This window comes from Phyllobates terribilis, unplaced genomic scaffold (assembly GCF_046119375.1).
Source record: "Phyllobates terribilis strain yellow unplaced genomic scaffold, ASM4611937v1 Scaffold_1__5_contigs__length_1240528914, whole genome shotgun sequence".
NCBI classification, from domain to species: Eukaryota; Metazoa; Chordata; class Amphibia; order Anura; family Dendrobatidae; genus Phyllobates; species Phyllobates terribilis.
The window spans coordinates 571,737,694-571,809,782 of record NW_027362761.1 but is presented as its reverse complement, the minus strand read 5'-3'; positions in this window follow the sequence as shown (position 1 = coordinate 571,809,782).

The following is a 72,089-nucleotide window of genomic DNA, read 5'->3' as shown; positions in this document are numbered from 1 at the left end:
AACCAGAATTCCCCCGCTGCACAAATGTTTGACCAGTTTGTGCTGCACTGCAGCTACTTGTGCAGACAGAAGGCTTCAAAAATCTCCTCTGTCCTCACTTGGTGAAACACAACAACAGGACCCTCACTCCTCACACTGGTAATGCCCTCTTTAATTTACAATAAGCCCTGGAGGCAGATTATCAGGAAGATCTATGCCTCGCCCATAGATCTTAACAGCTGATTTACAAGAAAATGTGGATTTCTCTGGAATATGTCATCGGATCGCAGATATCAATGTATCATTTTATTCCACTTCCTATGACCTACATGCCCATAAAGATGGCTGAGGAGGGTTGATCTTACTGACTGATTCCCTTTAAATGGTAACTGAGTGTAAAACTAAGGTACAAGCAAAAACAAGAAACTTTGTCATATTTCTAATCAAAGAAATGTGTTTTTTTTTCTTCACTTATAAGCCACTTTTTCCTCTCTTATTCCTCTGCTCTGAAAAACAATTTAAAACATGTTGTAGTCAAAATAAAAGGAACATCAGAACACTGAGGAGTCAGATTACAGATGCCTATTCAATTCTATAGATAGTGGAGGAGAAGGAGCAGAGTGATAGAGAAAAGCTCAGACACACATAGACCCCTGCTAATTTTTAGTAAGCATTCACAGCAACACTGCTCACTACTGCTCTACACAGTCCTTCATGCTGCTGCTTCTGCACACATCGTAGCAGATAGTCCACCCACTGGCTCAGAGACAACTGAAAATTAAAGACAGCGCTTGCAGAGGGGAAAACTGGTGAAAAATGCAGTATACAAGTCATAAAATGAACAGAACTAATGGTATTTCTCATGTACACACACATGACAGCTTATTCTGAACAGCCACTGGAAACGACAGATTGTCTTTAAGTTATTTTCTTGCCTCTCTATAGTATAGATGTTTTCTCTCAGTTCCGGTAGCACTACGATACGTGCTAAATGACGCACCACTTCAGAAATGATTCATGATGAATTTCTAGCTCTTAACTAAGCTGTGCATCTGTAGTGATGAGAGATTCTTTACTGTGACTTGAGCCATTGGCAGTCATTGAAGCATCTTGTTTTGGATCATCTGGGACTGAATATAATCTGTTTCCGTTTCAATCCCCGGTTGTGTCGATGTCTGATGCACTACAGCTGCACGTTACTAATTGTTTCCATCCCCTATCAATCGCATCTGTAGAAGTGCAGAACAAAAACGCATCAACGTTTCGCCAACTTACCAACAACCTATCTGTCTGAAAATCACAGGCTGATTTCCCCAAATTATAGTTGCTCGCTCCTTTGTGTTTCGTTTGATAGCAAAATTTGTATGGATTTTTTATTAGGAGGAGAGGGATTGGAATAAAAAAATGATAAATACAATTTTAGTAAAAATAAATATTTACACCCCTTAAAAAAAATCACCTTTATATGGAAATTCTTCATGCCCAGAAAACTGTTCACCATTGGATTTGCATCTTTTTTATGAAGTTTTTAGTACTTTCTTTGGTGCTGTTTTTCATTTGCTCCTTTTCCTTCTATTAATTTGCACCTATTTTTAAAATTCCTATTCATCATTTGTGGCCATTTTAAAGGGAACCTGTCACCAGTTTTGTCCTATATCAGCTAAAACTATCACCTTATGCAGCGCCTGTGCTGCATTCCGTAAATGCTCATAAAACCCCCTGATCTGCCTGTATGCCCCCCCAAAAACCTTTTTAAGTTGTCCCACACTGTATGGTAATCAGGTCGATCCGGTCCGATGGGCGTGGTTTCGGGACTCTCCATCCCTCCCACCGGCTGCTGCTCTCCCGTCTTCCTCCTTTAATTGACATGGATGATGCCTCACTGCCGGGAGAAATCTTGCGCCTGCGCACAGAAATAACGGCTCGCGCCTGCGCACTTTGCTTTGCCCTACTGTGGGAGCATGCACACTTATGTTTTCAGCTATGCCTGCAGTAGGGCAAATCATAGTGTGCAGAAGCGAGCCACGATTTCTGTGCACAGGTGCAAGATTTCGTGCAGCAGTGTAGATGTCAATTAAAGAAGGAGGATGGCAAGCGGCAGAGGAGGGATGGAGAGGCCCGAAACCACGCCCATCGGACTGGACTAACCCGATTTCCATGCAGCACGGGATAACTTAATAAGATTTTTTTGAGATATACAGGGGGAGTCAGTGGGTTATATAATCATTTATGGAATACAGCACAAGCACTGCATAGGGTGATAGTTTTAGTTGACATTGGACCAAACTGGGGACGGCTTCCCTTTAAGTTGCTTTCCTTTTTTCTTTTTTTGCATTAGTTGCAGTTTCTGGTACCATAATTCTTCCAAATGACACACTTGGCGGAAAGTAAAAAATAGTCTTTCTTAAACTGTTTTGCGACCGCTTAGTGCAAAAAGTTTAAATTTTACAAGCTGGCACCAAAATACTGGAGCACTCAAAAATACACTGGAGAAGATTTGCTCCAAATTTGGCATCATTTTAGAAAGTCGCAATTTATGAATCCGCCCAATACATCTGGAATCGCTAAACTCTGCCCGCAAAGTGGAAAAAAAAATTGTCGAGCTCATTTAAAAACAGGCTTCAAAAAGGAGCAAATAGAATAATGAATTAGATGCAAATAAAAAAGGCGCAAAACAAGACAAGAAATAGGCGCAAAGCCAATGATTAGTGATGAGCGAGTACCGTAATATTCGTAATCGCTATCCTTCTAACGAGTACTTTGTAATAATTGCATATTCGTTCAGAATAGCGAGTACAATGTAAGTCAATGGGAAATGCGAGTAATTTTCTGCTGGACCCTACAAAGGGCTCTAGGGGCCTGAGGAAAAGATTGAAATGGATGGGGAAGTGATGAAAGAGAATGGGAAGAGCCTGGAGAATGTGCCTGCATGCATTTCTGACTCACATATGGTTTCTGGGAATAAGTTTGTCGCAGTGTTACGCCACTTTTACAGACACACAAGAACAACTACCAAACCTAATCTAAATTGCATTTAACAGGCCAAAAAGGTTAAGAAACAGTTTTTCCTGCATAATCACTTGTATATAAGGCAAAAAAAAAAAGAGAAACCAAAAAAAATATCCCTTTCAGCCTTTGTTCACAGATACTGTGGTGGCTTTTTTTTGCTTTTAGAATTGAGAGGGCCCTGACTTATACATTTAGTAGGTCCCTCTGTCATACATCATTTTTAGTTCGCTATTCCCCAGCACTTTACAAGCACAGCTAGAACCTACCAGTAGGTATCTTGATCTTTGACCTGAGAGACCTCAGGTGGCTCTGTAACATGTGCTTTGGAGGGACAGCTGTTACTTAGACATTTGGGCGGTCCCTCCATCATTTACACTCAGATAGTGGAATACATATTCAATAGCAGTTTACAATGTGCCCATTGTAGCGTTGGGCTTGACCCTCCTCCTCCTCCTCCACCACCATGTGATACTGCGGCCCTAAATTCAATGTTCAGAGGCCCTGCAGCATGCAGGAAAGCTGAGTTTTGTGAGAGCCCTCGTGTGGCCCTGTAACATACATTTTGAAGTGCCCTCCTCTAGAGATTTTGGAGGTCCCTCTTGTGTACATTTGAGAGTGCCCTCACTTACTCATATTGTAGGGCCCTCACTATTATTTAACTCATTTAAGGGCAGAGACTACAGAGAAAAAGGGCAAGAGACATGAAGTACTAGAAGGTAGCAATGAGTGCGGCCTGCGATCCTCAGGTATGACTGAACTCTGTGAACCGGAAAAATAAATCTGCACTAGTCAACTGTATGACGAGCCCAAATATATCACTTGTGCAAGTCAATGGACAAAGGATATATGGTGCCCCCCTCCAGGATGGGTTGGAGAAGCTTTTCCAAATGGCTCAGAGATTTTGATTGTCAATATTCCCCAGATTATATAGGAAGAGAAGACTTCTTGATACTGTTCTACTTGGTCCAGTGCAGAATGTGCATCGTATTTCCAAAAATTACTCCTGGGGCTGGGGGCTGTGTCATAGGTGCAGGAAGATTCCATGACAAGGGCCTCCCTTGACAAACATTATCTACGATGGGGTACTGTAGTAGTTTTGGCCCTCAATTCAAGTTTTCAGAGGGTCATGAGTCGGTCATCAACAGTCAGTGTAAATTTCTATTGCGTATGTATCCCCTATCTCAGTCACAATATGGCACAACCTGTGACAAGGGCCTACAATGACAAATATTAGTTTGGTAGGACTACTGTACATTCCAGATTTGTCCACTGCACAATGTGCATAGGGTTTGTGAAAATTAGCCCTAGGGGCTCAGTCATGGTTGACACAGGAAGCCACCATCCCAAGGGCCACCAATCACAAATAGTAGCTAGGCTGGAGTAGGAATACTGTCCTGGTTTGTCCACTGCACAATGTGCATAGGATTTGTAAAAATTAGCCCTATGGACTGTGTCATGGTTGACTCACTATTTTGGCTGTGCCTGTGACTGCTAGCTTTTCAGGTTCCATCAACATCTGAAAATCTGTCAACAAAACCCAAAATGCCCAAAAAAACTGTTGTTAAGGGACGTGGATGTGGACGTGGTGTTGTCAGTGGTGCGCAAGAAGGCACTCAGTCGGTGTCAGGTCAGAAGAAGCTTGATGCATCCACTATGTTCCTGGAAAAATTTCCGGGTCTGGAATGTAACCGTGAGTGGAAGCCAGAAGAGCGAGAGCTGATTCTGTCTTGGATAGCAGACAAGTCCTCTACACATTTGTCAAGCAGCAATAAATCTTCCATGACAACGCAGTCTACTGTGGATACACAGAAGGCTGGCCCTTCCAATCCTGAAGCTGGTTCTCCTTCCTCTCGCCATTATCAGTCACAGGAGACATATGACCCCAAGCTTGGCCACTCCGAGGATCTGTTTGGTACGTATCCTCTGGCCTATCACTGTGCAGCATTGAAGAGGGACAAGAGGAGGTGGCGTGCGTTGATGCTCAAGTATTTGAGGACCTATGGCTAGAAGAAAGCCACTTGGAGGAACGTCATTTACTATCTCCAGAGGTGGAGACTGATGATGATGAGACACAGTTGTCATCAAGTCAGCCTACAATGTCAACTGAGAAGGAGGATGAGATAGAAGACGAGGGGGTCGATGATGAGTCCACTGATCCGACCTGGACCGTTGGCACGCATAGCCATGACAGCAACACAGAGGAAGATGGATATGTAGCATCAACACAGGCACCAAGGGGTCGTGGTCTGCCCAGAGTGAGAACTGGGTCAACTGTTCCCAAGAGCACCCCTGCTGTGCGCTAAGTCAGAGCTATGGGGCGTTCAGCTGCTGTGTGGAATTTTTTTTTCTGAAAGTCCTTCAGAGAAAAACATTGTTGTCTGTAGCATCTGCCATACCAAGTTGAGCAGAGGCCAGGGCAAAGGCAACCTGAGCACCAACAGTATGAGAAACCACATGGCAGCCAAGCAACCCAGTAGGTGGACGGAACACCATGGTACCAAATCTGCGTCTGTGGGTCAAACCAATAATAATAATAATAATAATAATACTCTTTATTTATATAGCGCCAACCTATTCCACAGCGCTTTACAATTCAGAGGTTCATATTCAACAGTCATAAGTAACATAGCTAAAGATAATACAATAATTAAAGCAAAAATAATGACGACCCTTCTCGTAAGAGCTTACGATTTACAATGAGGTGGGGGTGACACAAAGGACAGGGGCTTATTTACAATGATGGTCCAGCCATCTTGAGGGGATGAGGGATAGATGAAGGCTGCATGAGTTCATCACCAGCCAGTATCTGTAGTGCTTTTGGGTTCGGTGGAGACTTATGCCATGTCGCCTGGGCTATGTCCTTTAGAATCTGCTGTTCAAGAAGCCGGCGCTCATACCTCCTGCCGACAATGCCCACAGGCATAAATACTAAACTCGCACATTGCCAAATTGCTAGCTGTGGAGATGTTGCCGTTTAGGCTTGTGGGAGAACAGTCTTCCGTGATCTCTTGGCTGTGGCTGCCCCACGATACAGTGTTCCCAGCCACCACTATTTTGCCCGGTGTCCCTGCATTACACAAGCAAGTGTTAAACAATCTGAACCGTGCTCTCACCAACACCGTGACCTGGAAGGTCCACCTAACAGCAGACACCTGGACAAATTGTTGTGTACAGGGACAATACATTTCTGTCATGGCACACTGCGGGAACCTGATGGAGGATGGGACAAAGTTGCAAACTGGAACATCACACATCCCACCCATGCTAAGAATAGCGGGCCCAACTTGTGTCAGGGTTTCCACCTTTTCATATTCCACTTCCTCTCTTCTCTCCTCCTGCTCCTCATCCTCTGCTGAATTACCCTCCCCATGACTGCCAAGCTGGGACCTATGCAGCAGGTGGCAACACGCTCTGCTGAAGCTAATCTGTTTAGGTCAGAAAGCACACACTGCAGCAGAGCTGTGGCAAGCTTTAAAACAACAGACAAATCAGTGGCTCTCCCCACTGCACCTCCAACCCGGTCTGGTCGTCTGCGATAATGGGCGTAACCTGGTGGCGGCTTTGAAGATCGGCAAGCTTGTACACGTGCCATGCATGGCTCACGTGCTGAACCTAGTTGTTAAGAAATTTCTGAAAACTTTCCGTGACTTGCCGTACCTACTTGAGAAGGTGTGCCGTATTAGCACCCATTTCCACTATTCCTCTACTGCTTTTGCTGCTTTTACAGCGCTGAAAAAGCGCTTGAATTTGCCAAGTCACCGACTCATTTGCGACCTGCCGACACGGTGGAACTCCACCTATCATATGTTGGTGAGGATTAGTGAACAGCGGAGGGCAGTAGCTGAATACCAGCTTCAGCATGCCAGTCAGACTGAGAGTCAGCCACCACACATAACAACTGTCAAGTGGGTGTGGATCGCTGACATTTGTGAGGTTCTTGAGAACTTTGAGTACTGCACCAGCCTTGTGTGCAGTGATCAGGCTATTAGAGTAACCATCCCGCTGCTGTGTCTCTTGAAGCAATCACTGCAGAATCTCAAAGAGGAAGCTTTGAGTGCCCAGCATGTTGTAATGGAGCCAGATTTCCCAATGGGTGACACTACCCAACCTAGCCAATATTCTGAGGCAACATTGGGTGATGAGGAGGAAGATGAGGAGGGAGAGGACTTGTTTTTCTCTGCTACCCAGGGGACTCGTAATTCTACAGAGGGGACACCCAACCCAAGCTTCATGTCTGTCCAGCCTGGATGGGCTGGAGAAGAGGAGGTGGAGGAGGAGGAGGAGGCGGCGAGTCAGCGTGAGGAGAGGATGGGTACTGTTTCTACTGTTGGGGACACAGAACATTTGCCTTTTTGCAGCTTGGCCCACATGGCACCATTCATGTGTAAGTGTCTGTAGCAAGACCTTCGCGTGATACACATTTTATTCAATAGTAATAATAATAATAATTTTTATTTATATACTGCCAACATATTCCGCAGCACTTTCAATTAAGCGGAGACATGTACATACAATAAATTCAGTTTAAAAAGTTACATTAGGAGTGAGGTCCTTGCTCGCAAGCTTACATTCAACAAGGCAATGGGAGGACACAGTAGGTGAAAAGTGCTTGTTATTTCAGGTCAGGCAATTATAGTAAGGCTACACTACCCTTCAAAAGTTTGTGGTCATTTAGAAATTTCATTATTTTTTAAATAAATGCACATTTTTTTTCAATGAAGCTAACATTAAATGAATCAGAAATACACTCTATACATTGTTAATGTGGTAAATGACTATTCTAGCTGCAAACGTCTTGTTTTTATTGCAATATCTACATAGGTGTATAGAGGCCCATTTCCAACAACCACCACTCCAGTGTTTTAATGGTACATTGTGTTTGATAACTGTGTAAGAAGGCTAATGGATGTTTAGAAAACCCTTGCTCAAGTATGTTACCCCAGCTGAAAATGGTTTTGCTGATTTGAGAAGCTATAAAATTGACCTTCCTTTGAGCTAGTTGAGAATCTGGAGCATTACATTTGTTTGTTCTATGAAACTCTCAAAATGGCCAGAAAAAAAGAACTTTCATGTGAAACTCGACAGTCTATTCTTGTTCTTAGAAATGAAGGCTATTCCATGCGAGAAGTTGCCAAGAAACTGAAGATTTCCTACAATGGTGTGTACTACTCTCTTCAGAGGAGAGCACAAACAGGCTCTAACCAGAGTAGAAAGAGAAGTGGGAGGCCCTGCTGCACAACTGAGCAACAAGACAAGTACGTTAGAGTCTCTAGTTTGAGAAATCGACACCTCACAGCTCCTCAACTGGCAGTTTCATTAAATAGTACTCGCAAAACGCCAGTGTCAACGTCTACAGTGAAGAGGTGACTCCGGGATGCTGGCCTTCAGGGCAAAGTGGCAAAGAAAAAGTCATATCTGAGACTGGCTAATAAAAGGGAAAGATTAATATGGGCAAAAGAACACAGACATTGGACAAAAGAAGATTGGAAAAAAGTTTTATGGACAGACGAATCAAAGTTTGAGGTGTTTGGATCACACAGAAGAACATTTGTGAGACGAAGAACAACTGAAAAGATGCTGGAAGAGTGCCTGACGCCATCTGTCAAGCATGGTGGAGGTAATGTGATGGTCTGGGGTTGCTTTGGTGCTGGTAAAGTGGGAGATTTGTACAAGGTAAATGGGATTTTGAATAAGGAAGGCTATCACTCAATTTTGCAGCGCAATGCAATACCCTGTGGACAGCGCTTGATTGGAGCCAATTTTATCCTACAACAGGACAATGACCCAAAGCACACCTCCAAATTATGCATGAACTAGTTAGGGAAGAAGCAGGCAGCTGGTATTCTATCTGTAATGGAGTGGCCAGCGCAGTCACCAGATCTCAACCCCATTGAGCTGTTGTGGGAACAGCTTGACCTTATGGTACACAAAAAGTGCCCATCAAGCCAATCCAACTTGTGGGAGGGGCGTCAGGAAGCATGGGGAGAAATTTCTCAAGATTACCTCAGCAAATTAACAGCTAGAATGCCAAAGGTCTGCAATGCTGGAATTACTGCAAAGGGAGCATTCTTTGGCGAAAGCAAAGTTTGAAGGAGAAAATTATTCTTTCAAATAAAAATCATTAATTCTAACCTTGTTAATGTCTGGACTATATTTTCTTTTCATTTTGCAACTCATTTGATAAATAAAAGTATGAGTTTTCATGGAAAACACAAAATTGTCTGAGTGACCCCAAACTTTTGAACGGTAGTGTATGTGCCCAACGGTAGTGTATGTGCCCACGATGCAGAAATGCTCCGGATTTTTCCTGAGTGTTGCTGCATCGCTCTAGCAGAATAAATGCATGTGGATTTTACATGCGTTTTTTCAGCCAGGGACAAGCATTTTTAGCATGCCATTTCGCATGCGGGTTGTCAAGCGCTTTCCAAGCGATTTTAGCATCACTTGGAAAAGTGCTTGACAACTTGGTCACACTATATAAATCCATACAACCGGCATGGATTTTATATAGTGTGACCAAGTTAGTTAAAAAAAAGAATAAAAATGGTAAAAATTAAAAAATTATCATTATACTCACCTTCCGGTGGCCCCCGGTCCCCTTATCCGATGCGTCCGGTCTCCCCGGTGTCTCGCGGTGGTGTAAAAGGACCTTCCATGACATCATTTAGTCATGTGACAGGTCACGCGACCGCCGAAGCCAGCGGTCGCGTAACCCGGCACATGAATAAATAACGTCATGGCAGGTCCTTTTAGACCATCGCAAGCTGCCGGGGAGCAAGGACGCATCAATAAGGAGACCGGAGGCCATCAGAAGGTGAGTATAATGTATTTTTTTAGTTTAAATTCTTTTTTTTTTACAGGTACTATGGTACTCGGGTCTGGATGAGAGTCTCCTCTTCTCCAGACCAGGGTACCATCCGCACATTGAATCGCTTAATATCCTCATGTGCACATGTAGTCATGCGGATATTAAGCAATTCAATGCAAGTCAATGGCAGCGAAAACGCCACGATTACGCAAAATAATTGGTAGTGCTGCGGATTTTTCCTCTATGATAATCCGCAGCAGAAATTTCCGCAGCATGTGCACAGCACATGCGGAATATCATTGGGGAACATTACAGACCTTCTACCAAGCGTTTTTTAACCGCTTCGCAACGGCCCACTGTAGATAAACGTCGGCACTTGCTGGGCTCTGTGCAGCGCCAACATTTAAAAACGGTAGGTGGTCTCGCAGCGCTCAGGATCCCCAGGGTCCTGCAAGCGCTGCGATTCCGGTGCAGAGCGTTAGCTCTGACATGGGACATCATCGGGACCTGATTGGATCAGGTCCCAATGATGTTAACCCTTTGCTATGTTCTATATGCCGCGATCTATAGTGATCGCGGCATATAGAAGATAGACAGAGGAGAGGGGGTCGTATTACTTACCTCTCCGACGGACCCCTGATACCTTCCAGGACCTGGCGTTGCTATGGCAGCTGGAGGACACATGACCGCCTCCAGATCTGCCATATATGGTGTCCTGCCAGGCTCAGCCTGCAGCTGAAGCCTGGCAGGACACACTGACTGTGAAACAGTCAGCAAAGATCTCATGTAATGTAATACATGTCTATTACATTACATGAGATCAGTGATCAGAAAAATAAAAATTAATGTCCCATACAGGGACTAAGTAAAAATGTAAAAAAAAAAGTTTTTAAACTGTTAAAAAAAAATCACAAAATAAATAAAAATAAATAAATAAAATATTAAACCAATAAATCCGTATATTTATGCAAAGCCAAAAAAAGTACACATATTTGGTATCGCCGCGTCCGAAACAACCCGATCCATAAAACTGTCACACTAATTAACTCCTTCTGTGCACACCGTAATAAAAATAAATAAAAAACAGAGCAAAAAAATATGCTTTTTCATCATATTGCCAAACAAAAAGTGGAAAAAATGCGATCAAAAAGAAAAATGGAAATAAAAATGGTACCGCTGAAAACGTCATCTTGTTCCGCAAAAAAAAGCCACCATACAGCTCCATCAGCCAAAAAATAAAAAAGTTATAGCGCTCAGAATAAAGCAATGCAAAAAAAATATTTTTTCTATAAAATTGTTTTATTGTGTAAAAGCGCCAAAACATAAAAAAAATATACAGTAAGTGTAGTATCGTTGTAAACATACTGACTCGGAGAATAACGCTGCCTGGTCACTTTTACCACACGCAGAACGGCATTAAAAAAAACCTCAAAAAACAATTCCTGAATTGTTGTTTTTTGTTAATTTTACCTCCCAAAAAACGGAATAGAAAGCGATCAAAAAATGTCACATACCCAAACATGGTACCAATAAAAATGTCAACTCGTCCCGCAAAAAACAAGCCATCACATGACTCTGTCGGCCAAAATATGTAAAAATTATAGCTCTCAAAATATGGCGATGCAAAAACTAGATTTTGCTAAAAAAAGCGTCTCTTAGTGTGTGACAGCTGTCAGTCATAAAAACCCAATATAAATCTGGTATCTCTGTAATCGCACTGACCCGAAGAATAAAGTAATCTAATCAGTTATATCACACGAGGAACGGCGTAAAAAATAAATAAAACCAATTCTTCACCTGCTACTGATTTGTTTATTATGTCTCCCAAAGATCGCAGTAAGGCTCTGCTCACATTTATCCTGCGCTCTGCGCTGAGCACTTACACCACAGTTTCCGTGTAAATCTCTGAAATACGTGATTCAGACGGAACCCATGACGGAAGATTCCCTGTAATGAGGCAGATATAGGCCACTGTGGATGCCGTCTGGCCTGTGATCCCACGGTGTCATTTGTTTTAGGCGTGCATAAAAGTGCGGTTGGCCACAGTTTTGTGCACTTCAGAAAAAAAGGACACCACTAAACAGAGGCCAGACGGAGTCCAGAGTAACTCTGCTGCCTCATTACAGTGAATGGATCCCACAGGGGTTTCATCTGAATTACATCACTTGGAAATTTAGATAGAAACCCCTATGTAAGTGCTCAGCCTAAAGCGCCGGATAAATGTTACGTAAAATGTTCCCAATAAAAGCTTCAACTCAGTCCTCAAAAAAAGCTAGTCTCCACTCAGGTCCATCATCTGTTAAAAATATAAGGGACTTCCAAGTTACTGGTAGCAGAAAGGCTCTGGAAAAGCGAAATGGCCCTTGCCCCCCAAAAGAAATTCAGAAAATTTTGTGCTCCCAAATCCAAATGCCTATTCTACAATAATTTGTTCTCCAATTGTCAAATAGCACTCCGTCCCCCCCAGATCTCGCCTTATGGCTGAGCGGTACGATACAGCCACATATGGGGTATTGCCACTTTTAGAAGAAATTGTGTGACACATTTCGGCACCATTTTTACCCATTGCCCTGTGTGAAAATGTAAAATCTGAGGGTAAAACATTTTTTTGTGGTAAAAATATAATTATGCTTTTTTCACTGCCCAATGGTATAAATTTAAAAATTAAAAAATACTCACTACTTCTCTAGATGAATTCCTTGAGAGGTGTAGTTTACAAAATGGGGTCACTTGTGGGGGTTTCTGCTGTTTCGGCATGTCAGCGACTCTTCAAATGTGACATGGTGTCTGCTGCCTATCCCAGCCAACATAGCGCTCCTTTCTCTTCCGAACCCTGCCGTACACCAAGCAGTGGTTTTCCCCCACATATGAGGTATCGGCATACTCAGGAGAAATTGCACAACAAATTTCATGGTGCAATTTATCCTGTTACCCTTATGATAATGCAAAATTAGGGAATGAAAAACATTTTTTGTGGGAAAAATGTGAAAATTTTATTTTTATGGCTCAATATTATAAACTTCTGTGAAGCAGCTGGGGGTGCAAGGTGCTCACCACACATCTAGATAAGTTCCCTAAGGGGTCTAGTTTCCAAAATGGTGGCACTTGTCGGGGGTTTCCACTGTTTAGGCACATTAGGGGCTCCCCAAATGCGACATGGCGTCCGCTAATTATTCAAACAAATTTTACATTCAAAAAGTCAAATGCCGCTCCTTCCCTTTCAAACCCTGCCGAGCGCCCAAACAGTGGTTTGCCTCCACATATGGGGTGTCGGCGTGTTCAGGAGAAATTGCACAACAAATTTCATGGTGCAATTTATCCTATTACCCTTATGATAATGCAAAATTAAGGGATGAAAAACGTTTTTGTGGGAAAAATGTGAAAATTTTATTTTTACAGCTCAATATTATAAACTTCTGTGAAGCACCTTGGGGTTCAAGGTGCTCACCACACATCTAGATAAGTTCCCTAAGGGGTCTAGTTTCCAAAATGGTGTCACTTGTGGGGGATTTCCACTGTTTAGGCACATCAGGGGCTCTCCAAATGCAACATGGCGTCTGCTAATTATTCAGACAAATTTTACATTCAAAAAGTCTAATGGCGCTCCTTCCCTTCCGAATCCTGCAGTGCGCCCAAACAGTGGTTTTCCCTCACATATGGGGTATCAGCGCGCTCAAGAGAAATTGCACAAAAAATTTTGGGGTCCATTTTTTCCTGTTACCCCTGTGAAAATAAAAAAAATTGGGTCTAAAGTAACATTTTTGTGAAAAAAGTTAAATGTTAATTTTTTTCTTCCACATTCCAAAAATTCCTGTGAAGCACCTGAAGGGTTAATAAAGTTCTTGAATGTGGTTTTGAGCACCTTGAGGGGTGCAGTTTTTAGAATGGTGTCACTTTTGGGTATTTTCTGTCATAAAGACCCCTCAAAGTGACTTCAAATATGATGTGGTCCCTAAAAAAATGTTTTTGTAAATTTTGTTGGAAAGATGAGAAATCGCTGGTCAACTTTTAACCCTTATAGCTCCCTAACAAAATAAAATTTTGTTCCAAAATTGTGCTGATGTAAAGTAGACGTGTGGGAAATGTTATTTATTAACTATTTTGTGTGACATATCTCTCTGATTTAAGGGCATGAAAATTCAAAGTTTGAAAATTGCAAAATTTTCAAAATTTTTGCCAAATTTACGATTTTTTCACAAATAAACGCAAGCGATATCGAAGAAATTTTACCACTATCATGAAGTACAATATGTCACGAAAAAAAGTCTCAGAATCAGGGGAATACGTTGAAGCGTTCCAGAGTAATTACTTCATAAAGTGACAGTGGTCAGAATTGAAAAAATTGGCCCGGTCACGAAGGCAAAAACAGGCTCTGGTACGAAGTGGTTAACCATTTCTGCGGCGGAATTGCTGCTGCGGAAACACTTAAAAAACGCATAGTGGGCACACAGCCTAAGTAGGAATTTTCATATCAGACTGCATGATCCGGTCATCAGCCAGTATGTTTAAGTGCAATAATCGAGTATCAAGTGCAGTTATCATGTGCATGGAGGGTATGGAGACAGATGAATAGTAAGGTGCAGATTCAGAATAATATTTAGAATGAGGGAACAGGGGAACGTTAGTTTACTGGGTATTTAAGGTGGTAGGCTTGTTTAAAGAGATGGGTTTTTAAAGCACGCTTGAATACGTGGTGACTAGGCATCAGTCGGATCGTCTGGGGTAGAACATTCCAGAGAACTGGTGCAGCACGAGAGAAGTCTTGGAGACGGAACTGCAAGGTTCGGATTATGGGGGATGTTAGTCATTTGTAGAAAAGAGGGCACATGTAGGGCAATAGACAAAGATGAGAGAGGAGATATAAGGTGGTGCAGAACTGTGGAGAGCTTTGTGGGTGAGAGTGATGAGCTTATATTGGACCCTGTAGCAAATGGGCAACCAGTGAAATGACTGGCACAAGATGGAGGCATCGGTGAAGTGGCTGGACAGAAATACGACCCTGGCTGCCGCATTCAGAACGGATTGGAGAGGAGAAAGTTTGGTAAGAGGGAGACCGATCAGAAGAGAGTTGCAGTAGTCCAGACGAGAGTGAATAAGAGCAACAGTAAGAGTTTTAGCAGTTTCAAAGGTGAAAAAAAGGTCATATTCTGGAGATGTTTTTAAGGTGCAGGTGACAAGAGCTACCTATACTGGTTGGCCACTTTTCTCGATCCACGGTACAAGGAGAAATTTCCTTCTCTCATTTTGGAGTCAGCAAAGAGTTTTACAATTGAATTGTTCAAGAGGGCCATTGTAGATCAGTTGCTGAAAACATCATCCTCAGACAATGCTGGTGGTAGAGGTACTGGCTCTTTTCAACACCAAGGGATAATGAGGAGAGACAAGAACACCAGCTCCAACAGAGGTGGGGGGAAAATGTGCACAAATTGGGCAATTTTCAATAAACCAGCACAACAGTAAAGGCTATCTGTGCCTGTAACAATGCCAAGGAGGGATAAGTTGTAGAACATGGTCATGGGGTACTTAAGTGACCATACGTGTGTCCTTTCTGATGCTTCAGTTCCCATTAATTATTGGGTGTCTAAGCTGAACACTTGGCCTGACCTCTCCTTATATGCCTTGGAGGTGCTGGCCTGACCAGCTGCTAGTGTGGTGTCTGAGCGTGTTTTCAGTTCCGCTGGGGAAATCATCACTGATAGACGCACACACACCTCTCCACGGAAAGTGCAGACAGACTTACTCTGATTAAATTCAACAAGGACTGGATATCTCCACAGTTTGTAATCCCTCCAGATGATAGCAAGCCAGCCTAAATTCACCAAAAATGCTGATTCATGCTACTGCTGTTAACGTCACCCTCTTCCCATAAGAACCCGTTTCCTTCCTGCGTCAACTATTCCTCAGACCATAGGGCTAATTTATACAAACCCTATGCACATTGTGCAGTGGACAAACCAGGACAGTATTCCTACTCCATCCTAACTACTATTTGTGATTGGAGGCCCTTGGGATGGTGGCGTCCTGCGTCAACCATGACTCAACCCATAGGGCTAATTTTTACAAGCCCTACTCAGAATGTGCAGTGGACAAACCAGGACAGTATTCCTACTCCATCCTAACTACTATTTGTGATTGGAGGCCCTTGGGATGGTGGCTTCCTGCGTCAACCATGACTCAACCCATAGGGCTAATTTTTACAAGCCCTACTCAGAATGTGCAGTGGACAAACCAGGACAGTATTCCTACTCCAGCGTAACTACTATTTGTGATTGGTGGCCCTTGGGATGGTGGCTTCCAAAATAGTGGTTAAAATGGCCTGGTGCTTGCTTTGTAGCAGGCAGTAGGAAATGTTTAGACTACTGCTTTGTGCAGGGCAATCAAAGATTTTTTACATAGACTAATATGGACAGAAGGCAGGCTGACACCCCAAAATAGTGGTTAAAAGGGTCTAGTGCTTGTTTGTAGTAGGCACCTAAAACAGCAGGGAAAATAGACCAGTGCTAAAAAAAAAAAAGGCAGCGCACAATGCTAATTCTGTGTGTGCAGGAAAAATATTGCTTTGCCTCTGACAAAAGCTGTTTTAAGATGGAGACTGGAAGAATACTTTATCCTCTACCTAGCTAATACACAAGCTCTCCCCTGTACTCTGACTTTGTTGTGAGTCTTCAGCTCTGAAAAGAGCTACTTTTTGGTGGTATTATGGAGCTCCTTTAACCGCAGAACAAGTACACACTGCAGGTAGCCCTTACAAGGGCTTTTGCTTGATCAAGAGGCCTAAACACTCTCCCTAGCAGCTCAGCAATCTCTCCCTATGCTTATAGAACGCAGGCTCCAGACGCAATGTGCACGAAATGGCGGTGGCAGAGCTTAAATAGACCCTATGACGCTGGGCAGCCAGCCAATCACAGTAATGCCACAATCAAGATGTCTGCGGCATTACTGTGATTGGTTAAGAAGCCCAGCATGTTTAGTGGCTGTAAAGGAGGCGCCAAAACTGCAGGGCGGGACATCCGAATGTAGCAAGGCGGATACACAAATACTCACCGAATAACGATTAACCCGAATACCGTACTATTCGAGCGAATAGTAACGAATACACTCGCTCACCACTACCCATGATGAATCAGAGCCCATGTGTTCTCCTGGTTATTTTTTTATGTTCAACATTGTGGGCAAGTTTTGAGGTTTACGGATATTTACGGTTGATTCATCAATTGCACATTTTTAAAAAGTTGCAAAAGTTTTGCTCAAACATACTCTGGTGCCCCCCTGTAATCATTTTATATGCATCTGAAAATTTTGAGCAAATTCTACAAAATGTTGGCCAACAAAAAAGTGTAAGGACAAAAAATAAAGAGCATTTTTGACTTTGCACAAAATTTATGAACCACTTGTGCCATTTTGAAGAATTTGACGCAAAAATTCATCAACAAATACTACAATACAGAAAAAAAGAAGAAAGAAAATTGACTGAAAAAAAAATGCAAATGATGAATTGAGCCTGGGATTTCTTGCTCATTATTAAGAATGTGGCCCACTTCTTACAGAGAGATCCATAAACTACCAAACTAATATAATAACATGCTGCACCTTAAAGGATTATACTAAAAAAATCAAACTATCCTCCATCCTTTTGATAGGGGATAACTTACTGATTGTTGGGAGTCTGACCCATGGAATCCATAGTGATCCCGAAATCGGGGCTACAGGACTCTGCAGCCACATCCTGAATGAAGAAAACATTCCTATGCTCGGCCTCTGCTCCATTCATTGTCTATAGGACTGTTGAGCACAGTGCTCTGCTATTTTTGTCAGTCCCATACTCAATGATTAGAGCAGAGGCCGAGCATGTGCACCTCCACTCCAATCAGGAGTTCCAGAGCCCTGATCTTAGGATCAGCAAGTTATCTCTTATCCTATTGATAGGGAATGACTTGATTTTTGGGGGGTATTGAGTCATGGGGTGTACTTGTTTTTTTGGCCATGTTTTTGGTAAATAAATAATGGCACTGTATAATTTGTCACGTGTTGTTCATCTTTAGTTGTATTTGCATCATTTTAAGACCTTCTAAAGATTAGATTTTTTTTTCATTAAGTCCTTATATGGAAAAACCATACAATTCAAAGTGGGTGTACTTAGTTTTTCTTATGACTGTATATACAGTGGGTACAGAAAGTATACAGACCCCTTTAAACTTTTCTCTCTTTCATTGCAGCCATTTAGTAAATTCTAAAAAGTTCATTTTTTTCTCATTAAAGTACACTCTGCACCCCATCTTGACAGAAAAAAACAGAAATGTAGAAATTTCTGCAAATTTATTAAAATAGAAAAACTGAAATATCACATGGTCATAAGTATAAAGACTAGTGTTGAGCGATACCTTCCGATATCGGGAAATATCGGATCGGATTGGATCGGACCGATACCGAAAAAGTATCGGATATCGCCGATTCCGATACCGGAAACCAATGCAAGTCAATGGGACATAAATATCGGAATTAAAATAAACCCTTTCTTTCCTTGTAGGTTATTTCTACATGAAGGAAAACAACTAAGAATAATGTAGAATGTATTGGGGGAGGTGGGGGAGACAATAAAGGCATAGAGGTTTAGCCCAATCAAATGGAATAGCAGGAATTAATATTTTTTTATTATGTTCTGAGTTACGGAAATATTAACTATGTTAAGTATTTTTATATTTTGTCAGATATTTATGTTTCACTACTTCCATGCTCTTCACCTTCTTTTTTACTTCTCCCACACTTTCTCCTTCATCATCCTCAGCATCTTTTTCATCCACTTCTTCTTCACCTTCTTCTTCTTCACCTTCTTCGTATTATTCTTTTTTTTACATTCTTCATATTCTACTTCTTCATCTTCTTCATATTCTTCTTCTTCATCATATTCTTATTTGTGACAGGCATTCCTGTAGTTGTTATCTATAAAAGGTTGGACATTACACCTTTCGTTCTGCCCGTCACAAAAGATTTACAACAGGATTTGTCCGCGTTCAGTTTGGCCTGCAGCAGCAGGTCTTTTCCAGGGGCACCACGAGGAGGAACGGACTCACCCCCATACACTGCTTAGTCATCTTCTGCTTATAATTTAGATATTATCTTTTGCTCTGATTTTTAGTCTTATGCTTAATGTTCTTCCGCTTTTTGTTCTGCAGCTTCTTGTATTTCTGCTTCTTGGTTTTCTGTCTCTTGTTTTTCTGTATCTTGGTGCTTGTCTTCTCTTCTTTGTCTTCTTGGTCAACTTCTTCAGGGTCATCTTCTTGGTCTTCTTCGGGGTGGTCTTCAGGGTCGTCGTCTTCGGGGGTCCTCGTCTTCGGGGTCCTCGTCTTCTTCGGGTTGGTCTTCTGGGTCCTCGTCTTCGGGGTCCTCGTCTTCTTCGGGGTGGTCTTCAGGGTCCTCGTCTTCTTCGGGGTGGTCTTCAGGGTCCTCGTCTTCTTCGGGGTGGTCTTCAGGGTCCTCGTCTTCAGGGTCATTGTCTTCGGGGTCCTCGTCTTCTTAGGGTTGGTCTTCAGGGTCCTCGTCTTCAGGGTCCTCGTCAGGGAGATCCAGAGTGATTACCAAGAACCATTTCAAAAAGCTTGAACTTGGAAATGTAGCAGAAGGTACAAGAAAGCTGAGGAACTACCGAGGACCAGCTGACGGTACTGGAACCCGGATGGATAGCAGAAGGTACAAGAGCCAATGGAACTACCGAGGACCAGCTGATGTTACTGGAACTCGGTTACTAAGCAGGAGGTACCTGTGCCATAAAGCACTACCAAGGACCAGCAGACGTTGGTGGAACTTGGATACCGAGAAGGAGGCACCTAATCCAAAGGCACTGCCGAGAACCAGCTGACGGTACTGGAACCCGGATGGGTAGCAGAAGATACAAGAGCAAATGGAACTACCGAGGACCAGCTGACGGTACTGGAACCCGGATGGGTAGCAGAAGGTACAAGAGCCAATGGAACTACCGAGGACCAGCTGATGTTACTGGAACTCGGTTACTAAGCAGGAGGTACCTGTGCCAGAAAGCACTACCAAGGACCAGCAGACGTTGGTGGAACTTGGATACCGAGAAGGAGGCACCTAATCCAAAGGCACTGCCGAGAACCAGCTAACGGTACTGGAACCCGGATGGGTAGCAGAAGATACAAGAGCAAATGGAACTACCGAGGACCAGCTGACGGTACTGGAACCCGGATGGGTAGCAGAAGATACAAGAGCAAATGGAACTACCGAGGACCAGCTGACGGTACTGGAACCCGGATGGGTAGCAGAAGGTACAAGAGCCAATGGAACTACCGAGGACCAGCTGATGTTACTGGAACTCGGTTACTAAGCAGGAGGTACCTGTGCCAGAAAGCACTACCAAGGACCAGCAGACGTTGGTGGAACTTGGATACCGAGAAGGAGGCACCTAATCCAAAGGCACTGCCGAGAACCAGCTGACGGTACTGGAACCCGGATGGGTAGCAGAAGATACAAGAGCAAATGGAACTACCGAGGACCAGCTGACGGTACTGGAACCCGGATGGGTAGCAGAAGGTACAAGAGCCAATGGAACTACCGAGGACCAGCTGATGTTACTGGAACTCGGTTACTAAGCAGGAGGTACCTGTGCCAGAAAGCACTACCAAGGACCAGCAGACGTTGGTGGAACTTGGATACCGAGAAGGAGGCACCTAATCCAAAGGCACTGCCGAGAACCAGCTGACGGTACTGGAACCCGGATGGGTAGCAGAAGGTACCCATGTAAAAAAAAAGTTCAAGGCCGCGAGCCGGCCGCAGTTACCAAAACCCACAGTCCTACAGAGGGTGCTTGTCCTATTGGCACTATGGAACCAGCCTTCATTGCCAGATCCCGCAGCCCACATAGGAGTCACCTAAACTGCAGGCACCATAGAGTCGGCTAACCCGACCGCAACACGACAGGACAACGCATTGGAGGCAAAGTGACGTTGACACTACCCGGAAACAGCTGGCGTGCTGGAACCAGGCTGGGCAGGAGGGAGTACCCGTGCCAAAGACACTGCCGAGAACCAGCTGACGGTACTGGAACCCGGATGGGTAGCAGAAGATACAAGAGCAAATGGAACTACCGAGGACCAGCTGACGGTACTGGAACCCGGATGGGTAGCAGAAGGTACAAGAGCCAATGGAACTACCGAGGACCAGCTGATGTTACTGGAACTCGGTTACTAAGCAGGAGGTACCTGTGCCAGAAAGCACTACCAAGGACCAGCAGACGTTGGTGGAACTTGGATACCGAGAAGGAGGCACCTAATCCAAAGGCACTGCCGAGAACCAGCTGACGGTACTGGAACCCGGATGGGTAGCAGAAGATACAAGAGCAAATGGAACTACCGAGGACCAGCTGACGGTACTGGAACCCAGATGGGTAGCAGAAGATACAAGAGCAAATGGAACTACCGAGGACCAGCTGACGGTACTGGAACCCGGATGGGTAGCAGAAGGTACAAGAGCCAATGGAACTACCGAGGACCAGCTGATGTTACTGGAACTCGGTTACTAAGCAGGAGGTACCTGTGCCAGAAAGCACTACCAAGGACCAGCAGACGTTGGTGGAACTTGGATACCGAGAAGGAGGCACCTAATCCAAAGGCACTGCCGAGAACCAGCTGACGGTACTGGAACCCGGATGGGTAGCAGAAGGTACCCATGTAAAAAAAAAGTTCAAGGCCGCGAGCCGGCCGCAGTTACCAAAACCCACAGTCCTACAGAGGGTGCTTGTCCTATTGGCACTATGGAACCAGCCTTCATTGCCAGATCCCGCAGCCCACATAGGAGTCACCTAAACTGCAGGCACCATAGAGTCGGCTAACCCGACCGCAACACGACAGGACAACGCATTGGAGGCAAAGTGACGTTGACACTACCCGGAAACAGCTGGCGTGCTGGAACCAGGCTGGGCAGGAGGGAGTACCCGTGCCAAAGACACTGCCGAGAACCAGCTGACGGTACTGGAACCCGGATGGGTAGCAGAAGGTACAAGAGCCAATGGAACTGCCGAGAACCAGCTGGCGGTGCTGGAGCCCAGGGTAAATACTAAAAACAGAAGAGCCAGAGGTGTATTTGGAGGAGGTTTTAAATCCGTACTACAGTGGATGTGGACAAAGCAGGAGAATTTGCCGGACACACAGCTGGGGATCAGCTGACGTTACTGAATCCCAATAACACTGGAGCAAGCGTTGACTGTGCAGACGGCACTTCTGAGCAGCAACTAGCGGTATTGGAGCCCAGGGTAAATACTAAAAACGGAGGAGCCAGAGGTGTAATTGGAGCAAGTTTTAAATAAGTAGCACAGTGAATATGGACAGAGCAGGAGAAATTGCCGTGAACACAGCAGGGGAACAGCTGACGTTACCGAACCCCAATAACACCGCAGCAAGTGTTGACTGTGCAGACGGCACTTCCGAGCGCCAACTGGCGGTGCTGGAGCCCAGGGATAAGAATGAAAACAGAGGAGCCAGAGGTGTAATTCGAGCAACTTTAAAATGTGTAGTACAGTGGATGTGGACAAAGCAGGAGAAATTGCCGTCCGCACAGCAGGAGAACAGCTGACGTTACTGAACCCCAATAACACGGCAGCAAGTGTTGACTGTGCAGACAGCACTTCCGAGCGCCAACTGGCGGTGTTGGAGCCCAGGGTAAATACTAAAAACGGAGGAGCCAGAGGTGTAATTGGAGCAAGTTTTAAATAAGTAGCACAGTGAATATGGACAGAGCAGGAGAAATTGCCGTGAACACAGCAGGGGAACAGCTGACGTTACCGAACCCCAATAACACCGCAGCAAGTGTTGACTGTGCAGACGGCACTTCCGAGCGCCAACTGGCGGTGCTGGAGCCCAGGGATAAGAATGAAAACAGAGGAGCCAGAGGTGTAATTGGAGCAACTTTAAAATCTGTAGTAGTGAGAATGTGGACAGAGCAGGAGAAATTGCCGTCCGCACAGCAGGGGAACAGCTGACGTTACTGAACCCCAATAACATGGTAGCAAGTGTTGACTGTGCAGACAGCACTTCCGAGCGCCAACTGGCGGTGCTGGAGCCCAGGGATAAGAATGAAAACAGAGGAGCCAGAGGTGTAATTGGAGCAACTTTAAAATCTGTAGTAGTGAGAATGTGGACAGAGCAGGAGAAATTGCCGTCCGCACAGCAGGGGAACAGCTGACGTTACTGAACCCCAATAACACGGCAGCAAGTGTTGACTGTGCAGACAGCACTTCCGAGCGCCAACTGGCGGTGTTGGAGCCCAGGGTAAATACTAAAAACGGAGGAGCCAGAGGTGTAATTGGAGCAAGTTTTAAATAAGTAGCACAGTGAATATGGACAGAGCAGGAGAAATTGCCGTGAACACAGCAGGGGAACAGCAGACGTTACTGAACCCCAATAACATGGTAGCAAGTGTTGACTGTGCAGACGGCACTTCCGAGCGCCAACTGGCGGTGCTGGAGCCCAGGGATAAGAATGAAAACAGAGGAGCCAGAGGTGTAATTCGAGCAACTTTAAAATGTGTAGTACAGTGGATGTGGACAAAGCAGGAGAAATTGCCGTCCGCACAGCAGGAGAACAGCTGACGTTACTGAACCCCAATAACACGGCAGCAAGTGTTGACTGTGCAGACGGCACTTCCGAGCGCCAACTGGCGGTGCTGGAGCCCAGGGATAAGAATGAAAACAGAGGAGCCAGAGGTGTAATTCGAGCAACTTTAAAATGTGTAGTACAGTGGATGTGGACAAAGCAGGAGAAATTGCCGTCCGCACAGCAGGAGAACAGCTGACGTTACTGAACCCCAATAACACGGCAGCAAGTGTTGACTGTGCAGACAGCACTTCCGAGCGCCAACTGGCGGTGTTGGAGCCCAGGGTAAATACTAAAAACGGAGGAGCCAGAGGTGTAATTGGAGCAAGTTTTAAATAAGTAGCACAGTGAATATGGACAGAGCAGGAGAAATTGCCGTGAACACAGCAGGGGAACAGCTGACGTTACCGAACCCCAATAACACCGCAGCAAGTGTTGACTGTGCAGACGGCACTTCCGAGCGCCAACTGGCGGTGCTGGAGCCCAGGGATAAGAATGAAAACAGAGGAGCCAGAGGTGTAATTGGAGCAACTTTAAAATCTGTAGTAGTGAGAATGTGGACAGAGCAGGAGAAATTGCCGTCCGCACAGCAGGGGAACAGCTGACGTTACTGAACCCCAATAACATGGTAGCAAGTGTTGACTGTGCAGACAGCACTTCCGAGCGCCAACTGGCGGTGCTGGAGCCCAGGGATAAGAATGAAAACAGAGGAGCCAGAGGAGTAATTGGAGCAACTTTAAAATGTGTAGTACAGTGGATGTGGACAAATCAGGAGAAATTGCCGTCCGCACAGCAGGAGAACAGCTGACGTTACTGAACCCCAATAACACGGCAGCAAGTGTTGACTGTGCAGACGGCACTTCCGAGCGCCAACTGGCGGTGCTGGAGCCCAGGGATAAGAATGAAAACAGAGGAGCCAGAGGTGTAATTGGAGCAACTTTAAAATCTGTAGTAGTGAGAATGTGGACAGAGCAGGAGAAATTGCCGTCCGCACAGCAGGGGAACAGCTGACGTTACTGAACCCCAATAACATGGTAGCAAGTGTTGACTGTGCAGACAGCACTTCCGAGCGCCAACTGGCGGTGCTGGAGCCCAGGGATAAGAATGAAAACAGAGGAGCCAGAGGTGTAATTGGAGCAACTTTAAAATCTGTAGTAGTGAGAATGTGGACAGAGCAGGAGAAATTGCCGTCCGCACAGCAGGGGAACAGCTGACGTTACTGAACCCCAATAACACGGCAGCAAGTGCTGTCTGTGCAGACAGCACTTCCGAGCGCCAACTGGCGGTGTTGGAGCCCAGGGTAAATACTAAAAACGGAGGAGCCAGAGGTGTAATTGGAGCAAGTTTTAAATAAGTAGCACAGTGAATATGGACAGAGCAGGAGAAATTGCCGTGAACACAGCAGGGGAACAGCTGACGTTACTGAACCCCAATAACATGGTAGCAAGTGTTGACTGTGCAGACGGCACTTCCGAGCGCCAACTGGCGGTGCTGGAGCCCAGGGATAAGAATGAAAACAGAGGAGCCAGAGGTGTAATTCGAGCAACTTTAAAATGTGTAGTACAGTGGATGTGGACAAAGCAGGAGAAATTGCCGTCCGCACAGCAGGAGAACAGCTGACGTTACTGAACCCCAATAACACGGCAGCAAGTGTTGACTGTGCAGACGGCACTTCCGAGCGCCAACTGGCGGTGCTGGAGCCCAGGGATAAGAATGAAAACAGAGGAGCCAGAGGTGTAATTCGAGCAACTTTAAAATGTGTAGTACAGTGGATGTGGACAAAGCAGGAGAAATTGCCGTCCGCACAGCAGGAGAACAGCTGACGTTACTGAACCCCAATAACACGGCAGCAAGTGTTGACTGTGCAGACAGCACTTCCGAGCGCCAACTGGCGGTGTTGGAGCCCAGGGTAAATACTAAAAACGGAGGAGCCAGAGGTGTAATTGGAGCAAGTTTTAAATAAGTAGCACAGTGAATATGGACAGAGCAGGAGAAATTGCCGTGAACACAGCAGGGGAACAGCTGACGTTACCGAACCCCAATAACACCGCAGCAAGTGTTGACTGTGCAGACGGCACTTCCGAGCGCCAACTGGCGGTGCTGGAGCCCAGGGATAAGAATGAAAACAGAGGAGCCAGAGGTGTAATTGGAGCAACTTTAAAATCTGTAGTAGTGAGAATGTGGACAGAGCAGGAGAAATTGCCGTCCGCACAGCAGGGGAACAGCTGACGTTACTGAACCCCAATAACATGGTAGCAAGTGTTGACTGTGCAGACAGCACTTCCGAGCGCCAACTGGCGGTGCTGGAGCCCAGGGATAAGAATGAAAACAGAGGAGCCAGAGGAGTAATTGGAGCAACTTTAAAATGTGTAGTACAGTGGATGTGGACAAATCAGGAGAAATTGCCGTCCGCACAGCAGGAGAACAGCTGACGTTATTGAACCCCAATAACACGGCAGCAAGTGTTGACTGTGCAGACGGCACTTCCGAGCGCCAACTGGCGGTGTTGGAGCTCAGGGATTACAGTTCAGGTGGTAGAAACATGAACAGAACAGGAGACCTGGATACTGTTGCCAACCAATTATTTATTCTGGAAGAGGACTGGCAAATTCATGAGAGATCCAGGCCTTGTTCATTTTGAGAAAAGTAAGCCGGTCAACGTTATCGGAGGATAGTCGCATGCGACGGTCTGTTAGTACACCACCTGCGGCACTAAAGACGCGTTCCGATAATACACTAGCAGCAGGGCAAGCTAGCACCTCCAGTGCATACTGACTAAGCTCTGGCCATGTATCCAGCTTACAGACCCAAAACTTGAAGGGAGAAGAGCCGTCTGGGAGTACACTAAGAGGGCAAGACATGTAGTCTGTCACCATCTGACGGAAACGTTGCCTCCTGCTGACTGGAGCTGTCTGTGATGGTGTAGACATTTGTGGCGGCGGGGACACAAAACTTTGCCACATTTCGGCCATACTGGTCTTGCCTTGTGCTGAGGCGCTGCTTCTGCTCCCTCTTTGTGCAGAGCTTCCTCCACTGCCTCGACGCACTGAGCTGCTTTGTAAAGCACTAGCAGCACTGCTCTCGGTTGGAATGGAGAACATGATGGAATGCACCAGTGCGTCTTGGTACTCCCGCATTTTACGCTCCCGGTTCAATGGTGTTATGAGGCTTTGTAAGTTGTCCCGGTAGCGAGGATCTAGGAGGGTGGACACCCAATAATCAGCCGTGTTGAGAATGTGGGCGATGCGGCGGTCGTTTCTGAGGCACTGCAGCATGAAATCAACCATGTGCTGCAGACTGCCAACTGGCCAAGAAACGCTGTCCCCTGCTTGAGGCGTGATCTCTGCCTGCTCTGCATCACCCCACCCTCGCTCTAGATACTGACTACTAGAGCATTGTGTACCTCCCTCCTCTGGACAGATGTCTTCCTCATCCATTGACTCCTCCTCATCCTCCTCACAAAGTGTCCCCTGCCTAGGCCTTTGTGAGGAACCACGTTGCGCAGACTGTAGAGAAGCAGATGGCATTTGTGACTCCTCATCCTCCACCTCTTCCAAAACCTCGTCCCTTAGTGCTTGCAGTGTTTTTTCAAGCAGGCAGATAAGGGGGATAGTCATGCTGACTAGTGCATCATCTGCACTCGCCATCCGCGTGGAATAATCGAAGGCACGCAAAACGTGGCAAATGTCCTTCATAGAGGCCCACTCAGTGGTGGTGAAGTGTGAACGGCGCGCACTGCGACTTGTTTGCGCCTGCTGCAGCTGGTACTCCATTACTGCTGCCTGCTGCTCACACAACCTCTCCAACATATGTAACGTTGAATTCCACCTGGTGGGTAGGTCACATATGATGCGATGTTCCGGAAGACATAATCGGCGCTGCAGAGCTGCAATGCGTGATCTTGCATTGCTGGAACGCCGCAAGTGAGCGCACTCTATGCGGACCTTGTGAAGCAGTGCATCAAGATCCGGATAGTCCCTCAAAAAACTCTGCACGACCAAGTTGAGCACATGTGCCAGACATGGGATGTGAGTGAGGTTGCCTAGGCCCAGAGCTGCCACCAGATTTCGGCCATTGTCACACACTACCATGCCTGGCTGGAGATTCGCTGGCACAAACCACACGTCACTCTGCTGCTTGATGGCATTCCAGAGCTCCTGCGCTGTGTGGCTTCGATTCCCCAAAGAAATTAATTTTAATACGGCCTGTTGACGTTTGGCCACGGCTGTGCTCATATCGGTCATCATAACAGGTAACCGTTCACGGGTCGATGTGGAGGTAGACCGTGACGGCTCCTGCAGCGCTGATTCAGAGGAACTGGAGTATGAGGAGGAGTCAATGTGTACAGACTGGATTCCTGCAATCCTTGGAGTTGGCAGAACACGTACAGCGCCACTCTCAAGATCTGTACCCGGCTCCACAACATTTACCCAATGGGCAGTGAGGGAAAGGTATCGTCCCTGTCCATGCTTACTGGTCCACGCATCAGTGGTCAGGTGGACCTTGCTACTGACGGCGTTTTGTAGCGCATGTTTAATTTTTCCCTCCACATGATGTTGCAGGGCAGGGACGGCTTGCCTGCTGAAATAAAAGCGGCTGGGCACGTTGTATTGTGGGACTGCCAATGCCATAAAGTTACGGAATGTGTCAGTCTCCACCAGCCTGAATGATAGCATTTCAAGGGCCAGTAGTTTAGCAATGCCAGCATTCAGAGCCTGTGCTCGGGGGTGGTTTGCCGAGTATGGGCGCCTTTTCTCCCATGCCTGTGCTAACGATGGCTGTAGACTGGCCTGGGAGTGTGAGGATGACTGGGAAAGTGGTGCTGTGGGTGGAATTACACTGTGTCTCTGTACAACAGTGCCAGAGATTCTTCCATGGCGATCCTGTGAGGAAGCCGAACCAGCTGTGTGTGAGCTGGAGGAAGAGGCTACAACACGAGCTGAAGAGGTGGTAGGTGGCGCTGTAGGTTGGCCTAGGTCTTCAGTGTGTTTGTGTAACTCCACCACGTGCTTGGTCCGCACATGTTTCCACATATTTGTGGTATTGAGGTTGCTGACACTTTTCCCTCTTTTCACCTTCTGATTACACAGCTTGCATTTGACAAAGCAAATGTCATCTGCAACTGTGTCAAAAAAGGACCAGGCACTGCAAGTCTTGGGAGCGCCCGCTTTGGATTTTGGAAGAGCCATGCTCCTAATGGGTGCCGAAGTGGAGGCTACAGGCAACCAAGTCTGCCCCATCCCTCTCCCTCCTTTTTGGGCCGTTCGGGGAATCTCTTCCTCAGAGCTGCTCCCACCACCTTCCTGTCCCTCACGCCATGATGGGTCAAGGACCTCATCATCTACACCACCCTCTTCAAACAACTGCTTCTCCTGGGTAGTCTCGACAGCACAGTACGCACCAGAAAGTGGCACCTGAGTCTCATCATCAGATGCGTACTGAGGTGTGCTGCTGACCATAGGCACTGGCCCACCCGCCTCTTCAGATTCAGAGAGACAAAACGGTTGCGCATCACTGCATACTACCTCTTCTTCAAATTCTCGAATTCTGCTTGGCTGGCCCCCTCTTTCCAAGCCAAGAGATTCAGAGAACAGAAGTAGAGATGGCTCCTGTCCAGGGCTCTCTGACTGCCTGGGCAATTTGGCAGGTGGTGAAGAGACAGATGGGTGCTCTTCAGTGCTCAGGACCTGAGAGGATCTGGAACTAATTGAAGTCGATGCGTTAGCTGCCATCCATCCGACAACGGCTTCAATTTGGTCCTCGCGCAGCAGTGGGGTACGGCTAGCTCCTACAAAGCTGCGCATAAAGGACTGTTCCCTGGTAAAACTGGGGGATGCTGAGTCACTGGTGCCCGCAGCAGGCACAGAATCCCCACGTCCTCTCCCTGCAGGCACAGAATCCTCACGTCCTCTCCCTGCAGAAACTCCACGCCCACGCCCACGACCACGACCACATGCCTTACTCCCTGCCTTCTTCATCTTGGTAGACTGATAAAGATAGGCAGAAAAGTACTAAGGGCTTAGTGTGCTTATTCCTGAACAGCTGCTAACAGGTATAAGAAACACTAATTTTATAAAGTGTGGACTAGACTTTAATATGAGCTAATGTGGCCTACACAACTGTAAAGTGGAGTGTTTGGTGAACTTTATTTAGGTTTTTTTTGTCACAAAAAGACACTGGATGTGCCTAAAGATGTAATAACGATAGTATCACAAACTTTTTGTAGCTATTACAATGTAGGAAGGTAACCTACAATGCAATAGATGAGGCTGCAAAAAATAGGCTAATACTAATCTGGCTGGGGCTGCAGGGCCCAATGCTGCAGAAAGGCTCCTCTATCTACTCCTATATAGTGTGTTTGGAATCAATTTAGCTGAATATGGATGGAACCACCACACTAATAGGAGATATCAGGAAAAATTATGAATTGGCAATAAAGGACAATGTATGAGGCAGTGACACACACTGAGTGCACTACAACCAGACGGGGTTGAAGCACACACTACAGGGTGAGCTGCACTCACACACCAGACCTTGCAGACAGCGGTGAACAGTACAGATGCAGAGCACTGTGCACTAGTGCTGCAAGACGGAAAAAAATTCTCTATCTACTCCTATATAGTGTGTTTGGAACCAATTTAGCTGAATACAGATGGAACCACCACACTAATAGGAGATATCAGGAAAAATTATGAATTGGCAATAAAGGACAATGTATGAGGCAGTGACACACACTGAGTGCACTACAACCAGACGGGGTTGAAGCACACACTACAGGGTGAGCTGCACTCACACACCAGACCTTGCAGACAGCGGTGAACAGTACAGATGCAGAGCACTGTGCACTAGTGCTGCAAGACGGAAAAAAATTTCTCTATCTACTCCTATATAGTGTGTTTGGAACCAATTTAGCTGAATACAGATGGAACCACCACACTAATAGGAGATATCAGGAAAAATTATGAATTGGCAAAAAAGGACAATGTATGAGGCAGTGACACACACTGAGTGCACTACAACCAGACTTGGCTGAAGCACACACTACAGGGTGAGCTGCACTCACACACACAGACCTTGCAGATAGCGGTGAACAGCACAGGGAACTGTGCACTAGCACTGCAAGGCACAGTGATTTAGAAAGTAGCTTGGGTAAAGCAGTATAGAGCAAATAGGTAGCTAAAACTGTCCCTCAGAACAACAGCGTCCTATCCCTAACTGAATTCACAGCAGAGTGAGCTCAAAATGGCGGCGGTGGCTTTTATAGTGCATCATGACATCATTTCAGCAGCCAATCACAGCCATGCCATTAGTTAAGATGCCTACATGCCTAACAGGATGTGCCCACACTTCTTAGGATCCTCATTGGCTGAATAAAATGAAAATGTCTCATTGCATTATGGGAACTTCCGATTCCGGTATACGATATTGCAATAGTATCGGAATTAAGTATCGGAATTCCGATACCGCGAATATCGGCCGATACCCGATATTTCAGTATCGGAATGCTCAACACTAATAAAGACCCTTTGCTCAGACACTCATATTTAAGTCACATGCTGTCCATTTCCTTGTGATCCTCCTTGAGATGGTTCTACTTCTTCATTGGAGTCCAGCTGTGTTTAATTAAACTGATAGGACTTGATTTGGAAAGGCACACACCTGTCTATATAAGACCTCACAGCTCACAGTGCATGTCAGACCAAATGAGAATCATGAGCTCAAAGGAACTGCCCAAGGAGCTCAGAGACAGAATTGTGGCAAGACACAGATCTGGCCAAGGTTATAAAAGAATTTCTGCTTTACTCAAGGTTATTAAGAGCACGGTGGCCTCCATAATCCCTATATGGAAGAAGTTTGGGACCACCAGAAGTCTTCCTAGACCTGGCCATCCAGCCAAACTAAGCAATCGTGGGAGAAGAGCCTTGGTGAGAGAGGTAAAGAAGAGCCCCAAGATCACTGTGGCTGAGCTCCAGAGATGCAGTAGGGAGATAGGAGAAAGTTCCACAAAGTCAACTATCACTGCAGCCCTCCACCAGTCGGGCCTTTATGGCAGAGTGGCCCGACAGAAGCCTCTCCTCAGTACAAGACATATGAAAGCCCGCATAGAGTTTACTCAAAAGCACATGAAGGACTCCCAGCCTGTGAGAAATAAGATTCTCTGGTCTGATGAGATGAAGATACTACTTTTTGGTGATAATTCTAAGTGGTATGTGTGGAGAAAACCAGGCACTGCTCATCACCTGCCTAATACAATCCCAACAGTGAAACATGGTGGTGGCAGCATCATGCTATGGGGGTGTTTTTCAGCTGCAGGGACAGGACGACTGGTTGAAATTGAAGGAAACATGAATGCGGCCAAGTACAGAGATATCCTGGATGAAAACCCCTTCCAGAGTGCTCTGGACCTCAGACTTGGCCGAAGAGTTACCTTCCAACAAGAAAATGACCCTAAGCACACAGCTAAAGTAACAAAGGAGTGGCTTCAGAACAACTCTGACCATTCTTGACTGGCCCAGCCAGAGCCCTGACCTAAACCCAATTGAGCATCTCTGGAGAGACCTGAAAATGGCTGTCCACCAACGTTCACCATCCAACCTGACGGAACTGGAGAGGATCTGCAAGGAAGAATGGCAGAGGATCCCCAAATCCAGGTGTGAAAAACTTGTTGCATCATTCCCAAGAAGACTCATGGCTGTACTAGCTCAAAAGGGGGCTTCTACTCAATACTGAGCAAAGGGTCTGAATACTTATGACCATGTGATATTTCAGTTTTTCTTTTTCAATAAATTGGCAAAAATTTCGACATTTCTGTTTTTTTTCAGTCAAGATGGGGTGCAGAGTGTACTTTAATGAGAATAAAAATTAACTTTTTAGAATTTACCAAATGGCTGCAATGAAACAAAGAGAGAAAAATTTAAAGGGGTCTGAATACTTTCCGTACCCACTGTAATACCAATTAAACTATATGTATGCAATTACTAAAACTAATAATATGAGCAGGGCTATAATTGGTGCGCAATTCTTATTAAATTGTATTATTGCTTGCAATACCACACACTGCCAAAGGGCAAGAGTGGCGTTGTTTCTGGACAAAAGTGTGAACAATGCCTTTAAAACATCCTATCTTTTTGTGTTACAGCAGATGAGCTGGAGCCACGTCTGGTTAATACATACATTGAGGCTTTCTTGTCTCGATAATCTTGACGTTCTATATTTCACATTACTAATTACTAACCAGATCAAGTTGTTTACACATATAAAGCAGCGACTGATTCTCGGATTGGAATAATAATGTATCATTATAAGATCTGACATGTAAAGAAAAATGCTGATGAGAGATGGGAAATTCATTATTGCGGCAGAAAGCTGCAATGCATCAATGTGTAATTGGGTTATTATGCCGAGAAGAAGTTGAGATTGAAAAATTATTGAGTAAGTGTAATTAACCCGTGTTGCATAAAACCAAAGTAATGAACTAATGTTAAAGGAAGGAGAGATTCAGAATTTTTGCTGAAATTGGATGCATAAATGTATTATCCTACTCAGAACTCTTGGCCTCCCGAGACATAGCAGGAGGCTGGAGACCCCTGTCCTGGAGAAAGGTGTAGATCTTAAAGGTGGGACTCTCGTACATCTGACATTTATGACATATATAAATATTAATACCATAAATTTCAAAGTTTGGAATGATAAAATAATATCGATATATGAAGAAGATAAATAAATAACACTACCATATATTGTCCATATATCACCGGCTCCACGTACTTCCCACAAATTCATTTTCATGTCGTATTAAAACTGCTGTTGAGTGCCCTAAAATACTGCTATACTATGACGGTTGTCCACTACTTTAACTTTGATGACCTCTCAATGTCTGATCAGTGGGGATGTGACACCCAGCACCCCTTGCCAATTAGCTGGTGCTGGAGGCAGCCGGAAGTGCTCAGTTACGGAGCTGCTCCATCTACTGATTGGGGCCGTGGCCAAGTACTGCACTTCCGCCCCCTATTGATTTGATTAGGGAGGGATGTGCAGTACCTGGCCGTGGCCACTATAGAGTTGACGAAGCTGTGCAGCTCCGTAAATGAGCAGTTCCACCGACATCAGGGAACATCTGATCGGCAAGGGTGCCCCCACCTATCAGACATTGATGACTTAGCCTAAGATTAGGTTATCAATTTTAAAGTAGTGGACAACCTCTTTAAGTAATGAAGGAGTAAAAGCTATAGTAAATAATAAAGTCCCTTGTGACCCAGGCTAATACATATTAACATAATACACTTTCAGGGGGTCCAGGAGTCCAGTCTGCCGAATCCTCAAGGAATAGTGGGACCTGGGTAATTGTCCATAAAACCAGACCCGACTGGTATCACTGTGCTAAATTGGTGATGACTATGCATAAATATACCAATTTATATGCATGGTGAACTGTGTATCCTGCATCGTCAACACTGTAACCTTAATATTGCTGCCTATTTCCCAGCAGGTCCACTTTTAGTGTCTTCTCAGCTGCCAGCTGCAGAGGGTGTTAAGGTTGGCAGCGTAGGGTCCGGAAGAATCTGTGGTTGTCAGGAAGATGCTCAATGGAACACACTCAGATTGTGTCATAGTTAACAGTGGGTCAGTATTGGGCCCTCTTCTTTTTAGCATACAGTATATTGTAATGACCTTGTAGATGGCATACAGAGTACAGTAGAATTTCAATATTTTCAGGAGATACTAAAGTCTGCAAGGTAATCAAAACAGGGAAAAATAATGCCATGTTACAGAAGAATTTATGTAAACTGGTGGATTGGGCTGAGAAATGGCAATTGAAGATTAATATGGAGAAATGTAAAGTTATGCACTTGGGCAGAGGAAATTAAATGTATCTATGTACTAAATTGTAAAACACTAGGTAAAACTGACACTGAAAAATATTTGGGTGCATGGATGGATGGCAAACTCCACTTTAGTGACCAGTGTCAGGCAGCTGCTGCCAAGACAAATAAAATAATAGAATGCATTAAAAGAGGCATAGATGCTCATCACAAGAACATAGTTCTGCCTCTATACAAGTCACTAGTGTGGCTACACTTAGAATACTGAGTACAATTTTGGTCTAGTGTATAAAAAGGACATAGCTGAACTTGATCGGACGCAGAGAAGAGCAACTAAGGTTATTAAGGGAATGGGTGGACTTCAGAAGACTAGTAATCAAACTTGGGGTTGTTCAGTTTGGAAAAACAAAGGTTTAGGGGCGACTTTTACAATGTACAAATATATGAGGGAACAGTACAGATATTTGTGTAATGATCTTTTTACACCTAGGCCTAAGATGGGGATAAGGGGGCATTCTCTACATCTACAGGAAAGAGGGTTTAATCATATTCACAGATACAGATTCTTTACTGTAAGAGCAGTGAGACTTGGGAACTCTCTGCCACATGATGTTGTAATGAGTGATTCACAACTAAAATTCAGGGGATTTCAGTGTGTTGGAACCTGGTGTTTGCTAGGACTTCGGTAGTGGTGGCATATTGGAAGCCAGGAGTGGTTATTACTGCTAAGGATTGATAGTAGTCTTGAGACTGGGAGGTCTGAGGACTCTATGTGGACTTCAACTTGGGCAAGTCTTTGTAAGGGAGGCAGTTCTGCTTTAATATAAGAGGCCTGGCTCTTCAGAAAGCAGACAGCAAGCTAAATACTATGACTTCTTGTAAATACAGTGTATTTTCCATAAGTCGCCACTGGAGTGGAGTCTGCCTAAGATGAAGCCATAGAGGGGTGATCAGTACTGAGCTAAAACCCTGGGAGGCTAAAGCTGGGTCCACTCTTGGCTTGAAAAAAGCCAGTTATATGCGAACTAAAGAGGAGTTGTAGTGAAGGCCTGATGTGTAGCCTGGAGGTTTATTTGTTGGTTGACTGAAAGGAATTGTCCCAGAAAGGAGAGTGTGCCTGGGTTCTTTGAAGAGTAAGGTCTGGGTGAAATATGATAAGGCCCTTGAAATGCGGGGTCTAGACTTTGAAAAATAAGATGGAAAGAGTTGGAGTCCTTGAAGTCAGTGTTTGGGTTGGGAGAGGAAAGGCTCTTGAGATTAGGGTGTAAGGTTAACATCCTGTTTTGTGGTTATTCAATCTTGAATGAGAGACAACCTGGAATTGGGTGGTAAAGGTTTATCTGTTGAGATCTTTGTGATCCTGAATGTGGCACGTGCGAAGTGAATAGGAATCTGACATAGAGTGTTACATAATCGTTCCATGTTCCAATCGTTCCATGTTCTATTTATGACGCGCCCCCTGGGCCATATTCTTTAGGGGGAATATCCGGAGCCGGATCAGATGGGAGTTGTAGTCTTCCGAGTGGCTGTGACCCGGTCCGTGCCCAGGGTGTCAAACTCAGTTGTATGTGGCAGTCCTACAGATGTTAATAAGTTCTTAATGTCGACTACGCCACCCGTTGTATTGCGGTCACTATGGCCGCCGCTGCAGCAGGGTCCGCTGAGGCTGATGGTGTTGGTGCAGCTTGGTGGGATAACCCCCAACGGGAGGGGTATAGCCTCAGAGGGGACAGGCGCAGAGGATGGGGGTTGTGGTGGTGCGGTGCAGCCGGCAATGAAGACAGACTCGGGTTGTGCAGTTAAGGGTGTTTACTTACTGCTGACGTTTCGGTCACTCCAGCTGCTAGTGACCACCCGAGCCGTGCTGCGTCCACCAGGTCCTGGATCCAGCCAACCCCCAAACAAGTCCGGAGCGTGGCCCTGAGCTCTCCCTCTGTCCTTTCTTCAGCCGTCCCCACCAGGGATTCACCTAGGTCCAGCTCCCTCGGGCCTTCTTTTGGGACACCCTTGGCCCTGGGTTCCCTGACCCTTCATGTGGTTTGCCTTCAGGGTGAATGTGGTGGGTGACCGTGGTAAACGCTGCCCACGATCTCCGGTCTCTGGCTGGGGATTGTTTTTGCCCCCACCAGCTTGGGTTCCGGTACCCTCTTGCTGACTCCTCACCCGGTGCTCTAATTTGGGTTCTTGGGTCCCTTCAGTCTTCCCCCTCTGGGTCTTTCTCTTTCTTTCTCCTCTCTCTCTCTCCAGGGCTGCTGTTTCCTTCTCTCTCTCCAACTGACTTGTTCTCAGCGTCTGACCCTGATCTAAGTTGGTGCCCTCCTTATATATCCCTCTATGTGTGAGCTCAGGTGACCAGCACCCAATGAGCTCCTATCACTACCCAGACTGCTCCCCCTATCTGCCCCTACACTACATGGGATGTACCACCCCCCTCCCACTCCAGCCAGGAACAGGCTCGGTTGTACCTGCACATTTCTAAGTGGGAGTACCGTCGGCCTGCTCCTCTGGAATGGGATGTATGTAGTGCATGCAGTCTATCTGAGCTCAGTTCCACACTCCTTCCTTACCCGGGAGTGGAATATCACACCTCTGGGTTGAGGTGCAATACCCCTGTAGCAGCCGAATCCTCAGGGTGCTACATTCCCCCCCTGGTAAATCACAGCACGTCCTCGGGCTGTAAAGACAAAAACACCAAAACATACAAAATTTTTATATAAACATATAAAACATATAAGACATTATATATATATAACATATCTTATCAGATAAAACTTTCTCGTAGACTTCTCTTGTCTCTGGTTCCTCCTCCGGACACTGTGCAACGTGTGTCCGGGAAAAGTGCGACAGTCTCTTAGAAAATCTGGTTTTCTTATAAAACCGGTAGGGGGCGCTTTAGGACGCGCAACTATATACAGGGAAGTTGGAAGTTGGCCGCTCTCAGTCCTCGGCCAGGTAGAGGGAAGGGAATGGCTGCTCACAGTCCTCAGCCTGTAGGATGAAGGGGTTAACGGGTAAAACAGTTCACTGGTCCCAACGGGGACTATTTTAGCAGCAACAACAGTTCCAGTTCCTTTATACCCTGATTGGGTAACTATTTACAACACCTGCTCTGCCGCACTCAACAGCGTCTTCCTCCTGCTCTTTGCTTATAGCTGGTTGTTACTTCAGACCCGTCCGGGTCCTCTTGCTCCTCCTCCTCGCACCGCAACTCCTCCTCCGTCAGGCGGTGTACGTGGAGGGCGTAAGGTCCTTTGGCACACTTGTGCCGGGTGAAAGTGACCTCGTCTCCGACGTAGAGGTCACGGCCTTTGTGACCTTCCGGCAGGTGGGACTCGACGTCTCTGCGGGTCACAAAAACGTCACCGCGGTTGTTACGGTCCCGAATAAAGCCCCACCCATGCTGCGGGTTGAACTTTATCACTGTCCCGATGGTGCGGGGACAATGCGCTGCACGGGGGTTCCTCCTAGTCCGGCTCTTCTGCTCCGCGCTCTGGATTTGGGCCTGTTGTTCTCTGACCCGCCTCTCCTCCCGTTCTCTCTTAAACTCTGCCAGCTGTTGACGGCAACACTCTGTACGTTCAGCTACGGCTGCCCGAGTTTCTCCGGTGAACCCCATCAAATCTTCTCCCGTGGGGTCCCACACGAATTGGGCTTCTGCTAGAGGAGGCGAGACCCGAGCCACGGGCTTCGGAGCCGGGATTAGGGGCTCACACAAGGGCCCTAGTCTTTGCTGCCGCTCCAGCTCAGGGTACCCTTCGGGCCAGATGAAGGGCCGCCCGTCCGGCCATGTGAGCTGGCCGAAGAGGTCCTCCCCCAGGTGTGGCACCCTAGGTATTGCGGGCGCGGGCGCGGTGGTGGTGGCGCCCGGGTTGCCCAGGCCTTGCGGCCAGGCCTGGGGCACCTGGAAGGTGAAGGGCACCGTTAGGACGGCGGCGCCCTGGGCTACCTGGCCTTGCGGCCAGGCCGGAGGCTCCGCGGAGGTAGGGGGCGCTGTTGGTGGTGCGGCGCCCGGAGGTACTAGGCCTTGCGACCAGGCTGGTGGTACTTCCTGCTTTGTCACGCTCCGGGTCGGGGCGCGTGACGTCACAGGGGTCGCTGCGGCGGCTTCCGGTCGGGGCCTAGTCCATGGCGGTGACCTGGCGGCTACGGGCACAGCAGGGGGACTTTCGGGCTCTGCGACGGGGAGCTGGGGCAGGTGAGCGGTGTCACGGCTTGGGGTATAGGCGTCCCCTTTACCTGCCTCCATGCGTTCGGCTCCCTCCTCGGCGCCGTCTCCGGCCTTGGGTCCTCCCGCGCCATCCTCAGAGGCGGTCTGCTTCCTCTTCCAGGGTAGCGTGCTCCGTTGACTGGTCTCAGCTTGCTGGGTCATCTCCCGGCTCCACTCCGCCAGTATCTCGCGCTGTACCCGGGCCATCCTCCTTGCGAGGCCCTCCAAGGCAGTTTGTGCACACTCCCGGTCTCGGGGGAGCTGCGCTAAGATCTCCGCTAGACCTAGCGGGGTTGTGGACTCTAGCAGGCTCCTGACCATCGGGTCGGTGCTGCTCTGCTCGGCTTCCGGCAGGCTCCTGGCCAGCGGGCCGGTGCTGCTCTGCCCTCCTTCCTCGGTCTCTAGCAGACTCCTGGCCAGCGGGCCGGTGCTGTTCTGCTCTCTTTCCATCTCCGGGTGAGCTTTTCTGCTGCTCCTTTCCAGGCTTCCTGCCTCCGGGTGCGCTCGCTCCAGACTGCTCCAAGCGACACCCATCTTTTCTCTCCTCTTTCGTCTCCTCCCACTTAGAGGGCGGTCCCGGGGCAACTCGGTGACTGTCAGCTCCAGGGGGTGTTCTTTCACGCTGACAGACACCTCCAGCATCACAGTCTCTGTTGGTGGGGGCGGTTTCCACTTTTGGCGCCATTTTCTGTCCTGGCCCACGATGGGAGGTGGCCTCCTGCCCTCCTTTGGCACGCCCATAATGGCGTCCGCTGCTCTTCCAAGGCGGGAAATCTGCGGTTTTGGCGGGAATCGCTTCCCAGTGGCGGGAAACTCTGCAGATGGCGGGAACAAGCTGGAAATGGCGGACAATCGGCGGGAAACGACTGGTGATGGAGTCCGATGGCGTGGACCCTCCGGAACCGGCGGGAGACTTCTTTCTGAGGTAAACTTGCACTTTTCTTCAGGCACGCAGTACCCGGGTGTTGCGGGCACGTAATCCTGCCGACTACGCCAAAGTTGACGCGCCCCCTGGGCCATATTCTTTAGGGGGAATATCCGGAGCCGGATCAGATGGGAGTTGTAGTCTTCCGAGTGGCTGTGACCCGGTCCGTGCCCAGGGTGTCAAACTCAGTTGTATGTGGCAGTCCTACAGATGTTAATAAGTTCTTAATGTCGACTACGCCACCCGTTGTATTGCGGTCACTATGGCCGCCGCTGCAGCAGGGTCCGCTGAGGCTGATGGTGTTGGTGCAGCTTGGTGGGATAACCCCCAACGGGAGGGGTATAGCCTCAGAGGGGACAGGCGCAGAGGATGGGGGTTGTGGTGGTGCGGTGCAGCCGGCAATGAAGACAGACTCGGGTTGTGCAGTTAAGGGTGTTTACTTACTGCTGACGTTTCGGTCACTCCAGCTGCTAGTGACCACCCGAGCCGTGCTGCGTCCACCAGGTCCTGGATCCAGCCAACCCCCAAACAAGTCCGGAGCGTGGCCCTGAGCTCTCCCTCTGTCCTTTCTTCAGCCGTCCCCACCAGGGATTCACCTAGGTCCAGCTCCCTCGGGCCTTCTTTTGGGACACCCTTGGCCCTGGGTTCCCTGACCCTTCATGTGGTTTGCCTTCAGGGTGAATGTGGTGGGTGACCGTGGTAAACGCTGCCCACGATCTCCGGTCTCTGGCTGGGGATTGTTTTTGCCCCCACCAGCTTGGGTTCCGGTACCCTCTTGCTGACTCCTCACCCGGTGCTCTAATTTGGGTTCTTGGGTCCCTTCAGTCTTCCCCCTCTGGGTCTTTCTCTTTCTTTCTCCTCTCTCTCTCTCCAGGGCTGCTGTTTCCTTCTCTCTCTCCAACTGACTTGTTCTCAGCGTCTGACCCTGATCTAAGTTGGTGCCCTCCTTATATATCCCTCTATGTGTGAGCTCAGGTGACCAGCACCCAATGAGCTCCTATCACTACCCAGACTGCTCCCCCTATCTGCCCCTACACTACATGGGATGTACCACCCCCCTCCCACTCCAGCCAGGAACAGGCTCGGTTGTACCTGCACATTTCTAAGTGGGAGTACCGTCGGCCTGCTCCTCTGGAATGGGATGTATGTAGTGCATGCAGTCTATCTGAGCTCAGTTCCACACTCCTTCCTTACCCGGGAGTGGAATATCACACCTCTGGGTTGAGGTGCAATACCCCTGTAGCAGCCGAATCCTCAGGGTGCTACATTTACACTTATGGTGGTGGGGGAAAGAAGGACCCTGCAGACCATAACAGTTTACAGGAGAAAGAGAACCCTGCTGACCATAAGAGCTTACACTTTAAGGGAGAGAGTGAGAGAACACTGCTGGTCATAAGAGCTTACACTCTACAGGAAAAAGAGGACCCCACTGACCAAAAGAGCTTACACTCTACAAGACAGAGAATGAGATGACCCCGCTGACCACAAGAGCTTACACTCGACAGGAAAGAGAAAGGAACCTGCTGACCATAAGAGACACTCTTAAAGTGATTTGTGTCACTGTGCGTGCAGTCGTGATCACTTGTTTTTTGCATTTGTCTGTTATTATATTTTTATAAGCTCCATTATTCTCCAGAAAACTAATTTTGACTGAGAAAACTCTGCAATACAGAATTTATCACAAAAAAACATCTAAGAAGTCCATAATCATTTAATTTGCTTCAAATTAGCCAAACTAGAGGAATAAAGGAGATGCACCTTCCATTATCACATACAATTTGAGAGGCTAAACTTCTAAAGGTATTTCATGGTATTTAGTGTCATTAAACAGGTACACACTCATTAGAGCACACCAGGGTATATGTTTATAGGGCAATTAATGCAGGTCTCTAGAGGAATTATTTATTTTAATTAAACAGCCATGATGTGTATTTCTACTCACAAGAGTCTGATAAAATTGGAGCAGACAGGTACGGAAAACGCAGGAATGAGTAATTTAATTTTGCAGAAATAAAGACAAATTTAACTACATAAAACAACGCTCACTCAGCTGGCGAAGTTTCCAAAACAATTCTCAGTTAAAAGTTTTTTTGTTAATAATTTTAAGATATGTAATTAATATCAGATTAATGGGGTCTGACTCTTGGCACCACCGCTGATCAGATGATGAACCAGATTGGAAGACAACTGCAATACTCTTTTTACAACTTATGCCTAAAAGGGTTGTTCAAGCTTGGGGCTCAAGTCTGCAGTCACTCTGCAAATCCTCACAGCGCACAGTGTGCGCACTGTCAGGATTCTCCGGTGCCGGTAGTGGGGGGGGGTGCATAACTGCAAATATGCAATTTGCATTCATGCGGTCACGTGCCGACTACACGTGCGTGCCCTCGCTCAATATAAGTTTTCTAATATTGTAACTTACAAATTGGTTTGTGTTGGTCTTAACCCCTTAAGGACGAAGCAATTTTTTGATTTTGTGCTTTCGTTTTTTTCCTCCCCTTATTCCAAGAAACATTACTTTTTTATTTGTCTATCAACAGACCTGTGACCTCAATTCTACCGTTTTGATTTTTTTTTATCGTTACACAGTCTACTGATCGGATTAATTTATTTTATATTTTGATAAATTAGTCTTTTATGAACTCAGAAATACCAAATATGTGTTTTTTTTAATTCGTTTTGTAATAGGGGAAAAGGGGGTGATTTGAACTTTTACATTTTTTAATTTTTTTAATATTTTGAAAACTTTTTTGTTCACTTTTGACTGTATTTGTTAGCCCCCTTAGGGGACTTGAACATGCAATTGTCTGATCACTTCTACTATATACAGCAATACTACAGTATACATTATTGCTGTATATAGCAAAAATCAGGATCTCCATCTACGGGATGGTTTTCACAGGAGTACCATCATGATATGCACAGGGGTCTTCTGAAGACCCCTGCCCATCATGGCAACCCATCAGCGCCCCTGGATGATGTCACGGGAGCGACGATGGGTGAGTAGAAAGGTGCACCCCCCCTGCTGTCATAAATTGACAGCTACACACCACCTGCATCTGTCAGAGGCAGATGATGGGGGATTATCACAGCCATCATCTGCCTACATAGATATAGACTCGGCTTGCGAGCCTGCATCAAAGTCAAAGTCATATGACATATCCAGTACGTCATATGTTATTAAGGAGTTAAAAAAATAATAATATATAAATACATACCTGCTGGACCTCCACTCTTCGTTCTCACCACTGGTCATGTTCCTCATTGGTCTTATCACTTCTTCTTTTGGCTGTGGACAACGCATGTCTGTTGTTTGGCTGCTGCCTAGACATTCCATCCGAGCCAGAACAGTGAGCGTAGAGACTGTTTCGTTCTGGTTGGATGGAATGTCAAGGTAAGTAGCGGTCATGTAATGTCCACCACCAGAGGACGAGGATGAAGACCGGTGAGGGTCACTGCCAGTGAAGGGAAGAAGTGATGGAGATCAACTAGGTATGTGGATAAGTCAAGAATTTTACTTGTTAGTGGTCCCTGATTGGCTGCAGTGTTCATTTTGATGTCCCTCACCAGAAGGAGAAGTGAGGAGACTGGTGAGGTACATGCCCAGAGTGGTCTGGTAGGTTAGTATTTTTCTTCTTTTAAAACCACCCTGAGCCCACTTGTAAGATACAAAATTTTCATGGAGAAGCCCTTTAAGGAATTGAACACTGTTAATTCATTCCTGTAAAGAATATCTTGTACAATATTCTTTTTGTTCAATCATTATATCATCTGAACAACGGAATTAAAATTTTTGGAAAATAAAATGTATTTGGAGAAAAAATGATAACAAAACTGAACAGATATAATAGTAAAATTGGCGAGAAATAATCTGTCCGGTTATAACACAATTCTGAACATATAAGGACGATGAGAAAAAGCCAAATCTCTGAACTGTCAACATCTGATATTGTATCGCAGTTAAGAAATAAGGTTCCAACTTCTGATTTCGAACACTGCTACAGAAGCCATTTGGAAAGCTACAGTCTGCGAAATGTGGAAGAATAACTGGGTCGTAGAGCTGCCATCTGATCGAGGCAAAGCCAAGCTACTTGTGGTTGGAATCATTCCTGGTCAAGCTTTTTGTGACTATGATATAAGGACTGCAGATATTGATTGCATCTATTTTCTTCAATATTGGCCTCACATGTACACTTAGCCTTTCATTATGAATATTTATCTATGTGCCTTGGTTCAGGATCAGTATTTGTACATTTACAGGATATGTTCTGAAAGGGTCCAGTGTAAGATAAATAGACAAATATAGACCCAAGAATTTACTGTCTTTTTTTCTTAAGAGTCACTGATTAATACAAATACATAATACAATTAAGTTCCTAGGGGGATCTCCACCATATTAAGTTTATTCTTCCCTTGACTTGACTTCACTTGTTCCGAAAGAGCACTGTGGAATTCAATGTGATATGTGCACAAATCAGCCAAAACATAAAACCAATCAGTTCTTGAAGTTGATGTGCTAGTGTTATGTCTGCCAGAGGCCGCAGGCCTTGGATAGACTTGGCACAAACCACTCCATCTGGCAGATTCCAAAGGAACCCCAACATTCACCTTTTAACACTTGTAAAGGGATTTGGACCTACAATGAGGTCCACTGAATTGCTAACACGTAAGAACTCCTGGCCTGAGGAGCAAACCAAAGGCGAGAGGGGTCATCATGCTGGGTCAATACTGATAAGTTGAGGTTTATATACACTGAACAAAAATATCAATGCAAAACTTTTGTTTTTGCTCCCATTTTTAATGAGCTGAATTCAAAGATCTAAGACTTTTTCTATGTACACAAAAGACCTTTTTCTCTCAAATATTGTTCACAAATTTGTCTAAATCTGTGTTAGTGAGCTCTTCTGCTTTGCCGAGGATAATCCATCCACCTCACAGGTGTGGCATAACAAGACAGCTGATCAGACATCATGATTATTGAAGAGGTGTGCCTTAGGGTGGCCACAATAAAAGGTCACTCTAAAATGTGAACTTTTACAGTACTGGGGGGTCTGAAAACCAGTCAGTATCTGCTGAGACCACCATTTGCCTTACGAAGTACAATACATCTCTTTCGCATAGAGCTGTTCAGGTTGTTGATTGTGGCCTGTGGAATGTTGCTCCATTCCTCTTCAATGGCTGTGCGAATTTGCTGGATATTGGCAGGAACTTGAACGCGCTGTTGTATACGCCTATCCAGAGCATCCCAACCATGTTCAATGGGTGACATGTCCAGTCAGTATGTAAGCCATGCAAGAAGTGGGATGTTTTCAGCTTCCAGGAATTGTGTACAGATCCTTTCAACATGGGGCCATGCATTAACATGTTGCAACATGAAGTGATGGTCGTGGATGAATGGCACAACAATGAGCCTCAGGATCTCGTTGCGGTATCTCTGTGAATTTAAAATGGTATCAATAAAATGCACCTGTGTTCATTGTCCATAACATATGCCTGCCCATACAATAACCCCATCACCACCACGGGCCACTCGATTCACAACGTTGACATCAGCAAATCGCTCACCCACACGAAGCCATATATGCAGGCTGCCATCTGCCCTGTGCAGTGAAAACCGGGATTAATGCATAAAAAGAACACCTCTCCAATGTGCCAGATGCCATATAATGTGAGCAATTACCCACTCAAGTATGTTACAATGACAAACTGGACGAACTGCAGTCAGTTGGAGATCCCGATGAGGACGACTTTTTTTAAGTTTTGCGGGGTTCACAGAACATGACAAATCTCGTGGGGTGTTTCCAGATTATGGCAGGTCTTGTGGTGTGTTCTCAGATTATGGGACATCTTGTGAGTGTGCTCTCAGATTAAGGCAGGTTTTTTAAGGTGCTTCAGACTATGCCACGTCTTCTGGGGTGTTCTCAGATTATGGCATGTCTTGTGGGTTGTTCCCAGATTACAGCAGATTTTTTAGCGTGTTGTCAGATTCCATCAAGTATTGTGGTGTATACCCAGTTTCTGGCAGATTTTTTGCGGTGTTTCCAGGTTTTGTTTTTTCCCCAGATTATGGAACATTTTATGGAGAGTTCTAAGACAATGGCAGGTCTTGTTGGGTGCTCACAGATTATTTCTGATTTTGTGGGGTGTTTCCTGATTAAGGCAGGAGTTGTGCAGTGTTCCTGGATCATGGCATATTTTGTGGGGTGGTTCCCAGATTATATCAGATCTTGTGGGGTGTTCCAAGTTTACGGCAGATCTTCTGGGGTATTCCCAGATTATGGTAAACCATGTGGTTTGGTACCAGATTTCAGCAAATTTTTGGGGATGTTCCCAGATTCCTTCAGGTTTTGTGGGGAGTTCCCAGATGATGGAAGTTCTTGTGGGTAGTTCCCATATTATGGCAAGTGCAGGGTGTTCCTGGTATGTTGTAGTTACAACCTACCAAAAGTAATCCAAGGAAGTAAACCAGTGACAGAGTCATGTGCTACCAAGACTCTTCAATGCACTTGGGTAGTGAGTACTAGCACATCTGATCTGATCCTACAGAAAAACTGATAAAATATACTACTGGCTATGACAGAAAAGTATCAGAACATGCAGAGCAGCACAGCTATGATAGAAAGGTATCAGAACATGCGGAGGATCACAGCTATGATAGAAAAGCGTACCAACACGTATAACATCGCATATTAGAATCATAGACTGTTAGAGTTGGAAGGGACCTTAAGGGTCATCGTATCCAACCCCCTGCTCAATGCAGGATTCACTAAACCATCTCAGACAGATATCTGTCCAGCCTCTAATTGAAGACTTCCATTGAAGGAGAACGCACCACATCTCATGACACTCTGTTCCACTCATTGATCACCCTCACTGTCAAAACGCTTTTTCTAATGTCTTATCTGTATCTATTCCCTTTCAGTTTTTTCCCATTGCTTCTCATGTTTCTGTGGCACCCCAGGGGTCTGGTTGCCACAGTAAAAGAAATATTACGTCTGAGAGCAAGTGGGAGGTTTCCTGGTCAGGAGCCCTTAAGCATGCAACACCTCCTGCCCAGTCTTGGGAGGGGAGGAATCTGCCCTTATACACTGGGTCTGGGGCGGGGTTAGAGGAGAACAAGCAGACACAGGGAAAGTAACAGCAGGAGCTCTGTAGGAGCAGGAACTGAAGACCAGGGGCTGGAGCTAAGCAGAGCTCGCCCTGGCAGAAGAATCTAAGAACCGGACACCGGAGTCCGAGGCTGCAAGGACCTTTAAGTCCAGCAGCAGAAACCAGCCGGCAGGGGATTCCAGGTCCTCTGGCCATAGAAGCCCGGAGGCTCAGTCACAAGCAAGGGACCAGCACCGCCATCGAGGAGCGGAGGTTATCAGAAAGCCCCAAGTCACCAGCCATACGGGTGAGCACTACACTACTACGTGGGCTACTTCCACTCGCTTACAGCAAGGTAGCCAGGAAGAGTGCAGACAGATGGGGAGGCCTACAACTCCACCTAGCCAGGGGAACTCCAGTTTGCTCACAGACTGACCAGGCCTCTTATGCTAGCCAGTACTCCCGGGAGGGTCTGCCTTATCACCATCAGTAAAGACCCTGAACTGCACTGCAAAGCCTCTGAGTCGTTCCTGCTGTGCTCGTGCACCATCACTCCCATCATCCACACTCACTGCCCTGAGGCTATACTCCTCCCATGGGGAGTCATCCCATTCTCTGCTGCGCATACAACACCAGCCTCAGTGGTCTGTCTCGCAGCGGCGGTACACCCTGACCGCAATCCACGGGTGGTGTAGTCGGACCATTAACCTAAAACCTATAAAAGATTGCCACTGGTTTGACCACCCTGAGCCACGGGACCGGGTCGCCGCCACGGAGACTACAACCCCCAGAGACCCGGCTCTGGGTATCCCACACACGTGCACACATGGCCCAGGGGGCGCGTCATTTCCATGTGCAAATGAGAATAAGGATGATCCCTCTACACTTTATCATCCCTTCAGATATTTGTAGACAGCAATTAGGTCTCCTCTTAGCCTTCTTTTTTGGAAGCTAAACATTCCCAGATCCTTTAACCGTCCCTTGTAGGGCATAGTTTGCAGTCTGCTCACCATCCTGGTAGCTCTTCTCTGAACTTGCCCAAGTTTTTCAATGTCTTTTTTAAATGTGGTGTTCAGCACTGGACACAGTATTCCAGATGAGTTTTGACCAAGGAGGAGTAGAGGGAGATAATTATTTCACCTGATCTAAACTCTATGCTTCTTTTAATACATCCCAGAACTGTGTTTGGGTTTTTTGCTGCTGCATCACACTGTTGACTCATGTGCAGTCTGTGATCTATTAGTATACCCAAGTCTTTTTCTCACGTGATGTTGCTTAGTTCTATTCCTCCCATTATGTAAATGTTATTTTTGTTTTTCTTGCCCAGATGTAGAGTCTTGCATTTCTCCCTGTTAAATACCATTCTATTAGTCACTGCCTATTGTTCAAGCTTATCTACTGTAGATCCTTCTGAATCCTTGATTTGTCTTCTCTAGTGTTAGCTATCCATCCTAACTTTGCATCGTCTGCAAATTTGATTAGTTTACCATCAGTTCCCTTATCCAGATCATTTAAAAAAATGTTAAACAACACTGGGGCTAGGTCAGAGCCCAGTGGTACCCCAATGGAACCACTCTTCCAGTTGGATGTGCAACCATTTATTACCACTGAACCAGTTATGAATTCACCTAACCATAGCCTTGTCAATCCCATACTTGGCAATTTTTTCAATAGAGATAATGTGAGATACTTTATCAAATGCTTTGCTGAAGTTGATATGACGCGCCCCCTGGGACATATTCCTTTTTGAGGGGAATACCTGGCACCGGATCAGATGAGGGGTTGTAGTCTCCGAGCGGCTGAGACCCGGTCCCGTGCCCAGGGCGTCAAGCTATGTGTTATGTGGCAGTTCTTACTGATGTTATAAGAGTTCTTTTGTGTCGACTACGCCACCCGTTGTGATGCGGTCACTGTGGCCGCCGCTGCTGCAGGGTCCGCTGAGGCTGATGGTGGGTGCGCAGCTTGGTGAGATAACCCCCAACGGGAGGGGTATAGCCTCAGAGGGGACAGGCGCAGAGGATGGGGGTTGTGGTGGTGCGGTGCAGCCGGCAATGAAGACAGACTCGGGTTGTGCAGTTAAGGGAGTTTACTTACTGCTGATGTTTCGGTCACTCCAGCTGTTAGTGACCACCCGAGCCGTGCTGCGTCCACCAGGTCCTGGATCCGGCCAACCCCCAAACAAGTCCGGAGCGTGGCCCTGAGCTCTCCCTCTGTCCTTTCTTCAGCCGTCCCCACCAGTGATCCACCTAGGTCCAGCTCCCTCGGGCCTTCTGTTGGGCAACCCTTGGCCTTAGGTTCCCTGACCCTCCATGTGGTATGCCTTCAGGGTGGATGTAGTGGGTGGCCGTGGCAGATGCTGCCCACAGCCTCCGGTCTCTGGCTAGGGATGTTTTTGCCCCCACCAGCTTGGGTTCCGGTACCCTTGTGCTGACTCCTCACCCGGTGCTCTAATTTGGGTTCTTGGGTCCCTTCAGTCTTCCCCCTCTGGGTCTTTCTCTTTCTTTCTCCTCTCTCTCTCTCCAGGGCTGCTGTTTCCTTCTCTCTCCTCTCCAACTGACTTGTTCTCAGCGTCTGACCCTGATCTAAGTTGGTGCCCTCCTTATATATCCCTCTATGTGTGAGCTCAGGTGACCAGCACCCAATGAGCTCCTATCACTACCCAGACTGCTCCCCCTATCTGCCCCTACACTACATGGGATGTACCACCCCCCTCCCACTCCAGCCAGGAACAGGCTCGGTTGTACCTGCACATTTCTAAGTGGGAGTACCGTCGGCCTGCTCCTCTGGAATGGGATGTATGTAGTGCATGCAGTCTATCTGAGCTCAGTTCCACACTCCTTCCTTACCCGGGAGTGGAATATCACACCTCTGGGTTGAGGTGCAATACCCCTGTAGCAGCCGAATCCTCAGGGTGCTACATTCCCCCCTGGTAAATCACAGCACGTCCTCGGGCTGTAAGACATAAAACACCAAAACATACAAAATTTTTATATGAACATATAAAACATATAAACATTATATATATATAAAACTTTTTATATAAACATTCTCGTAGACTTCTCTTGTCTCTGGTTCCTCCTCCGGACACTGTGCAACGTGTGTCCGGGAAAAGTGCGACAGTCTCTTAGAAAAACTGGTTTTCTATAAAACCGGTAGGGGGCGCTTTAGGAAGCGCAACTATATACAGGGGAAGTTGAAAGTTGGCCGCTCTCAGTCCTCGGCCAGTTAGAGGGAAGGGAATGGCTGCTCACAGTCCTCAGCCTGTAGGATGAAGGGGTTAACGGGTAAACAGTTCACTGGTCCCAACGGGGACTATTTTAGCAGCAACAACAGTTCCAGTTCCTTTATACCCTGATTGGGTAACTATTTACAACACCTGCTCTGCCGCACTCAACGGCGTCTTCCTCCTGCTCTTTGCTTATAGCTGGTTGTTACTTCAGACCCGTCCGGGTCCTCTTGCTCCTCCTCCCAGACGCGGCACCCTTGGTCTTATGGGTGCGGGCGCGATGGTGGTGGCGCCCGGGTTGCCCAGGCCTTGCGGCCAGGCCTGGGGCACCTGGAAGGTGAAGGGCACCGTTAATACGGCGGCGCCCTGGGCTACCTGGCCTTGCGGCCAGGCCGGAGGCTCCGCGGAGGTAGGGGGCGCTGTTGGTGATGCGGCGCCCGGGGGTACTAGGCCTTGCGACCAGGCTGGTGGTAATTCCTGCTTTGTCACGCTCCGGGTCGGTGCGTGTGACGTCACAGGGGTCGCGGCGGCTTCCGGTTGGGGCCTAGTCCATAGCGGTGACGTGGCGGCTACGGGCACAGCAGGGGGACTTTCGGGCTCTGCGACGGGGAGCTGGGGCAGGTGAGCGGTGTCACGGCTTGGGGTATAGGCGTCCCCTTTACCTGCCTCCATGCGTTCGGCTCCCTCTTCGGCGCCGTCTCCGGCCTTGGGTCCTCCCGCGCCATCCTCAGAGGCGGTCTGCTTCCTCTTCCAGGGTAGCGTGCTCCGCTGACTGGTCTCTGCGTGCTGAGCCATCTCCCGGCTCCACTCCGCCAGTATCTCCCGCTGTACCCGGGCCATCCTCCGTGCGAGGCCCTCCAGGGCAGTTTGTGCACACTCCCGGTCTCGGGGGAGCTGCGCTAGGATCTCCGCTAGACCTAGCGGGGTTGTGGTGTCCAGCAGGCTCCTGACCAACGGGTCGGTGCTGCTCTGCTCTTCTTCCGGCAGGCTCCTGGCCAGCGGGCCGGTGCTGCTCTGCCCTCCTTCCTCGGTCTCTAGCAGACTCCTGGCCAGCGGGCCGGTGCTGTTCAGCTCTCTTTCCATCTCCGGGTGAGCTTTTCTGCTGCTCCTTTCCAGGCTTCCTGCCTCCGGGTGCGCTCGCTCCAGACCCCTCCAAGCGACACCCATCTTTTCTCTCCTCTTTCGTCTCCTCCCACTTAGAGGGCGGTCCCGGGGCAACTCGGTGACTGTCAGCTCCAGGGGGAGTTCTTTCACGCTGACAGACACCTCCAGCATCACAGTCTCTGTTGGTGGGGGCGGTTTCCACTTTTGGCGCCATTTTCTGTCCTGGCCCACGATGGGAGGTGGCCTCCTGCCCTCCTTTGGCACGCCCATAATGGCGTCCGCTGCTCTTCCAAGGCGGGAAATCTGCGGTTTTGGCGGGAAGCGTCGCCCAGTGGCGGGAAACTCTGCAGATGGCGGGAACAAGTTGGAAATGGCGGACAACCGGCGGGAAACGACTGGTGATGGAGTCCGATGGCGTGGACCCTCCGGAACCGGCGGGAGACTTCTTTCTGAGGTAAACTTGCACTTTTCTTCAGGCACGCAGTACCCGGGTGTTGCGGGCACGTAATCCTGCCGACTACGCCAAAGTTGACGCGCCCCCTGGGACATATTCCTTTTTGAGGGGAATACCTGGCACCGGATCAGATGGGGGGTTGTAGTCTCCGAGCGGCTGAGACCCGGTCCCGTGCCCAGGGCGTCAAGCTATGTGTTATGTGGCAGTTCTTACTGATGTTATAAGAGTTCTTTTGTGTCGACTACGCCACCCGTTGTGATGCGGTCACTGTGGCCGCCGCTGCTGCAGGGTCCGCTGAGGCTGATGGTGGGTGCGCAGCTTGGTGAGATAACCCCCAACGGGAGGGGTATAGCCTCAGAGGGGACAGGCGCAGAGGATGGGGGTTGTGGTGGTGCGGTGCAGCCGGCAATGAAGACAGACTCGGGTTGTGCAGTTAAGGGAGTTTACTTACTGCTGATGTTTCGGTCACTCCAGCTGTTAGTGACCACCCGAGCCGTGCTGCGTCCACCAGGTCCTGGATCCGGCCAACCCCCAAACAAGTCCGGAGCGTGGCCCTGAGCTCTCCCTCTGTCCTTTCTTCAGCCGTCCCCACCAGTGATCCACCTAGGTCCAGCTCCCTCGGGCCTTCTGTTGGGCAACCCTTGGCCTTAGGTTCCCTGACCCTCCATGTGGTATGCCTTCAGGGTGGATGTAGTGGGTGGCCGTGGCAGATGCTGCCCACAGCCTCCGGTCTCTGGCTAGGGATGTTTTTGCCCCCACCAGCTTGGGTTCCGGTACCCTTGTGCTGACTCCTCACCCGGTGCTCTAATTTGGGTTCTTGGGTCCCTTCAGTCTTCCCCCTCTGGGTCTTTCTCTTTCTTTCTCCTCTCTCTCTCTCCAGGGCTGCTGTTTCCTTCTCTCTCCTCTCCAACTGACTTGTTCTCAGCGTCTGACCCTGATCTAAGTTGGTGCCCTCCTTATATATCCCTCTATGTGTGAGCTCAGGTGACCAGCACCCAATGAGCTCCTATCACTACCCAGACTGCTCCCCCTATCTGCCCCTACACTACATGGGATGTACCACCCCCCTCCCACTCCAGCCAGGAACAGGCTCGGTTGTACCTGCACATTTCTAAGTGGGAGTACCGTCGGCCTGCTCCTCTGGAATGGGATGTATGTAGTGCATGCAGTCTATCTGAGCTCAGTTCCACACTCCTTCCTTACCCGGGAGTGGAATATCACACCTCTGGGTTGAGGTGCAATACCCCTGTAGCAGCCGAATCCTCAGGGTGCTACAGATATATACTATATCTACCGCATTTCCTTGATCCACCCAATCAGTGATTCTATCATAGAAAGAAATTAGATTAGTCTGGGATGACTGGTTTGCTACAAAGCCATGCTGGCTTTAGTTAATTACTGTATTCTTATCCAAGTACTTACTGTGAGGCAGTGACGGGGATCGTATACGAGGGATGGTATAAATCCCCCAGAATGTGTAAAGAGACCTATTAAACCAGTTGAAGTGCATTGCAGTCACAGACACACCTGTGGCTGCAATGCAGGAATGAAGGTGAGCATTGACCTGGTCAGACTATCTGGCTAAGGCAGATTAGTAAAACCCGGCAGGGCCTTCATTTCTTGGAGGAGGCTACAGGAAGGCAGTGGGGCGGCCTCCTCCCTCCAACCTGGGTTTTCCAGTGGCTCTTGCCACAGGTCCTTTAAAAAACCCTGCATTAAGGATTAGAGTTGTTCAGTGTTGGGACCTGCTAGGAACATAGCAGGAAAGCTCGGCGGGCCTGTGTGTAGCTGAACCTACACCTGGGAAGGTTCTGCACCCATCAGGCTCTGAGCGGCCCGGCACGGTCGTTGCCCACGGCAACCATTGTTATGGACTTATGTTAACCCGGCTGCGAACCGGAGGACTTTCTGTTTTATCCGTGAGTGCTGAATAAAAACTGCTTATTGCTTACAGCATGGTGGAGAATGCAGGCATTGTGACTGAGGCATACCCCACCGGCAGCTGCATGACCACAATCTGGCCTGTCACCTTTCAGCCCAACCCCGTGGACAAAATGGAGGAGATGTTAAGGCAATTGGTCCTCACGCAGCGGCAGCAGTAGGAGAAGTTCAAGCAGCAGCAGCACACCAATGAGCTAATAGTGCAGCAGCTCACAGCCCTGCGGGAGACGCCGATGGCACCAGCCCTGGAACGTCGAGAGGCCCGGGACAAGGTTCACTCAGCATTGAGGAAGATGGGACCGGAGGACGACGTGGAAGCCTTCCTGTCCATCTACGAACGCACAGCAGAGTGGGAAAACCTACCAGCCGACCAAAGGGCGGAAGTGGTGGCTCCGTTTTTGGTCGCCGATGCCCAGAAGGCCTACTTCGACCTCAGTCAGGAGGATGCCCAGGACTACCAGAGGCTCAAAGGTGAGATCCTTGCCTGACTGGGGGTCAATACATTTATGAAGGCTCAGCGTGTATTTTCATGGGCCTATGTGGAGACCCGCCCAGTCTCAGGCTTATGACCTTTTGCTGTTGGTCAAGAGGTGGTTCCAGCCTGAGTCTTTGATTCCAGCCCAGATGGTGGTGAGGGTGGTGGTCGACTTGCTGGTGAGGACTCTGCCGGTCGCTATCCAACCTTGGGTGGGGCAAGGGGACCCCGGCACCCTTGACCAGGTGGTCAGCCTGATCGAGCGCTACTCGGCCACTCAGGACTTTATCCCGGACTCTGCCCCCTCGCAGCTGTCACACCGATCCCTGCCAACCCAGGAACCGGGAAAGGGGTCACGTCCCTCTGCTGAGGACAGTCAGCACCGTACCCGTGCTGAAGGGGTACCCTGGAGTGAGAGTAGCAGGAGACCAGTTCCCTCCCAAATGGTCATAAGAACTAACAGTACCCCCACCATAATGTGCTGGCAGTGTCAGGGGCCGGGACATGTAGTTGCTAACTGCCCCCTGACTATGGAACCCAATGACTGCAGGTATAACCGCTGTGCCTCAATGTACGCCCAGACAGTCTGCACTACGAGTACCGACACCCCTCCGACAGTGAACCCCAACTGTGCCAGGTACTGGTTAATGGGTACCCCACGGAGGCCCTCGTAGATACAGAGAGCCTAGTGACATTGGTATATGGGTCGCTGGTGGCAGGAGACAATCCCAGTGGACGGACAGTCGGGGTTGTGTGTATCCATGGAGACCTCCGAGAGTACCCAACCGCGGAAGTAGTTTTGTCCACGCCATGTGGAGACATAAAAAATGTGGTGGGGGTGGTAAAAACATTTCCCTATGGGACTGTGTTGGGAAGAGACTAGCCCCTGTTCTGGACTCTGTGGAAAAACAAAATCCACTCTCCCCCCGGTAAAATTTGTTACTGGCACTGTGCCCGACGAATCCGAGTCAGGGGTACCTGCCATAGGGGTGTCCAACCTAGGGACAGAGTGTGACCCCGATAGGTCTCCCCTAGAGCTGCTGGCAGGAGAGGTCGAGAAGACCCCATCGATCCCCGAGCTGGAAGTGTCCCGGGGCACATTTGGGACAGTTCGGCTACAGGATCCCACTCTGACTCGGGCGCGGGAAAGGGTGTTAGAGGTAAATGGCGTAGCTCAACAGCCTGGTGCAGATACTGTATTTCCACGCATGGCAGTCTACGGTGAGTTGCCAGTGATAGAGGTACCTTTTGAACAGATTGCAATGGACTTTGTAGGGCCCATTGTAAAATCTGCTTGTGGCCACCAACATATACTGGTGGTCGTCGACTATGCCACCCGGTACCCGGAGGAGGTACCGCTGCGCCACACCACGGCGAAACTGATTGCACGGGAGCTGCTTGCCATGTTCTGTCGCCTTGGGCTACCTAAGGAGATCCTGACGGATCAAGGGACCCCTTTTATGTCCAAGGTGACGAGGGAACTGTGCAAACTGCTAAAAATAAAACAATTGCATACCCTTAAACCAACGGGCTAGTAGAACAGTTCAATAAAACCCTCAAGTCCAAGTTAAAAACAGAGGGGGGGAATATGTGAGGCAGTGACGGGGATCGTATACGAGGGACGGTATATATCCCCCTTAATGTGTACAGAGACCTATTAAACCCTGGCTAAGGCAGATTAGTAAAACCGGGCAGGGCCTTCATTTCTTGGAGGAGGCTACAGGAAGGTAGTGGGGCGGCCTCCTCCCTCCAACCCGGGTTTTCCAGTGGCTCTTGCCACAGGTCCTTTAAAAAAAAACTGCATTTTGGATTAGTGTTGTTCAGTGTTGGGACCTGCTAGGAACATAGCAGGAAAGCTTGGCGGGCCTGTGTGTAGCTGAACCTACGCCTGGGAAGGCTCTGCACCTGTCAGGCTCTGAGCAGCCCGGCGCGGACGTTGTCCACGGCAACCGTTGTTATGGACTTACGTTAACCCGGCTGCGAACCGGAGGACTTTCTGTTTTACCCGTAAGTGCTGAATAAAAGCTGCTTATGTTGGACTTGCTTGGGTCACTACCTCAGCTACTGCACGATGTGAATGTGGCGCCCCTGAGGGTTCAGTCGCCACAGAGGTACTGCACCTCACCCAGAGGTGTGGCATCTCCTTCTCACAGGTAAGGATGGAGTACTGCCCCGGGACCCCAACACCTGCACTCAACACTACACTACTCCAGGCCAGCTGGAAGGGCATTATGCACTTCTTCTGCTGCCCTGTCCCTGGCTGGAGTGGAGGGAACCAAAGAGAGGGGGAACCAGTAGTGGGTGTGGGTGGAGGACGTAGAATAGGGGAGCACTTGGAGAATAGGTATAAAAAAGGAAGCCATCTTAGTTAGTAAGTGCAGTTCGGTCAGTGAGTAGTAAGGAGAGGAGAGGAGGGCAGCAGAGTCTCTTCAGGAGCTCTGCTCCAAAGTGGGGCCTAGTGAGAGAGGCCCAGGAGTGAGAGGGGAGCAAGGGAGGAATGCTCCGGGAACAGAAGGGATCCCAGGGGGTACGGTGAGTGCAGGACTGCACCCGTACGCCCGAATCTGCCAAGCGTCAGAGGGATCAGGCCGCAGGAAGGGAACCGGTCCCTGGACCAGCTGTGTTACTCCAGGTCTCGGCTGGAAAAACCGGAGGCTTCTGCACTTCCATGGTGCAGTTGCCACAGCCTCACCCTAGTCGCCGTGAAGGGCACCAAGTAGGTCCGGGAACTCCAGGTTGCCCAGAGGGAACTCAGAGTACCCGATCGGGACTGTGTGTGGGGGAGCGCAGGGCAGGAGGGAGAAGACCCAGCGTGGGAAGTCGGTCAAGGAAGGAACATAAAGGAAGGGGGTCCCGTTAAGTACTTCTAATATACCTGAAGGAGTGCTGAACCCCTGCCTGGCAAATGCAGTGCGACGCGGGAGTCTGACACCTGGACAGTGTAACCAAGGAACCTAAAAAGAACTGTGAGTAAACTCGGATAACTGCACTCCACTGTCTCTGTCAGTTATTTCCACCATGCTACAGCGCCTGCACTACAATGCCCAGCATTACCATCTGCAACTACCCTGCCCCGGGGGCCCGCTCCGTCTGTGGGGAGCAGAAACATCCCAGCTGCCATCCCATCACCCCCGGAGGTCTGCAGCAGCGCCGGTATTCATTACCGGGAACCACAGGTGGCGTCATGAGACAAAACTGTTAACAAAAAAACCCTTTTAAAGAGCGACCCCAGAGGACGGGCCCGGGTGCCGACTGCCGTGACATCCTACAAAGAAGGTAATGGCCCGGGTACCGAGTTTCCCCTATATCCCCCCTGGGCGAGTCATGAACACCGCCACCTTACATTACATACATGCTGTTTAATAATTTGTTCAAAGATCTGTCCTGGCTCAATCTTCTTTCTTTTTTTGAAAATAGAAACAACATTTGCCCTTCTTCAATCTTGCTGTGTATTTGGCTGAGTAGCCACAAAGTGCCCATGCTGAGAACTGTCCACTGATTAATGCAACTACAATGCACTGATAATGGAGCAATGCAGACAGTCAGGCACATGTGCGTCACTTCCGTGGAGAAAAGATGGCACCTTATGCACTATGGGAAGTGAAGTTGCTGTGATGGGGTAATATTCTACAGAGAAACCTCAGTTCCTGGAATCATATGGATGCGACATGTACCACATACCTGAAGATTGTGCAAACCAATTACCCAATTTTATGGCCTCTTTCAGAGAATAATGCTCGCTGCACACAATTTTTCAGCAATGGTTTGAGGAACAAGGCATTGAAGTCAGGGTATTGACTTAGCCTCCAAATTTCTGTTGGAGGTATCGGCAAAACAAGTCTAGAGGCAACACCTCCGAAGTTAGGCCCCTTTCACATTCCGTTCTTGCCCACGTTCAGTGGTCCCAACAGGGCTTGTGTCTGAACCCCCCGCAAAACAGTATTCCAGGCATATGCCCTGAAGGGGCCATTGACTATAATGGTGCCGACAGAGTCAACGTGTGCGCTCTCATGCAACATTTTTGAGTGTATGCGCCTACTGGAGGTGGACACTCAGACGTAGTAGACTGCATTTGAGCGTATGCCATCAGTAGTTGTATATGCTCGAAAATGATGCACAGCAGAGCGCGCGTTGACTCTGTCGGCATCATTATAGTCAATAGCCCCATTGGCGCATACGTCCGAATCCCGTTTTGCGGGGGGTTCGGACGCAAGCCTAGACGGGACCAATGAACGTAGGCAAGAGCGCAATGTGAAAGCACCCTTACAGAACTGCTGCTAAAATTTTGGTCTAAGATACTACAGGGCACCTTCAAAGGTCTTTGCTGTTCAAGTCTCAATGGGTCAATACTGTTTAAATGGCACAGGGGTAACTACACAATTATAGGTAGCTGGCTTTAGTATATTTTTTTTAAACTAACTGGCTCCAAAATATTGTACTTTGATGACAAGGAGTCTCATTATAGTTAACTCTGTTATTGGGCTATATGGTTCTGACAGGTTCCATGTCCAGTGACTGATGGAAACTTGAAAGATAGTCAAGTTCAGTTTAAAAATAGGCAACAAGATTTTGGAGAGAAACAAGTATATTACAGGCATTAAAAAAAAATTGCGATCCATGTGCCCTGGGTCAACCCACGAGCCACCTGTTGCCAAAGGGCCATGATCCAGCCAGGAATATGGGACTTGTTCAAAGTTACAACCATTATAACCACTATTTTTGCTCCCCAATTTTTGAGCAAAACATATCCATCGGTAATTGATGGCATATTCTAGCCATACTGTATGCAATCAGTTAACTGCAGAGGAATAACCCTTTAAAGGGGTTGACTCAACTGGAAAACTCTTTCCCACATTGAAGTCGCAAGATCATTTTTATTTGTTTCTGTATCTTATTTTTTTTAAATCTTCCAGAATGATATATAAAGTAAATACTCTGTTTGGAACAAAATGGCAAAAAAACACAGTTGAAAGCGGAGGTAACAGCGTGTATATCGCTAGCTTTCTAATTTATTTTATGCGCTCATAACGAGGAATGGTGATTGTTGGAAAGCACTCAAGCAATGTTAATCAATAATGCTAATTATTAATATGTCACATTTTTATGGCTTGCAATTATCCATTTTAGTCATTGGAGTGATGTCTGCTGTAAAATATTCGTCTTGCTTAGACTTTCTGGATTTAGGCATTCTCATTTCACTTATAGGATAAACAGGAATTTGTTTAATATGATGGAAAAACAATTTAAGCCTTTAATTAATCCACAAACTATATTGAAACGGAATATAAAAAAAAATCAAAAACTGTAATTTTATTATTTTTTGGAATTGTATTGAAATATTGCACACAATCACAGACTATAAGCATCTGAGTTAATGGGATGTTTGTCTCGCTATCAATAAGACCATATGTAAAGCTGGAAAGAATGGAATAATAAAGCACATGCCGAAAATGAATCTGTTGTGTTTTCATTTATCTTTTGTTCATTAACTTTGAAACCTAAGTAGATGTTTTGTATATGTAAAATCGCAACCTATGTTTGGGTTAAGAAAGCGTTCACAAGCTAAGGTATTATCAAGGCATAAAGAAACAATATAGAGGACCTCCAACAAGCGACCCCCCTCTATAAGCCAGGATTGACTTTTTTTTCTTAGATCCTATGCATCCATGCACTTGAATAGTGCTATATGCCGATGGTCCACCATGCATTAGAGAGGCTGTTGATCGCCCAGTTGGCTTCCATTAGAAAAAGGTTATTTAATCAGACAAACTTTTAATAGAGATGAGCAAATTGATTAGAGTATAAATTAGTTTGAAATTTGGAAAAAAAAATTGGATTCACCAGAATCCAAATTTTTTGAGATTTAATTGACCCTAATCCAGAAGAATGGCTTCTAGCAGGCTGCTTTTTTTCTGGATTCTAAACATGGGTGGATCTTTTGAAATTCTAATTCACAGAGTTGGCTGAATGTTTCCCAAAAATGTGTGAATCTCAATATTGGAAAGCTTGTAATTGATCAGAAGATACACAGGGAAGGTGGGGGGGGGGAGAAGAGAGAGATCATAGGAGCTTACATTCTGCAGAATCAAGAGAGGACCTGATGACCATAAGATCTTACACTCTTCAGGAGAGATAAATGACTCTATTGCCCATAAGAGCTTACAGTCTACAGGGGAGAGAGAGAGGAGCCCGAAGACCATAAGAGCTTACACTCTATATGAGAGAGAGAAAGAGGAGCCCGAAGACCATAAGAGCTTACACTCTACAGGAGAAAGAGAGGACCTTGCTAAGCATAATGTAAGGTGCAAAGGGCGGTAGTCATGGGCGAGGGGTGCTGTGTTCCCACACCCTGGCACCTTACAAATAAACAGTTTCCCGATTCCCATATGCTGTGCTTGTGATGTAGAACACTCACGTTTAGGCCACAGTTCTCCACTGTATCCAGGCTCCCGGGTCCAGGAACATCCGTACACAAATCAGGAGACACTCACTACTTAACCAAGAGTTGAACTTTACTTAGCATTTTGAGTTCAATTGATGTTACAGAACAGTATGTTTTCATATTCTCCTTTTTTGAGCCTGAGGTATCCCTTTGCTTGCTGGCTCTCTCAGCCCCTGGGATACTCCGTCCAACTACGCAGTTTCCAAGAATCCCATCCCATATCCCCCATGTGTTTTCCCATCAGGCTTCCCCTTGTGGGAAGAGTATAAAGCACACTTCTCAATGCCTAGATCGGGCAGTAGGCCCCGGAAGTTACAGGGATGTTTGTTGAAGACCATTGCCAGCGTTCTCATACTGCCAAATTGTCTGTACTTCTCATGTCCTCCAGCCCCTTGGCCTTGAACTCTTGCTAAAACCAAGAAATGCCCCCTTTTTATAACTTTTCCTCCTCCCCTTTAGGGCTGGTCCTGAACATATTATCTGTGTACTAACCTGTCTGCCCCAGCAGTCTGTTGCTGGGGAAACTTTACCTTTCACCTACGTAACTTCAGTCACCATCTTCTAACAGTATGCACTGAACTTCCTATATCTAATATGCCCACAACGGCATAGTTCACATTCCTAATCTAAACTATAAGCCCTATCCTATATCTTGCACTATACGTTATGTCCTAAATCTTAACCCTATACTTTCACTATACCTAATACATCAATGCATTGTATATTTATCACAATACATTACATTAACCGTGCCCATTAGTGCTCATAGAACTCTATGCAGTTCCACATATTATAACAGTCACAAGGCAGCACACATTTTGTGCAAACATTATTTAGAGAGGGAGAGGCATATGACTGCCCCTGTCACACCCTTAAAATAAAAACTTTTACTCTACAGGAGAAAGAGAATGGACCCCGCTGACCTTAAGAACTTACACTCTACAGAAGAGAGGCTACCATGCTGGCTACTAGAGCTTACACTCAACAGAAGAGAGAGAAGACCCTGCTGGACATGTATGCGTTATACATACTCCCAGCGTGGGCAAGTCCAGTGGGTGTGGCCTCGCTCCATACACTTGTAAGGAGTGAGGCCAAGCCCCGTGTTGCGATGCGTGGCCGACTAGAGGGCATGGTCTCACTTCATACAAGTGTATGGAAGTTAGGCTGCCCCCACTGGCTGGGAGTATGTACAACGCACACATACTCTCCGATCCTGGGTCAGAAACAGGCGAATCCCCGCAGTGCACAGTGTGTGTGCTTGGAGGATTCATAAGTCTGCGGTCACACAGAGTGACTGAAGACTTATTCATTTGGACCGGACAACCTCTTTAACAGCAGGAAAAACCTGTTAACCAGTGAAGGCTCCCTCCTCACAGTGCACAGTTAGTGCTGCTACTTTTTAACTGTGATTTTATGAAAATAACAGTATTCTATTATCATGGTGTCTGTAACTACTTTATGCAGCTCTCAGCGCAGCATAAACCTGGGAATAAATTCCTTTAAAAAAATATATAATAAATGTTTCCAGTCTAGAAATATTTTGGGAGTATTGAGATTTAAAGAACTCAGATGACAAGATTTTAATACTGTTTTCCACTTTCATTTTTTTTAGAAGGACCTGATCATTTATAAAAGAACTACAAACAGAAAATGGCAAAGCAAACCACAGAATGTCCAACATAAAGAAAAAAAACAAAATGAGAATCGGCATTCAAAATGCATTTTTTGGTAAAAGATTGGAAACCTTTCTCCTATTAATCAAAACCACATATTCTTTTTAGTAATTCCTTCCTAAGCCTCAGAGACAAAAAACTGAAAAAAGGCTTTGTTTCCAAAAGGGCTGAATGGCTGATTGATGCTTTAGATCATGCTGGGATTTCCTGCTGAGAGAGGGACAGAGAGAGCTTCTTCAATTGCAATGTGGACCCAGAGCTGCGTGGACATGAAAGTTATAGAGACTACACATTGTGAAATAAAATATAAATCTAATATTTTCTTTTACATTCCTTTACACTTGTCATGCATCTGTATGTTGTCTTTCTTTTCAGTGGTACATGATAATACTACTTGATTCTACTTTCTGGGTAAGAGAAGACATTAAAATTCTGCTGTCAAAAAAAGGCAAATTACCTTTTTGAGAGCAAATTTCTGCTGCACTCCAAACAATGCCTCAGTAATATTCCCTTAAAGGCTATGGATAGGTTTGACTTGGAAAATAAAATGTTAATATACAGTGCTGGCCAAAAGTATTGGCACCCCTGCAATTCTGTCAGATAATACTCAGTTTCTTCCTGAAAATGATTGCAATTACAAATTCTTTGGTATTATTCTCTTCATTTAATTTGCTTGCAAGGAAACACAAAAGAGAATGAAGCAAAAATCAAATCATTGATCATTTCACACAAAACTCCAAAAAAGGGCCGGACAAAAGTATTGGCACCCTCAGCCTAATACTTGGTTGCACAACCTTTAGCCAAATAACTGCGAACAACTGCTTCCGGTAACCATCAATGAGTTTCTTACAATGCTCTGCTGGAATTGTAGACCATTCTTCTTTGGCAAACTGCTCCAGGTCCCTGATATTTGAAGGGTGCTTTCTCCAAACTGCCATTTTGAGATCTCTCCACAGGTGTTCTATGGGATTCAGGTCTGGACTCATTGCTGGCCACCTTAGAAGTCTCCAGTGCTTTCTCTCAAACCATTTTATAGTGCTTTTGGAAGTGTGTTTTGGGTCACTGTCCTGCTGGAAGACCCATGACCTCTGAGGGAGACCCAGCTTTCTCACACTGGGCCCTACATTATGCTGCAAAATTTGTTGGTAGTCTTCAGACTTCATAATGCCATGCACACGGTCAAGCAGTCCAGTGCCAGAGGCAGCAAAGCAACCTCAAAACATCAGGGAACATCCGCCATGTTTGACTGTAGGGACCGTGTTCTTTTCTTTGAATGCCTCTTTTTTTTTCCTGTACACTCTATGTTGATGCTTTTTGCCAAAAAGCTCTACTTTTGCCTCATCTGACCAGAGAACATTCTTCCAAAACGTTTTAGGCTTTCTCAGGTAAGTTTTGGAAAACTCCAGCCTGGCTTTTTTATGTCTCGGGGTAAGAAGTGAGGTCTTCCTGGGTATCCTACCATACAGTCCCTTGTCATTCAGATGCCGACGGATAGTACGGGTTGACACTGTTGTACCCTCGGACTGCAGGGCAGCTTGAACTTGTTTGGATGTTAGTCGAGGTTCTTTATCCACCATCCGCACAATCTTGCGTTGAAATCTCTTGTCAATTTTTCTTTTCCGTCCACATCTAGGGAGGTTAGCCACAGTGCCATGGGCTTTAAACTTCTTGATGACACTGCGCACGGAAGACACAGGAACATTCAGGTCTTTGGAGATGGACTTGTAGCCTTGAGATTGCTCATGCTTCCTCACAATTTGGTTTCTCAAGTCCTCAGACAGTTCTTTGGTCTTCTTTCTTTTCTCCGTGCTCAATGTGGTACAAACAAGGACACAGAACAGAGGTTGAGTCAACTTTAATCCATGTTAACTGGCTGCAAGCGTGATTTAGTTATTGCCAACACCTGTTAGGTGCCACAGGTAAGTTACAGGTGCTGTTAATTACACGAATTAGAGAAGCATCACATGATTTTTCAAACAGTGCCAATACTTTTGTCCACCCCGTTTTTTAGGTTTGGTGTGGAACTGTATCCAATTTGGCTTTAGGGCAATTCTTTTTGTGTTTTTTCATTGAAGACAAATTAAATGAAGATAATAATACCAAAGAATTTGTGATTGCAATCATTTTCAGGAAGAAACTGAGTATTATCTGACAGAATTGCAGGGGTGCCAATACTTTTGGCCACCACTGTATGTTAGTTGTTACCTTTATTTAATAAAGTTTAAGTTTGCAATCTTCATTTGTTCATTAATTTTCATAACCCTTGATATGCAATTTGAAACCTAATCAAAGTTCAGATTTTTCCCTTGTGGGAGTGTCTCTCCCAGTAATAAAGGCTGGATGTAAGGTACAGTATGTGTGTCACTCTTAGTAATATAGGCTGGATGTGAACTCTGTGTGTCTCCAAGTAATATAAGAAAAGCAAATCCCGGCAGTCACGTGTTGAAAGTTAATTTATTTAGTCCAAATATCCAATCAAGACATTTCAGCCCATCCCTGGCTTTTGTAAATTGTGGAGAACCATATAAAATTGAAGTACACTGCTCAAAAAAATAAAGGGAACACTCAAATAACACATCCTAGATCTGAATGAATGAAATATTCTCATTGAATGCTTGCTGGATGACTTTACCAACTTCCCTCTCCCGCTCTCTGACCACAACCTTCTCTCCTTCTCTGTTAAGAATTGTCTCCTCACCCGGGACACCCCCACTTACCACACTTATAGGAATACACGTACCATTAATACCCAGCAGCTTATGGACAATCTCCACACATCTTTAGCCCCCATCTCCTCCTTCTCCTGTCCAGACTTGGCATTGTCACACTACAACAATACACTGAAGAGCGTCCTAGATGAAGCAGCTCCTTCTACTCGCAGAAAGATCCGACACAGACAACGGCAGCCCTGGCACACGATGCAAACACGCTTTCTTCAACGTTGCTCGAGGTGTGCTGAGCGTCAGTGGAGAAAATCTCTTTTAGCAGAGGACTTCATCCACTATAAATTCATGCTCAAAACCTATAACTCTGCCCTTCATCTGGCCAAACAATCCTACTTCACCACCCTCATCACTTCAATGTCCAACAACCCAAAACGACTTTTCGAAACCTTAAACTCCCTCCTGAAACCTAAAGCACAGGCCCCCACCACCAACCTCAGCAGTGAGGATCTGGCCACTTATTTCTTGGAAAAAATCAACCACATCCATCAGGACATCTCAGCCCAATCTCCTCAGTGCCTGGATCCCCTTCCCTACCGCACTTCAAGCTCACTAGCCATCTTTGAGCCTGTCACAGAAGAAGAGGTTACCCAGCTCCTCGCTTCTTCTCGGCCTACAACCTGCAACAGTGACCCCATTCCTTCACATCTCCTGCAGTCCCTCTCACCGGTGGTCACCACTCACCTGACTAAAATATTTAACCTCTCTCTTTCGTCAGGTATCTTTCCCTCATCATTTTAACATGCAATCATAACCCCTTTACTTAAAAAGCCATCCCTGGACCAGAACTGCACTGCTAACTATAGACCTGTCTCTAATCTTCCCTTCATCTCTAAACTCCTGGAACGCTTGGTCCACTCCCGTCTAATCCGCTATCTCTCAGATAACTCTCTCCTCGACCCTCTACAATCTGGTTTCCGGTCCTTACACTCCACTGAAACTGCCCTCACTAAAGTCTCTAACGATCTACTAACAGCCAAATCCAAAGGTCACTGCTCCCTGCTGATTCTCCTGGATCTCTCTGCAACATTTGACACTGTGGATCACCAGCTCCTCCTCACTATGCTCCGCTCTATAGGCCTCAAGGAAACCGTTCTCTCCTGGTTCTCCTCCTACCTCTCTGACCGCTCCTTCACTGTATCTTTTGCCGGCTCCTCTTCCCCTCCTCATCCCCTTACTATCGGGGTTCCTCAGGGCTCAGTCCTAGGCCCCCTCCTCTTCTCTCTATACACTGCCCCTATTGGACAAACAATCAGCAGATTTGGGTTCCAGTATCATCTCTATGCTGACGACACCCAACTATACACTTCTTCCCCTGACAACACCCCTACCCCTAATACAAAACACCAAGGATTGTTTATCTGCTGTGTCTAGCATCATGTCCTCCCTCTATCTCAAATTGAATCTCTCCAAAACTGAACTTCTTGTGTTTCCCCCCTCTAGTAACCTAACTCTACCTAATATCGAAATTACCTTGGAGGGGTCAACCATAACTCCCAAGCAGCACGCCCGCTGCCTTGGGGTCATATTCGACACTAACCTTTCCTTTACTCCCTATATCCGATCACTCACTCGCTCTTGTCACCTGCATCTTAAAAACATCTCCAGAATCCGACCTTTTCTCACTTTGGAAACTGCTAAAACTCTTACTGTCGCTCTTATTCACTCTCGTCTGGACTACTGCAACTCTCTTCTGATCGGTCTCCCTCTTACCAAAATTTCCCCTCTCCAATCTGTCCTGAATGCAGCAGCCAAGGTCGTTTTTATGTCCAGCCGCTTCACCGATGCCTCCACCTTGTGCCAGTCATTACACTGGTTACCCATTCACTACAGGGTCCAATATAAACTCATTGCTCTCACCCACAAAGCTCTCTACAGTTCTGCACCACCTTATATCTCCTCTCTCATCTCAGTCTATCGTCCTACACGTGCCCTCCGTTCCACAAATGACCTAAGGCTAACATCCCCCATAATCCGAACCTCACACCTCCGTCTCCAAGACTTCTCTCGTGCTGCACCAGTTCTCTGGAATGCTCTACCCCAGACGATCCGATTGATGCCTAGCCCCGATGTCTTCAAGCGCGCTTTAAAAACCCATCTCTTTAAACAAGCCTACCACCTCAACTACTCAGTAAACTAACTTTCCCCTGTTCCCTCCTAAATACTATTCAGAATCTGCACCCTACTGTTCATCTGTTTCTACACCCTCCATGCACTCGATAACTGCACTCGGTAATTGAGTATTGCACTTTAACATACAGGCTGATGACCGGATCATACAGCTTTATATGATAATCCCGACTTATTATAATTGCCAGACCTGAAATAACAAGCACTTTCCACCTATTGTGTCCCCCCATTTCCATGTAGATTGTAAGCTTGCGAGCAGGGACCTCACTCCTGATGTAACTGTTAAACTGTCTCACCTTGTATTGAATTTATTGTTCGTACATGTCCCCGCTTAATTGTAAAGTGCTGCGGAATATGTTGGCGCTATATAAATAAAAATTATTATTATTATTATTATTATTGAATACTTTGTTCTGCACAAAGTTGAATGTGCTGACAACAAAATCACGCAACAATCATCAATAGAAATCAAATTTATTAACCAATGGAGGCCTGGATTTGGAGTTACCCCCAAAATTAAAGTGGAAAAACACACTACAGGCTGATCCAACTTTGATGTAATGACCTTAAAACAAGTCAAAATTAGGCTCAGTATTGTGTGTGGCCTCCACCTGCCTGTATGACCTCCCTACAACGCCTGGGCGTGCTCCTGATGAGGTTGCGGATGGTCTCCTGTGGTATCTCCTCCCAGACCTGGACTAAGGCATCCGTCAACTCCTGAACAGTCTGTTGGTGGATGGAGCAAAACATGATGTCCCAGATGTGCTCAATCGGATTCAGGTCTAGGGAACGGGCGGGCCAGCCCATAGCTTCAATGCCTTCATCTTGCAGGAACTGCTGACACACTCCAGCCACATGAGGTCTGGCATTGTCCTGCATTAGGAGAAACCCAGGGCCAACCACACCAGCATATGGTCTCACAAGGGGTCTGAGGATCTCATCTTGGTATCTAATGGCAGTCAGGCTACCTCTGGCGAGCACATGGAGGGCTGTGCGGCCCTCCAAAGAAATGCCACCCCACACCCTTACTGACCCAGTGCAAAACCGGTTATGCTGAAGGATGTTGCAGGCAGCAGACCGCTCTCCACGGCGTCTCCAGACTCTGTCACGTCTGTCACATGTGCTCAGTGTGAACCTGCTTTCATCTGTGAAGAGCACAGGGCGCCAGTGGCGACTTTGCCAATCCTGGTATTCTGTGGCAAATGCAAACCGTCCTACACGGTGTTGGGCTGTGAGCACAACCCCCATCTGTGGATGTCGGGCCCTCATACCACCCTCATGGAGTCAGTTTCTAACCGTTTGTGCAGACACATTCACATTTGTGGCATGCTGGAGGTCATTTTGCAGGGCTCTGGCAGTGCTCCTCCTGTTCCTCCTTGCACAAAGGAGGAGGTAACGGTCCAGCTGCTGGGTTGTTGCTCTCCTATGGCTCCCTCCACATCTCCATGCTCTGGACACTGTGCTGACAGACACAGCTACCCTTCTTGCCACAGCTCGCACTGATGTGCCATCTTGGATGAACTGCAGTACCTTAGCAACTTCTGTGGGTTGTACTGTAGACACCGCCTCATGTTACTGTACCTCTAGGGGTGAGAGCAATGGCAAAATGAAAAAGGGACCAAAACAACAGCCAAAAAGGATGAGAACAGAGAAATGGTCTGTGGTCACCACCTGCAGAACCACTACTTTATAGGGGGTATCGTGCTAATTGCCGATCATTTCTACCAGTTGTTTGTTCCATTTGCACAACAGCAGGAGAAATTGATTCAGAATCAGTGTTGCTTCAGAACTGGACAGGTAGATTTCACAGAAGTGTTATTGACTTGGAGTTACATTGTGTTGTTTAAGTGTTCCCTTTATTTTTTTGAGCAGTGTATATTGTGGCAAGACGACTCGCTCGGCTCTCCTGGAGGCAGACTCAGGACACACGTTCTCAGGTGTCCTTTCTGCTGGTTTATTATCAGCCATAAACTCATGCAGGTTTCACAGGAAAACAAACATGACCCCTCTGGGTTAAATGGAAAAAAAAAACAAAACAAAGTATAACTCAGTCCATAGATGAGAGGGTTCCGCCCGCTCTCGGTAGCATAAACTGCACTGCTAAAGTCCATGTGAAAAGCTCTGCAGCTTCCACAATACTGTCTGGAGACTTCCCTCTCCAGACCACACTCCAGAGAAAAAAAAAGGGACTGAGCTTTTACACATTGCTCAGCCACACCCTGAGGGGAGGTAGGGGGAATGGCGTCCCGCCCTCTTTGCCATTCCCATAAAACCGCACACCCTTTAACAGAGTAAGCCTACCACCATATAACACGCTGGCAGAAAAATAAAGTAGGTCTTAGTTCACACAGGAGAGCATCCTGAGTGACACATACTTCCCCTCACATATAAAACCAGTGACACTGTCACAATATATAGACATATCCAAGGAGATGATATCAAAAACAAATAAGTCGCATATCTCAAAAAAATCGAAAAAAAAAATCCATTTACAGGAAAAAAAAACGCAACAGAAATAAACAAGCACAAATAGACGAAATCATACATGAAAATTATAATCTATACAAAGAAACTACAAATACGGATGAATTTTTAAATTGATCTATTTCTATATTAAAATGTATAAATTCCAGCATAAAGTGTAATATCAATTCCATTCCATTACTTCCCAAAAGGTACATATATATATATATATATATATATATATACTCTAATGTAGCACCCTGAGGATTCGGCTGCTACAGGGGTATTGCACCTCAACCCAGAGGTGTGATATTCCACTCCCGGGTAAGGATGGAGTGTGGAACTGAGCTCAGTTAGCTGCATGCACTACACACATCCCATTTCCGGGGAACAGACCGACGGTACTCCCACCAGTTTATGTGCAGGTACGACAGTGTCTGTTCCTGGCTGGAGTGGGAGGGGGGTGGAACATCCCAGTAGTGTAGGGGCAGATAGGGGGAGCAGCCTGGGTAAAGCTAGGAGCTCATTGGGTGCTGGTCACCTGAGCTCACACATAGAGGGAGTATATAAGGTGGGCACCATCTTAGGACAGGGTCTTTTGTAGAGTCAGAGGAGCAGAGCAGAGAAGCTCAGCCAGAAGGGCTGACACGGAGTTGTGGTTCCTGCTGGGCCCAGCTCCAAGGCCAAGAGAGAGAGAGGAGTCAGAAGGACCCAGAGAAAACAAGCAGGAACTCCAAGAACCCAAAATTAGATCAGAGGGTGAAGAGTTGGCACCTAGGGTACCGGATCCCAAGCTGGCAGAGAGAAAAGCAGACCTTAGCCAGAGACCGGAGGTCGTGGGCAGGATCTGCCACGACCCTCACCAAATCCACCAGGAAGGCAAACCAAGTATAGGGTCAGGGAACCCAGAGGAGGTGTACCCACCAAGAGACCCGAGGGAGCCGGACATAGGTGGATCCCTGGTGAGAACGGCCAGAAGAGAGGGAAAGTCAGACAGGAGCTCAGGACCACGCTCCAGAACTGCCTGGGGGTTAGCCGAGTCCAGGACCTGGTGGACGCAGCACGGCTCGGGTGGTCGCTTCAGGCCAGAGTGACCATAAGAACACCCGTAAGTAAAAACCCCTGAACTGCACAGCCCGACTCTGAGTCTTCTTGCTGATTCATCCTGCACCTTCACAACCACCATCCTCTACATCTGACCCCCTGAGGCTATACCCCTCCCGTTGGGGGTTATACTACCAAAGCTGCACACATACCAACAGCCTCAGCGGACCCTGCTGCAGCGGCGGCCTTTTGACCGCAAATCAACGGGTGGCGTAGTCGACACTAAAGAACACCAATAACATCTATCAAGACTGCCACACACTGAGCTTGACACCCTGGGCACGGACCGGGTCACAGCCACTCGGAGACTACAACCCCCATCTGATCCGGCTCCGGGTATCCCTAACAACATGGCCCAGGGGGCGCGTCAACTTTGGCGTAGTCGGCAGGATAACGTGCCCGCAACAACCGGGTACTGCGTGCCTGAAGAAAAGTTCACCGTTACCTCAAAAAGAAGTCTCCTGCCGGTTCCGGAGGGTCCCCGCCAACGGACCCCATCACAGGTCGTTTCCCGCCGGTTGTCCGCCATTTGCAGCTTTTTCCCGCCATCCATGGAGTTTCCCGCCACTGGGAGACGATTCCCGCCATTTCCGAAGATTTCCCGCCTTGGAAGAGCGGACGCCATTATGGGCATGCCAGAGGGTGGCAAAAGGCCACCTCCCATCGTGGGCCAGGTCGAAGAATGGCGCCAAAAGCAGAAACCGCGCCCACCAACAGAGACTGTGATGCTGGAAGTGTCCATCAGCGTGAGAGAACTGCCCCTGGAACTGAAGTTGCCCCGGGACCACCCTCAATGTGAGCGGAGACAGAACAAGAGAGCAAAGATGGGTGTCGCCTGGAGCAGTCTGGAGAGAGCGCACCCGGAGACAAGACGTCTGGAGGAGAGTCCAGAGAGAGCGTACCCGGAGATGGAGGGAGAGTCAGGCAGCACCGACCCAGTGGTCAGGAGCCTGTTGCAGGTCGCCACTCCAGAAGGCCTGCTGGAGATCCTAGCACAGCTCCCCCGAGACCGGGAGTGTGCACAGACCGCGCTGGAGGGCCTCGCACGGAGGATGGCCCGGGTGCAGCGAGAGACGTTGGCGGAGTGGAGCCGAGAGATGGCCCAGCAGACCGAAACCCGTCAGCGGAGCACGCCACCCGAGACGAGGAGACAGACCGCCTCTGAGGATGGCGCAGGAGGAATGAAGGCAGGAGACGGCGCCGAGAAGGGAGCTGAACGGACGGAGGCAGGTAAAGGGGACGTCTCTACCCCGAGCCGGGAAACCGCGTGCCTGCCCCAGCTCCCCGTCGCAGAGCCCGAAATTCCCCCTGCCGTGCCCATCGCTGCATCGTCACCGCCGCAGACTAGGCCTCAACCGGAAACCGCGGCCGCGACCCCTGTGACGTCACACGCCTCGACCTCGAGCGCGGCAAAGCAGGAAATACCATCGGCCTGGTCGCAAGGCCTAGTACCCCCGGGCGCCGCCATTCCAACAGCGCCCCCTACCTCCGCGGAGCCACCAGCCTGGTCGCAGGGCCGAGTAACCACGGGCGCCGCCGTTCTTACGGTGCCCTTCACCTTCAGGGTGCCCCAAGCCTGGTCGCAAGGCCTGGTAAACCTGGGCGCCACTACCACCTCCGCGCCCTCAACATCTAGAGTGCCGCACCTGGGTGAAGACCTGTTCGCCCAGCATACGTGCCCGGATGGGCAGCCTTTTATATGGCCACCGGAGTATTACCAACTTGAGCTCCAAAAAGAAAGACCCCTAGATGAACCCCTGATTCCGGTTCCGAAGCCCATCAGGAGGACCCAGCCCCCGCTAGAGGAGGTACAGTTTGAGTGGGACCCCACCGGAGGAGACCTCATGGGGTTCACTCAGGAGACTCGGGCGGCCGCAGCGGAGCGTGCAGAGTGCTGCCGGCAGCAGCTC